Raw genomic sequence first — 72,089 nt, forward strand, 5'->3', positions numbered from 1 at the left:
GGCTGGGATGGCTTTTCTTGAAAAGAAGTGTCGACTGGGTAGCTCGTAGCGTGGTACAGCGTAGTCCATCAGCGCTTTGAAAGCTTCGCTTTCAGCTAACTGGTAGGGCATCATCTCTAATGAGATTAGTCTAGCAATGTGGGCGTTCAAACCCTGTGTACGCGGATGCGAGGATGAGTACTTCCTTTTCCTAACAAGAGTCTCATGTAGGGTGAGCTGTACTGGAGAGCTGGAGATCGTGGAACTAGCGGTGGTGCCGGTGGACATGGCAGACTGAGAGAGGGTTGGAGATGGTATTCTTGCCGGTGCCCTACATGCAGTGTTTCCTACTACTAACCTGGTGATTCCCTGACTGCTTTGGCCTGGCGACGAAAGCTGCACAGATACTGCAGGTGGTGTGGGAAATGGTGGGCTTACAGTGAGGGAAGGGATGTAGCGTTGCTGACTAGCTTCATTGGCCGAGGGTGCTGCAACCTTTAGGGACGTTTGGTAGTTAGTCCAGGCTTGCAAATGCATGGTGGTTAAATGTCTATGCATGCAACTTGTATTTAGACTTTTAAGATTCTGACCTCTGCTTAAGGTAGTTGAACATTTTTGACAGATGACTTTGCGCTGATCATTTGGATGTTGTTTAATAAAATGCCAGACTGCACTCTTTCTACTATCGGATATCTCTTCAGGCATTGCAGACTGAGCTTCTTTAACTGGATGGCCACGCTGTCCTCCAACTGGTTTTGGTTTTGCCACACGTTTTTGGCCAGATACGGGCCGGGCAGATGGAAGCTGTTGTGATGTTGATGCCTGCTGCGGCGCCTCCTCCTCTGCTTCAGAACTACTGCCGCCTGCACCCTGTTCCCCCAATGGCTGCCAATCGGGGTCAAGAACTGGGTCATCTATGACCTCCTCTTCTATCTCTTGTGCAACTTTGTCTGCGTCACCGTGTAAGCCGGTGGTATAGCGGTCGTGACAGGGCACCATAGTCTCAGCTGGGTTTGATTCTGGCTCAGTACACTGCGAGGGCAATGTTCTGGTCTGAGTCAAAGGAACAGCATAGTAATCTGGCTGTGGCTGTGCATCTGTGCACTCCATGTCCGATTCAACTTCTAATGGGCATGGCCTGTTAACTGTTTCACTGTCTAACCCAAGAGCAGTATGTGTAAAGAGCTCCATGGAGTAACCCGTTGTGTCGCCTGACGCATCCTTCTCTCTTGCTCTGGGTGAAGAAGACAAGGAAGCGGCTTGTCCCTGACCGTGAACATCCACTAACGACGCGCTGCTTTTACATTTAGCACTTTCAGAAGAGGAGGCAAAAGAGCTAGAGGCTGAGTCAGCAAGGAAAGCCAAAACTTGTTCTTGCTGCTCCGGCTTTAAAAGCGTTTTTTCTACTCCCAGAAAAGGGAGCGTTCGAGGCCTTGTGTAGACAGACAACGAACCTGGCTCAAAAACTCGAGACTTAGGTGCTGTATTGCTTTTACCACTACCACCTGATGCTCCACCACCACTAACATCATTTCCAGCTGACAATGACCGCCCACGGCCACGACCTCTTCCACCAGACTTCCTCATTGTTTGCAAAATGTAACCAAAGTAACGGTATTTGTTACTGTAAAACAACTTATAAGGTGAACTCAAACTTCTGTAGGATTTATATATACCTTTATAGGTGCCTGACACTGAAAGGAAAATCAGGCCCAATGTTACACACTAGGTTTTCTGTACCCCAATAATTTGAGACAGATGGCACACACAGGACCGGCACTCAAGCTGAAATGCCAATCTTAATCTCCCACTATTTTTTTTGTTTTCAGGGAGAATTTAAAAAAAAAAAAATTACCAGTATGACACACTAGGTTTTCTGTGCCCCAATAATTTGAGACAGATGGCACACACAGGACCGGCACTCAAGCAGAAATGCCAATCTTAATCTCCCACTTTTTTTTTTGTTTTCAGGGAGAATTTAGAAAAAAAAAAATTCCCAGTATGACACACTAGGTTTTCTGTGCCCCAATAATTTGATACAGATGGCACACACAGGACCGGCACTCAAGCAGAAATGCCAATCTTAATCTTCCACTTTTTTTTTGTTTTCAGGGAGAATTTAAAAAAAAAAAAAATTCCCAGTATGACACACTAGGTTTTCTGTGCCCCAATAATTTGATACAGATGGCACACACAGGACCGGCACTCAAGCAGAAATGCCAATCTTAATCTCCCACTTTTTTTTGTTTTCAGGGAGAATTTAAAAAAAAAAAAATTCCCAGTATGACACACTAGGCTTTCTGTGCCCCAATAATTTGAGACAGATGGCACACACAGGACCGGCACTCAAGCAGAAATGCCAATCTTAATCTTCCACTTTTTTTTGTTTTCAGGGAGAATTAAAAAAAAAAAAAATTCCCAGTATGACACACTAGGTTTTCTGTGCCCCAATAATTTGATACAGATGGCACACACAGGACCGGCACTCAAGCAGAAATGCCAATCTTAATCTCCCACTTTTTTTTGTTTTCAGGGAGAATTTAAAAAAAAAAAAATTCCCAGTATGACACACTAGGCTTTCTGTGCCCCAATAATTTGAGACAGATGGCACACACAGGACCGTCACTCAAGCAGAAATGCCAATCTTAATTTTCCACTTTTTTTTGTTTTCAGGGAGAATTTAAAAAAAAAAAAAAATTCCCAGTATGACACACTAGGTTTTCTGTGCCCCAATAATTTGAGACAGATGGCACACACAGGACCGGCACTCAAGCAGAAATGCCAATCTTAATCTCCCACTTTTTTTTTTGTTTTCAGGGAGAATTAAAAAAAAAAAAAAATTACCAGTATGACACACTAGGTTTTCTGTGCCCCAATAATTTGAGACAGATGGCACACACAGGACTGGCACTCAAGCCGAAATGCCAATCTTAATCTCCCACTTTTTTTTTGTTTTCAGGGAGATTTAAAAAAAAAAAGAAAAATTCCCAGTATGACACACTAGGTTTTCTGTGCCCCAATAATTTGAGACAGATGGCACACACAGGACCGGCACTCAAGCAGAAATGCCAATCTTAATCTCCCACTATTTTTTTTATTTCAGGGAGAATTTAAAAAAAACAAAAACAAATTCCCAGTATGACACACTAGGTTTTCTGTGCCCCAATAATTTGAGACAGATGGCACACACAGGAACGGCACTCAAGCAGAAATGCCAATCTTAATCTCCCACTTTTTTTTTTTTCAGGGAGAATTTAAAAAAAAAAAAAAATTCCCAGTATGACACACTAGGTTTTCTGTGCCCCAATAATTTGATACAGATGGCACACACAGGACCGGCACTCAAGCAGAAATGCCAATCTTAATCTCCCACTTTTTTTTGTTTTCAGGGAGAATTTAAAAAAAAAAAAATTCCCAGTATGACACACTAGGCTTTCTGTGCCCCAATAATTTGAGACAGATGGCACACACAGGACCGGCACTCAAGCAGAAATGCCAATCTTAATCTTCCACTTTTTTTTGTTTTCAGGGAGAATTAAAAAAAAAAAAAAATTCCCAGTATGACACACTAGGTTTTCTGTGCCCCAATAATTTGAGACAGATGGCACACACAGGACCGGCACTCAAGCAGAAATGCCAATCTTAATCTCCCACTTTTTTTTGTTTTCAGGGAGAATTTAAAAAAAAAAAATTCCCAGTATGACACACTAGGCTTTCTGTGCCCCAATAATTTGAGACAGATGGCACACACAGGACCGGCACTCAAGCAGAAATGCCAATCTTAATTTTCCACTTTTTTTTGTTTTCAGGGAGAATTTAAAAAAAAAAAAAAATTCACAGTATGACACACTAGGTTTTCTGTGCCCCAATAATTTGATACAGATGGCACACACAGGACCGGCACTCAAGCAGAAATGCCAATCTTAATCTCCCACTTTTTTTTTGTTTTCAGGGAGAATTAAAAAAAAAAAAAATTACCAGTATGACACACTAGGTTTTCTGTGCCCCAATAATTTGAGACAGATGGCACACACAGGACTGGCACTCAAGCCGAAATGCCAATCTTAATCTCCCACTTTTTTTTTGTTTTCAGGGAGATTTAAAAAAAAAAAGAAAAATTCCCAGTATGACACACTAGGCTTTCTGTGCCCCAATAATTTGAGACAGATGGCACACACAGGACCGGCACTCAAGCAGAAATGCCAATCTTAATCTCCCACTATTTTTTTTGTTTTCAGGGAGAATTTAAAAAAAAAATAACAAATTACCAGTATGACACACTAGGTTTTCTGTGCCCCAATAATTTGAGACAGATGGCACACACAGGACTGGCACTCAAGCAGAAATGCCAATCTTAATCTCCCACTTTTTTTTTGTTTTCAGGGAGAATTTAAAAAAAAATAATTCCCAGTATGACACACTAGGTTTTCTGTGCCCCAATAATTTGATACAGATGGCACACACAGGACCGGCACTCAAGCAGAAATGCCAATCTTAATCTCCCACTATTTTTTTTTGTTTTCAGGGAGAATTAAAAAAAAAAAAAAAAAATTCCCAGTATGACACACTAGGTTTTCTGTGCCCCAATAATTTGAGACAGATGGCACACACAGGACCGGCACTCAAGCTGAAATGCCAATCTTAATCTCCCACTATTTTTTTTGTTTTCAGGGAGAATTAAAAAAAAAAAAAAAAATCCCAGTATGACACACTAGGTTTTCTGTGCCCCAATAATTTGAGACAGATGGCACACACAGGACCGGCACTCAAGCAGAAATGCCAATCTTAATCTCCCACAATTTTTTTTTTCAGGGAGAATTAAAAAAAAAAAAAAAGGGACTGTCCTACAATTACTATCTCCCTGCAGTAATCTCAGCAAGGTATGGCAGGCAGCAATAACAAGCAGCGGACAGCTGCCCAAAAAAAAACAAAAGTGTGGACAAACAAACAAGATAGCTGTGCAGAAAGGAAGGAACAACAGGATTTGTGCTTTGAAAAAAGCAGTTGGTTTGCACAGCGGCGTACACACACAGCAACGCAGCTATCAGGGAGCCTTCTAGGGCAGCCCAATGAGCTACAGCGCTGAGGAAAAAAAATGTAGCTTCCACTGTCCCTGCAAACAAAAGGTGGTGTTGGACAGTGGAAATCGCTACAGCACAAGCGGTTTGGGGGTGAATGTACCCTGCCTAACACTATCCCTGCTTCTGACGAAGTGGCACCTCTCCCTACGCTCAGATCAGCAGCAGTAAGATGGCGGTCGGCGGGAACGCCCCTTTATAGCCCCTGTGACGCCGCAGAAAGCAAGCCAATCACTGCAATGCCCTTCTCTAAGATGGTGGGGACTGAGATCTATGTCATCACGCTGCCCACACTCTGCGTCCACCTTCATTGGCTGAGAAATGCCGCTTTTAGCGTCATTGAAACGCGACTTTGAAGCGAAAGTCGCATACCGTGTGGCCGACCCCACACAGGGATCGGGTCGGGTTTCATCAAACCCGACTTTTCAAAAAGTCGGCGACTTATGAAAATGAACGATCCGTTTCGCTCAACCCTACCTTCTACTACAAATCCTCTCTTCCTTTGGCATCAAAGACCTTGCCCTATCCTGGATCTTCTCATACCTTTCCAACTGCACATTCACGCACATTCAGCGTCTCCCACTGCTATACTACCTCCTCATCCTAACTAGGGTTGAGCGAAACGGGTCGGCAATTTTCAGAAGTCGCCGACTTTTGGCAAAGTCGGGTTTCATGAAACCCGACCCGACCCCTATGTGGGGTCGGCCATGAAGTCGGCGATCTTCTGAATCTGGAATCGGAATTCCGATACCGATTCCCGATATGTTTAAGATATCGGGAATTGGTATCGGAATTCAGATTTAAGTGTAAAATAAAGAATTAAAATAAAAAATATCGCCATACTTACACTCTGACGGGCCCTGGTACTAAGCGGGAACCTTCCTTCCTTAGAATCAGCCTTCCATGACCTTGCGGTGACGTCACGGTGACGTCGCGGCTTGTGATTGGTCCGCGGCCACCCATGTGACCGCTCGCGCGACCAATCACAAGCCGCAACGTCACCGTGATGTCACCGAAGGTCCTAGAAGGGCTGATTCTTAGGAAGGAAAGCTGCCGGAAAGAAGCAGGGCATGTCCGAGGGTGAGTATATACCTAATAGGAATATACTCACCCTCGGCTTCTTTCCGGCAGCCTTCCTTCCTAAGAATCAGCCCTTCCAGGACCTTCGGTGACGTCACGGTGACGTCGCGGCTTGTGATTGGTCCGCGGCCACCCATGTGACCGCTCGCGCGAGCGGTCACATGGGCGGCCTCGGACCAATCACAAGCCGCGACGTCACCGCAAGGTCATGGAAGGCTGATTCTAAGGAAGGAAGGTTCCCGGTTAGTACCAGGGCCCGTCAGAGGGTAAGTATGGCGATATTTTTTATTTTAATTCTTTATTTTACACTTAAATATGGATCCCAGGGCCTGAAGGAGAGTTTCCGCTCCTTCAGACCCTGGGAACCATTGGAAACCCAATGCACTGCATTGGGTTTCGAGTTTCGGCCGACCCAGCCTTTTTTATAGGATCGGCCGATTTCCCTCGACCCGACTTTTGAAAAAGTCGGGTTTCGTGAAACCCGACCCGATCCTATAAAAGTAAAGGTCGCTCAACCCTAATCCTAACCTTTCTTTGTTGGTGTCCCCCAAGGGTCTGGTCTAGGACCCCTGCTCTTCTCAATTTATACACGAGGCCTGGGACAACTCACAAAGTCCTATGGATTCCAGTTCCACCTTTATGCTGATGACAGAGATCTACCTTTCTGGCACCGACGTCACGTCTCTGCTTCTGTCCAGAATCCCGGAGTGTCTATCAGTCATATCCTTCTTCTTCTCCTCTCGCTTCCTCAAACTCAATGTGGACAAATCTGAACTTATCATCTTTCCTCCATCTCACAGATCTTTCTTACCTGATCTATCTACAGTATCTATCACAATAAATGATATCACGCCTTCCCTGTACCAGAAGTCCGCTGCCTCAAAGTAACCCTTGACTCTGCCCTGTCCTTCAAACCACACATCCAAGCTCTTTCCACCTCCTGTCACCTCCAGCTCAAAAATATTTCCAGAATCCGTCCTTTCCTCAAACCTCAATCTACTAAAATGCCTGTGCATGCCCTTATCATCTCCCAACTCAACTACTGCAACATCCTCCTTCGTGGCCTCCCTGCTAACACTCTCGCACCTCTCCAGTCCATTCTTAACTCTGCTGCCCAACTAATTCATCTCTTTCCTCGCTACTCCTCCGCTTCTCCCCTCTGGAAATCTCTTCACTGGCTCCCATTCCCGCAGCGTATCCAGTTCAAATGACTAATACTAACATAAAAAGCCATCCATAACCCATCTCCTCCATATATCTCTGAACTAATCTCCCGATATCTCCCCTCACATAATCTCTGGTCCTCCCAAGACCTCCTTCTCTCCTTCACACTTATTTGCTCCTCACCTAATCACCTCCAAGACTTCTCCTGAATATTCCCCATCCTCTGGAATTCTGTGCCCCAACACGTCCAACTATCAACCACATTTGGATCCTTCAGATGGAACCTGAAAACCCACCTCTTCAAGAAAGCTTACAGCCTGCAATGACCCCACTGCCTCCTCACCACTACCGGAGCTACCACGTCACCAACACTGGAGCTACTGCAACCCCCATCCTACTGTCTCCTTCCCCGCCATCCTGTAGAATGTAAGCCCGCAAGGGCAGGGTCCTCTTACCTCTGTATCAGTCTGTCATTGTTAGTTTGTTTACTGTAAATGACATCTGTAATTTCTATGCAACTACTTCTCATGTACAGCACCATTGAATCAATGGTGCTATATAAATAAATAACAATAATAGTAATAATAATAATAAATAAAAAGATACATGTTGACATGTGGTAAGAATTTTAGAACCTAATTGCTTAGGCAATAAGAGCTGGGAGATCAACTATCAATAAATACAAATATGTATATAAATATATATACCATATTTTTCGCTTTGTAAGACGCTCTGGATTGTAAGACACACCCCAAATTTTGAGGAGAAAAACAGGAAAAACCATTTTTTAATAAATTGGTGGGGCTTCTTATAATCCATGTGTCTTAGTGCTTACCAGGGGTTGTGGCTGCGGTGGATCAGGGTCCCAGGGTCGTTGCTGGAGGCAGGAGTGGAGCATTGCTGCAGGCTGGGATGAGGGGGTCTGCAGGGGGGCTCCTGTGCTGCAGGAGGGCTCCTGTGCTGCAGGCTGGGATGAGGGGTCTGCAGGGGGGCTCCTGTGCTGCAGGGGGGCTCCTGTGCTGCAGGGGGGCTCCAGTGCTGCAGGGCTGTCTCTGGGCTGCGGGGGGCTCTGCCGACATTTTGTGAAAGGCCAGAGCCCCCGGCAGTTCGTCCATGCTTTCCTGTGCGGTGGACTTCGGGAAAATGGCCGCCGGGAGGCGGCACATGCACAGATGGAGATCTTGGGATCAAGATCTCGAGAGATGAGATCTCAGCCCTGAAATCTCATCTCCCAAGATTCCGGCAGCCATTTTCCCGGAGTCAGTCATACAGGAAAGCATGGATGAACTGCCAGGGAGCTCTAATCTTTCACAAAATGTTGCCAGAGCCCCCCGCAGCATCGGAGCCTCCAGCATCAACCGGAGCAGCAGCAGTGGCGGGCGGCAGCAGTGGCAGACAACCGCTGCGGCAGACACCCCCTCATCCCAGCCTGTAATGGTAAGCGGTATATCCGCTTTGTAAGACGCACCCCCATTTCCCCCCCAAATTTGGGGGAAATAAAGCGAGTCTTACAAAGCGGAAAATATGGTATATATATATATATATATATATATATATATATATATATACATAACATTTCTACTCTGTTGTGGTTTGAGATAGGCATGGGGAGCAGTTTCAGTAAAAAAGTGAATGCCTCCTAATTAGTGTTGAGCATTCCGATACCACAAGTATCGGGTATCGGCCGATATTCGCGGTATCGAAATTCCTGCATGTTAGGCATGTAACTACTGGCATGGCTGTGATTGGCTGCTGAAATGATGTCATGATGCACTATAAAATTTGCCACCGCCATTTTGAGTTAATTCTGCTGTGAATTCAGTTAGGGACAGGATGCTGCTGTTCTGACTGAGGGATAGTTTGAGAAAGCGATTTGCTTCATTGTGCTTTACCCAGGCTAATATAGCAACCGCTGTGTGAGAACCTTGTTGTTGCCTTGCAGCGCTGTTCACGGCTGTCGGCAAGGTCTGTTTTGCCACCACAGCTGGTTGTAGTCAGCTCAGAGTGTGTCACTGCCTCATACTGTTCCATTGTCCTTTTTTCAATTAGTGCAGCCTGCTGCACATTTTTTCAAATGTATCCTGTTAGTGGCTTTCCATCCGTATCCTGCTAGATTGTGGAAAAACACTATATAGGAGTACATAGAGGAGCTTTTTTGCTGCTGAGGATGATGAAGAAGAAAGTGTGGGAGAAGTTAAAAAGAAGGTGAAGAGCATGGAAGTAGTGAAACATAAATATCTGACAAAATATAAAAAATCTTAACATAGTCAATATCTTTGTAACTCCGAACGTCTTAAAAAAAAAAATAATTCCTGCTATTCCATTTGATTGGCCTAAACCTCTATGCCTTTAATGTCTCCTCCACCTCCCCCAATACATTCTACATTATTCTTAGCTGTTTTCCTTCATGTAGAATTAACCTACAAGGAAAGAAAGGGTTTATTTTAATTCCGATATTTTTGTACCATTGACTTGCATTGGTATCGGGTATCGGTATCGGCGATATCTGATATTTTTTGAATATCGGCCGATCCAATCCGATACCGATACTTCTGGATATCGGAAGGTATCGCTTAACACTAGTGTTGAGCGATACCTTCCGATACTTGAAAGTATCGGTATTGGATAGTATCGGCCGATACCCGAAAAATATCAGATATCGCCGATACCGATATCCGATACCAATACAAGTCAATGGTACTCAAGTATCGGAAGGTACCCTGGATGGTTCCCAGGGTCTGAAGGAGTGTCCAAGTGTGGGATCAGTTTCTCCAGGCACTTGGCATGGTGGGAGGAAGGAGGATCAGGGTGAGAAATATGCAGTCCATACTCACGGCTACTAAGACTTGACCGTGTGGGAGATAGGGTTGTGGTGTCAAAGTGACTGGAAGCATTTTCCGCTACCCAACCAACAACCTTTTGACACTGCTCTGGGTTCAATAGTGGTATGCTGCTAGTAATTTGGAAAGGAAGGTCAGGAGAGAAGATGTGGGTGTTTGTTCTGGCACAATTTCAGCTTTCCAACGGCCTCGGCCTTGGCCTATGCATGCACCATCTCCATCTCGTCCGGTTCCCCGTCCCTTGTTGCGTGCCTTGCCCATTTTAAATGGAGGACAATATTTTCCACGTTCAGTACAAATGGCTGAATTTGGAGTGAACTTACACTCACCGGCCACTTTATTAGGTACACCATGCTAGTAACGGGTTGGACCCCCTTTTGCCTTCAGAACTGCCTCAATTCTTCGTGGCATAGATTCAACAAGGTGCTGGAAGCATTCCCCAGAGATTTTGGTCCATATTGACATGATGGCATCACACAGTTGCCGCAGATTTGTCGGCTGCACATCCCAAAGATGCTCCATACAAGGCAGGATGGATCCTTGCTTTCATGTTGTTTACGCCAAATTCTGACCCTACCATCCGAATGTCGCAGCAGAAATCGAGACTCATCAGACCAAGCAACGTTTTTCCAATCTTCTACTGTCCAATTTCGATGAGCTTGTACAAATTGTAGCCTCAGTTTCCTGTTCTTAGCTGAAAGGAGTGGTACCCGGTGTGGTCTTCTGCTGCTGTAGCCCATCTGCCTCAAAGTTCGACGCACTGTGCGTTCAGAGATGCTCTTAGGCCTACCTTGGTTGTAACGGGTGGCGATTTGAGTCACTGTTGCCTTTCTATCAGCTCGAACCAGTCTGCCCATTCTCCTCTGACCTCTGGCATCAACAAGGCATTTCCGCCCACAGAACTGCCGCTCACTGGATTTTTTTTCTTTTTCGGACCATTCTCTGTAAACCCTAGAGATGGTTGTGCGTGAAAATCCCAGTAGATCAGCAGTTTCTGAAATACTCAGACCAGCCCTTCTGGCACCAACAACCATGCCACGTTCAAAGGCACTCAAATCACCTTTCTTCCCCATACTGATGCTCGGTTTGAACTGCAGGAGATTGTCTTGACCATGTCTACATGCCTAAATGCCGCCATGTGATTGGCTGATTAGAAATTAAGTGTTAACAAGAAGTTGGACAGGTGTACCTAATAAAGTGGCCGGTGAGTGTATATTTGATCCGCATGACAGACAAACCCCTGTTTAAAATAGCTGGTCTGTAGGTAACTATTTTGTTTTCAGCAAACTGGTGTCAATAACTTGGCTAAGACAGTGCAAAAAAATGTAACAGTAGCCCAGAAAATGCAGAATTTTGTGATGTGATGCGTGTGATGGCCACACACACCCCTGTTTAAAATAGCTGGCCTGTAGGTAACTACTACTTTTTTTTCCAGCAAACTGGTGTCAATATCTTGGCTAAGACAAGGCAACAAAAATTAAATGAGGCCTGAAATAGCACAATTTTGAGCGCACTGAGATGTGATCCATGTGACTGACAAACCCATTTAAAATAGCTGGACCGTAGCTAACTATTTTTTCAGTAAACTGATGTCAATAATTTGGCTAAGGCACTGCAAAAATTTTTTACAGTAGCCCAGATATGGCAGAATTTTTACCACACTAAGGTGTGATCCGTGTGACGGACAAACACCTGTTTAAAATAGCTGGCCTGTAGGTAACTATTTTTTTTCAGCAAACTGGTGTCAATAATTTGGCTAAGACACTGCAAAAAAATGTAACAGTAGACCAGAAATGGCAGAATTTTCAGCGCACTGAGGTGTGATTCGTGTGACGGACAAACCGTTGTTTCAAATAGCTGGCCTGTAGGTAAGTATTTTTTTCTGCAAACTGGTATCAATAACTTGGCTAAGACACTGTAACAAAATGTAACAGTAGCCCAGAAATGGGAGATTTTTCAGCGCACTGAGATGTGATCCATCTGAGAGCCAAACCCCTGTTTAAAATAGCTGGATTTTTATGCTATAATAAGGAAAGGATCTGGTTGAATTCTGCAGTGCCAACAAGCAAATGAGGCAGAAAAACGGTGTTCTCTGGATTGATTTTTCAGCAAATAGTCAGAATTCAGATAAAAAAAATTCCTGGCCCCTGATACCTGGGGCTATGTCTTCAAATATCAGTTATAGCAGCAGCAGATAGAATTGCAATGGACCCGCTTGCTATATGCACTGCTGTCTGCCACATACACTGCTTGCCTGCCTAGCACTGATATCTATACTGCTTTATTAGTCCTCAAAAGGACTGTTTTTTGAGAAGGATATGTGTATTAGATTTGGTACACCAACACTAAGTATAAAGCAAGCAAATCTCTCCCTAGCTCAGCAGCAACTCTCTTTACACTGCGAGATTCAGGCGAGCACCGAGTAGTAGTGAGTATGCTCGCTTATCACTAGTTCTTGCCCATCAATCTGGGAAGATTTAAGATGCCATTTCTAAATAATCTGTAATCCATTATGCTATAGTGAGAAAGATTATTCACAACTGAAAAACTTTGCAGACAGTTAACAATCTTCTCAAAAGTGGACATCCCAATAAATATATGCCAAGGTCAGACCATGCAATGCTCAGAGATATTGCAAAAACACCGACAAAAAAACAAGAGCTACAGCTCATAACCTAAATACTCATGATAGTACAATCAGAAAAAAGTGAACAAGTTTAGTTTGTAAGGGTTGTCAGAAAAAAACTTTTCTTTGTAAAAAGAATGCAGCAAAAGTTGCATCTGAACAGTCCACAAGACTTCTGGAACAGAGTCTAAAGGTGAGCGTTAGACCACAATGTTCTGCGCTAGAGTTGAGCGACTTTTACTTTTTTAGGATCGAGTCGGGTTTTGCGAAACCAGACTTTGTCAAAAGTCGGGTCGGGTGAAATCGGCCGATTATTGCGAAAAGTCGGGGATCCGACTGAAACGCGTAACCCAATGCAAGTCAATGGGGAAACAAAGTCGGCAGTTAGTGGAGGACAGGAAAACACCTACAGTGCCAATTTTAATGCCAAAAACATCAATTCTTGTTACTTAAGATTGTCAATCTTAATTTGCCTTATAATAATAGTTAGGCATTGAAATTGGGGGTCATTTGGCTAAAGTTGTGGGGGGGTAGGGCTGGCTCAAGTTTTCCATGGGCCCAAGAAACGCGGACTACGTCACGGCGGTGGAGCAGGGAGAGGAAAGTATTTCAACTTTGCAAGTGCTGTGATCCTGAGCAAGCAGGGTGGCACACTCATTCGCATTGGCACTGGCACAGGGCCCCTCAAAGTACGGTGGTGTGTTTGACGGTGGGGGCGCCTCCCACTGGCAGAGACAGTTTTGTGTACTATGAGGGGCCCTGTGCAGTGACGTCGCTAATGAGTATGCCCCCCCACCTGATGAAGGAACCTGCACTTTCATCTGCACATTCCTCTTTGTCCCCATGTAAGGTGGTATAGTATGCGGGAAGGGGAACCAGACTTTCAGCAGGGTCAGATACTGAAAACAACAATGGTACACCGGCGCTGTCCTAATCTACTGTACTGTGTGAGCTGCTGGCACCCTGGCAGGTGGGATGTGCAGACCTGCCCAAACAAATGACCAACCAGAAATGAAACAAGAGACTGCCGCGCTCTAACACAGATGAATGAACAAATAACTGCGTGACAATGCCCACCTTGTTATGCTTGTGTTCACACGTGTCTGCACAAACCCGGAACTCAAGCAGCAACACCGAGTCGGTGTACCCAGAGTCACTGGTGTATCCGCTACCTTTGCTGGGTCTGCAGATGGGGAGCGTCCTCCCTAAACACCATAGGTGGCTCCTGGAAAGCTTGCGTGTGATGAACGGCGGTGTGCCTCGGCCGAAGGCGCCGCCGTGTGAGAGCGGGGTGTGCGGGGGGCGTGGTTTAGCGGTGACGTCACCTGTCCGTAGAAGACGGACATGTACAGGGGCCAATGACCGACGCGTTTCGAGGGAGACGTCCCTCTTCCTCAAGGTTGTTGTCCCTGTACTAACGCTGAACCTTTATACCCCCCGTAGTACTCCCTGCTACTGAGCCAATCTTCCTAATGGGCTCGCAAGCACCCTGCAATTAATAACATACAGTGTATGACACACAGAACCACCTGTAGTGGGTTGCACACGACCACTGCACCATATATTGCACAAATAAAACGACCCCCTTATATTTTTTCTATTTTTTCTAGATTAAAATTGAAATTTATTAGTCCCCCCAAAAAAATATATATATATATGTAAATTACGTATATAAATATGTATAAATAAGTAAAAAATTTTATTCAAATGGCTAAAATGACCCCACCCCCCTATTATAAAATGAATCCTAAAAAATCTAAACACAAACAGAGCTATATTTAATGTCTAGAGTTGAGTCCAATTGGATTTTTACACTCAATAGTCTGGCCCCGAAGGGACTTAATTATGAAATTGAACTGTATGCCCTTTAATATATTAGTAGTGGGTACCATCACTTCAATGTGTGATTTCTGAGTGGGATTTTATTTTAACATACATGGGGGCATGTTTTTATCAATGCAATTATATACTGCACACTGATAACCCCTTTTAAATATAGCTCTGTTTGTGTTTAGATTTTTTAGGATTAATTTTATAATAGGGGGGTGGGGCCATTTTAGCCATTTGAATAAAATTTTTTACTTATTTATACATATTTATATACGTAATTTTTATATATATTTTTTTTTGGGGGGGGGACTAATAAATTTCAATTTTAATCTAGAAAAAATAGAAAAAATATAAGGGGGTTGTTTTATTTGTGCAATATATGGTGCAGTGGTCGTGTGCAACCCACTACAGGTGGTTCTGTGTGTCATAAACTGTATGTTATTAATTGCAGGGTGCTTGCGAGCCCATTAGGAAGATTGGCTCAGTAGCAGGGAGTACTACGGGGGGTATAAAGGTTCAGCGTTAGTACAGGGACAACAACCTTGAGGAAGAGGGACGTCTCCCTCGAAACGTGTCGGTCATTGGCCCCTGTACATGTCCGTCTTCTACGGACAGGTGACGTCACCGCTAAACCACGCCCCCCGCACACCCCGCTCTCACACGGCGGCGCCTTCGGCCGAGGCACACCGCCGTTCATCACACGCAAGCTTTCCAGGAGCCACCTATGGTGTTTAGGGAGGACGCTCCCCATCTGCAGACCCAGCAAAGGTAGCGGATACACCAGTGACTCTGGGCACACCGACTCGGTGTTGCTGCTTGAGTTCCGGGTTTGTGCAGACATGTGTGAACACAAGCATAACAAGGTGGGCATTGTCACGCAGTTATTTGTTCATTCATCTGTGTTAGAGCGCGGCAGTCTCTTGTTTCATTTCTGGAGGGTCAGATACTGGCTGTGTAGAGTGCAAGGGGAATGTAGTGGTCTGGGTCAATGTACCAGCAGACTCATCTAGCAGTGGCTGGGCAATGGGCAGGATGAGGAGGAAACACAGATATAGGCCCAAAGAATAAAGTAGGCTAAATGCAGTTCAAAATTGGTAACAGGACTAAACAGGCAGCATTGCTTTGTTCAGTGGAGGAAAACTGTAATGAGTGGCAGACACAGTTAGTAGGCCCAAGTAATAAAGTGGGCCAAATGAAGTTCAAAATTGGTAACAGGAGTAAACAGGCGGCACTGCTTTGTTCAGTGGAGGAGAACAACAAGCAGCGGCAGACACCGTTAGTAGGCCCAACTGTTGTGAAATTGGATTCTGGGCTCCCCCGGTGGCCACTTGTGGAATTGAACTTGTGTGCATCATCCCCTCTGTTCACCTGCTCCTATCAGGATGTGGGAGTCGCTATATAACCTTGCTCCTCTGTCAGTTTCTTGCCGGTCAACAATGTAATCAGAAGCCTTCTGTGCTTGTTCCTGCTACTAGACAACTCCCAGCTAAGTTGGACTTTTGTCCTTGTGTGTTTTTGCATTTTGTTCCTGTTCACAGCTGCTGTTTCGTTACTGTGTCTGGAAAGCTCTTGTGATCGGAAATTGCCACTCTGGTGTTATGAGTTAATGCTAGAGTCTTAAAGGAATTTCTGGATGGTGTTTTGATAGGGTTTTCTGCTGACCATGAAAGTGTCCTTTCTGTCTTCCTACTATCTAGAAAGCGGACCTCGATTTTGCTAAACCTATTTTCATACTACGTTTGTCATTTCATCTTAAATCACCGCCAATATATGTGGGGGCCTCTGTCTGCCTTTTGGGAAAATTTCTCTAGAGGTGAGCCAGGACTGTCTTTTCCTCTGCTAGGATTAGGTAGTTCTCCGGCTGGCGCTGGGCATCTAGGGTTAAAAAACGTAGGCATGCTACCCGGCCACTTCTAGTTGTGCGGCAGGTTTAGTTCATGGTCAGTATAGTTTCCATCTTCCAAGAGCTAGTTCTCATATATGCTGGGCTATGTTCTCTCGCCATTGAGAATCACGATAGTTTGACCGGCCCAAAAAAGGGTTAAATTACTGGCTGAGAAAGGAGAGAAAAAAGAAGTCTGCTACAATTTTTTTTTTTTTTTTTTTTTCCCTCTAGTTCTGAGTGTGCTCTTAATTGAATCACTTGCTAGTCTGCCTATACTGCAGCCTTCCTCTCTTTCTCTCCTTCTAATCCTTGAATGGCTCTGTGTTCACCTGTTTCAAATGGATCTTCAGAGTGTAGCTACAGGTTTGAATAATCTCGCCACAAAGGTACAAAATTTGCAAGATTTTGTTGTTCATGCACCTATGTCTGAGCCTAGAATTCCTTTGCCTGAATTCTTCTCGGGGAATAGATCTCACTTTCAAAATTTTAAAAATAATTGCAAATTGTTTTTGTCCCTGAAGTCTCGCTCTGCCGGAGACCCTGCACAGCAGGTCAGGATTGTAATTTCCTTGCTCCGGGGCGACCCTCAAGACTGGGCTTTTGCATTGGCACCAGGGGATCCTGCGTTGCTCAATGTGGATGCGTTTTTTCTGGCCTTGGGCTTGCTTTATGAGGAACCTCATTTAGAGCTTCAGGCGGAAAAGGCCTTGATGTCCTTGTCTCAGAGGCAAGATGAAGCTGAAATATACTGCCAAAAATTCCGCAAATGGTCTGTGCTTACTCAGTGGAATGAGTGCGCCCTGGCGGCGATTTTCAGAGAAGGTCTCTCTGATGCCATTAAGGATGTTATGGTGGGGTTCCCTGTGCCTGCGAGTCTGAATGAGTCCATGACGATGGCTATTCAGATCGATAGGCGTCTGCGGGAGCGCAAACCTGTGCACCATTTGGCGGTGTCTACTGAGAAAACGCCAGAAAATATGCAATGTGATAGAATTCTGTCCAGAAGCGAGCGGCAGAATTTTAGACGAAAAAATGGGTTGTGCTTCTATTGTGGTGATTCAACTCATGTTATATCAGCATGCTTTAAGCGTACTAAGAAGCCTGACAAGTCTGTTTCAATTAGCACTTTACAGTCTAAGTTTATTCTATCTGTGACCCTGATTTGTTCTTTGTCATCTATTACCGCGGACGCCTATGTCGACTCTGGCGCTGCTTTGAGTCTTATGGATTGGTCCTTTGCCAAACGCTGTGGGTATGATTTGGAGCCACTGGAGGCTCCGATACCTCTGAAAGGGATTGACTCCACCCCATTGGCTAGTAATAAACCACAATACTGGACACAAGTGACTATGCGTGTTAATCCGGATCACCAGGAGGTTATTCGCTTTCTGGTGCTGTATAATCTACATGATGTTTTGGTGCTGGGATTGCCATGGCTGCAATCTCATAACTCAGTCCTCGACTGGAGAGCTATGTCTGTGTTAAGCTGGGGATGTAAAGGAACTCATGGGGACGTACCTTTGGTTTCCATTTCATCATCTATTCCCTCTGAGATTCCTGAATTCTTGTCTGACTTTCGTGACGTTTTTGAAGAACCCAAGGTTGGTTCACTACCTCCGCACCGGGAGTGCGATTGTGCCATAGACTTGATTCCGGGTAGTAAATACCCTAAGGGTCGTTTATTTAATCTGTCTGTGCCTGAACACGCTGCTATGCGAGAATATATAAAGGAGTCCTTGGAAAAGGGACATATTCGTCCTTCGTCATCTCCCTTAGGAGCCGTTTTTTTCTTTGTGTCTAAGAAAGACGGCTCTTTGAGGCCGTGTATTGATTATCGACTTTTGAATAAAATCACGGTTAAATATCAATATCCGTTACCACTGCTTACTGATTTGTTTGCTCGTATAAAGGGGGCCAAGTGGTTCTCTAAGATTGATCTCCGTGGGGCGTATAATTTGGTGCGGATCAAGCAGGGGGATGAGTGGAAAACCGCATTTAATACGCCCGAGGGCCATTTTGAGTATTTGGTGATGCCTTTTGGTCTTTCAAATGCCCCTTCAGTCTTCCAGTCCTTTATGCATGACATTTTCCGCGATTATTTGGATAAATTTATGATTGTGTATCTGGATGATATTCTGATTTTTTCGGATGACTGGGACTCTCATGTCCAGCAGGTCAGGAGGGTTTTTCAGGTTTTGCGGTCTAATTCCTTGTATGTGAAGGGTTCTAAGTGCGTTTTTGGGGTTCAAAAGATTTCTTTCTTGGGATACATTTTTTCCCCCTCTTCCATCGAGATGGATCCTGTCAAGGTTCAGGCTATTGGTGATTGGACGCAACCCTCTTCTCTTAAGAGTCTTCAGAAATTTTTGGGCTTTGCTAACTTTTATCGTCGATTTATTGCTGGTTTTTCTGATGTTGTAAAACCATTGACTGATTTGACTAAGAAGGGTGCTGATGTTGCTGATTGGTCCCCTGATGCTGTGGAGGCCTTTCGGGAGCTCAAGCGCCGCTTTTCTTCCGCCCCAGTGTTGCGTCAGCCTGATGTTGCTCTTCCTTTTCAGGTTGAGGTCGACGCTTCTGAAATCGGAGCTGGGGCGGTGTTGTCGCAGAGAAGTTCCGACTGCTCCGTGATGAGACCTTGTGCTTTTTTTTCCCGTAAATTTTCGCCCGCCGAGCGGAATTATGATATTGGGAATCGGGAGCTTTTGGCCATGAAGTGGGCTTTTGAGGAGCGGCGTCACTGGCTTGAGGGGGCCAGACATCAGGTGGTGGTATTGACTGACCACAAAAATTTAATTTACCTTGAGTCTGCCAGGCGCCTGAATCCTAGACAGGCGCGCTGGTCATTGTTTTTCTCTCGGTTTAATTTTGTGGTGTCGTACCTACCGGGTTCTAAGAATGTTAAGGCGGATGCCCTTTCTAGGAGTTTTGAGCCTGACTCCCCTGGTAATTCTGAGCCCACAGGTATCCTTAAAGATGGAGTGATATTGTCTGCCGTTTCTCCAGACCTGCGGCGGGCCTTGCAGGAGTTTCAGGCGGATAGACCTGATCGTTGCCCACCTGGTAGACTGTTTGTTCCTGATGATTGGACCAGTAGAGTCATCTCTGAGGTTCATTCTTCTGCGTTGGCAGGTCATCCTGGAATCTTTGGTACCAGGGATTTGGTGGCAAGGTCCTTCTGGTGGCCTTCCCTGTCACGAGATGTGCGAGGCTTTGTGCAGTCTTGTGACGTTTGTGCTCGGGCCAAGCCTTGTTGTTCTCGGGCTAGTGGATTGTTGTTGCCCTTGCCTATCCCGAAGAGGCCTTGGACGCACATCTCGATGGATTTTATTTCGGATCTGCCTGTTTCTCAGAAGATGTCTGTCATCTGGGTGGTGTGTGACCGTTTCTCTAAGATGGTCCATCTGGTTCCCTTGCCTAAGTTGCCTTCTTCTTCCTAGTTGGTTCCTCTGTTTTTTCAAAATGTTGTTCGTTTGCATGGTATTCCTGAGAATATCGTTTCTGACAGAGGGACCCAATTCGTGTCTAGATTTTGGCGGGCATTCTGTGCTAGGATGGGCATAGATTTGTCTTTTTCGTCTGCTTTCCATCCTCAGACTAATGGCCAGACCGAGCGGACTAATCAGACCTTGGAGACATATTTGAGGTGTTTTGTGTCTGCGGATCAGGATGATTGGGTTGCTTTTTTGCCTTTGGCGGAGTTCGCCCTCAATAATCGGGCCAGCTCTGCCACCTTGGTGTCCCCGTTTTTCTGTAATTTGGGGTTTCATCCTCGATTTTCCTCCGGTCAAGTGGAATCTTCGGATTGTCCTGGAGTGGATGCTGTGGTGGAGAGGTTGCATCAGATTTGGGGGCAGGTGGTGGACAATTTGAAGTTGTCCCAGGAGAAGACTCAGCTTTTTGCCAACCGCCGTCATCGTGTTGGTCCTCGGCTTTGTGTTGGGGACTTGGTGTGGTTGTCTTCTCGTTTTGTCCCTATGAGGGTTTCTTCTCCTAAGTTTAAGCCTCGGTTCATCGGCCCGTACAAGATATTGGAGATTCTTAACCCTGTGTCCTTCCGTTTGGACCTCCCTGCATCCTTTTCGATTCATAATGTTTTTCATCGGTCATTGTTGCGCAGGTATGAGGTACCGGTTGTGCCTTCCGTTGAGCCTCCTGCTCCGGTGTTGGTTGAGGGTGAGTTGGAGTACGTTGTGGAAAAGATCTTAGACTCTCGTGTTTCCAGACGGAGACTCCAGTATCTGGTCAAATGGAAGGGATACGGTCAGGAGGATAATTCTTGGGTCACTGCCTCTGATGTTCATGCCTCCGATCTTGTCCGTGCCTTTCATAGGGCTCATCCTGATCGCCCTGGTGGTTCTGGTGAGGGTTCGGTGCCCCCTCCTTGAGGGGGGGGTACTGTTGTGAAATTGGATTCTGGGCTCCCCTGGTGGCCACTTGTGGAATTGAACTTGTGTGCATCATCCCCTCTGTTCACCTGCTCCTATCAGGATGTGGGAGTCGCTATATAACCTTGCTCCTCTGTCAGTTTCTTGCCGGTCAACAATGTAATCAGAAGCCTTCTGTGCTTGTTCCTGCTACTAGACAACTCCCAGCTAAGTTGGACTTTTGTCCTTGTGTGTTTTTGCATTTTGTTCCTGTTCACAGCTGCTGTTTCGTTACTGTGTCTGGAAAGCTCTTGTGATCGGAAATTGCCACTCTGGTGTTATGAGTTAATGCTAGAGTCTTAAAGGAATTTCTGGATGGTGTTTTGATAGGGTTTTCTGCTGACCATGAAAGTGTCCTTTCTGTCTTCCTGCTATCTAGAAAGCGGACCTCGATTTTGCTAAACCTATTTTCATACTACGTTTGTCATTTCATCTTAAATCACCGCCAATATATGTGGGGGCCTCTGTCTGCCTTTTGGGAAAATTTCTCTAGAGGTGAGCCAGGACTGTCTTTTCCTCTGCTAGGATTAGGTAGTTCTCCGGCTGGCGCTGGGCATCTAGGGTTAAAAAACGTAGGCATGCTACCCGGCCACTTCTAGTTGTGCGGCAGGTTTAGTTCATGGTCAGTATAGTTTCCATCTTCCAAGAGCTAGTTCTCATATATGCTGGGCTATGTTCTCTCGCCATTGAGAATCACGACACCCAACCAAATAAGTAGGCCAAATGCAGTTTCATATTTCATATAGGCTGAAAGCCTGAAAATTGAAGCTCAGCTTTGTTCAGTGGAGGAGAAAAGCAAGCAGCGGCAGACACCATTAGTAGGCCCAACCAAACAAGTTGGCCAAATGCAGTTTCATAGTTCATATAGGCCAAAAGCCTGAAAATTTAAGCTCAGCTTTGTTCAGTGGAGGAGAAAAGCAAGCAGCGGCAGACACCGTTAGTAGGCCCAACCAAACAAGTAGGCCAAATGCAGTTTAAAATTGGTTACAGGGGTACACAGGCGGCATAGGTTTGTTCAGTGGAGGTCAACTGTAAGGAGTGGTGCAGACAGACTAAGTAGGCCTAAAATAAAAAAGTAGGCTCAATGCATAGGGAGGAAAAATTGTTTGTAACCATACTGGACAAATGTTGTCACCTGTCACTTTGAATTGATTCAGCAGTACCTGTCATGTCTGCGGTCATTGCAAAATCACTCCACAACCTGGTCATAAAACCCCTCTGTCCAACGCCACTTCTGATTTGTGCACCTCTAACACCTCTGCCACGTTGCCCCCTGCAGCTCGTGTGAGAACCATCACCGCCGCTGTGTGCTGGGAATGCCTGAACCAAACGGTCTACAAGAGTTGCTTGTTTGGTAGCCAATATTTGCTCAAGGTTCTCATGTGGCATGATATTTTGTAATTTTCCTTTATATCGTGGATCCAGGAGGCAGGCCAACCAGTAATCGTCATCGGTCATCATTTTTATAATGCGGGGGTCCATTTTTAGGATACGCAAGGCATAATCAGCCATGTGGGCCAATGTTCCAGGTGCCAATTCACTGCTTGTGCTGGGTTGAGGAGCACTTTCTTGCAAATCAATATCACTTGTCTCCTGCAAAAACCCTGTACCTGACCTTGCAACATCACCAGTTTCTATTGCCCCCTGACAAGCATCTTCCTCCCATAAATATTCATCCCCATCATCCTCCTCCTCCTCCTCTTCGTCCGCCACCTCGTCCAGGAGAGTTCCCTGAGCAGGCAATGGCTGGCTGTCATCAAGGCTTTCCTCATCCTTGGCTGCAGACGCCTGCTCCTTAATGTGCATCAAACTTTGCATCAGCAGACATGTTAGTGGGATGCTCATGCTTATGATGGCGTCATCTGCACTTACCAGCCGTGTGCATTCCTCAAAACACTGAAGGACTTGACAGAGGTCTTGTTGCTTCGACCACTGCACACCTGACAACTCCATGTCTGCCATCCAACTGCCTGCCCGTGTATGTGTATCCTCCCACAAATACATTACAGCACGCCTCTATTCGCACAGCCTCTGAAGCAAGTGCAGTGTGGAGTTCCACCTTGTTGCAACGTCGATTATTAGGCGGTGCTGGGGAAGCTTTAACGATCGCTGATGGTCCTGCATACGGCTGGAGTGTACAGGTGACCGGCGGATGTGCGAGGAAAGTTTTCGCATCTTCAGGAGCAGGGCTGGTAACCCCGGATAACTTTTCAGGAAGCACTGCACCACCAGGTTCAAGGTGTGAGCCAGGCAAGGTATGTGTTTCAGTTCTGAAAGGGCTATGGCAGCCATAAAATTCCTTCCGTTATCACTGAGTACCTTGCCTGCCTCAAGATGTACACTGCCCAGCCATGACTGAGTTTCTTGCTGCAAGTGCTCTGCCAGTACTTCCGCGGTGTGTCTGTTGTTGCCCAAACACTTCATTTCCAACACAGCCTGCTGATGCTTACCACTAGCTGTTCCATAATGTGACACCTCGTGTGCAACACTGGCAGCTGCGGATGGAGTGGTAGGGCGACTGCGGTCTGTGGACGAGCTTTCGCTTCTGGAGGAGGAGGAGGGGTGTCGATCACCTACTGCCAACTGTTTCCTAGACCATGAGCTAGGCAGAACTGTCCCACTATGGCTGTCCCCTGTGGACCCTGCATCCACCACATTAACCCAGTGCGCCGTGATGGACACGTAACGTCCCTGGCCATGCCTACTGGTCCATGCATCTGTTGTGAGGTGCACATTTCTACTGAATGATTGCCTCAGTGCATGGACAATGCGGTCTTTGACATGCTGATGGAGGGCTGGGATGGCTTTTCTCGCATAGAAGTGTCGACTGGGTAGGTCACAGCGTGGTACTGCGTAGGCCATCAGGCCTTTGAAAGCTTTGCTTTCAACCAACCGGTAGGGCATCATCTCTAATGAGATTAGTCTAGCAATGTGGGCGTTCAAACCCTGTGTACACGGATGAGAGGATGAATACTTCCTTTTCCTAACGAGAGTCTCTTGTAGGGTGAGCTGGACTGGAGAGCTGTATATGGTGGAACTAGCAGGGGTGGTGGTGGACATGGCAGATTGAGAGAGGGTTGGTAATGTTATTCTTGATGTTGGCCTACATGCAGTGTTTCCTCCCAAGAACCTGGTGATTCCCTGACTGCCTTGGCCTTGCGACAATACCTCCACATTTGCTGCAGGTGGTGTCCTAAACGATGGGCTTACAGTGAGGGAAACAATGTAGCGTTGCTGACTACCTTCATTCTGAGCAGGTGCACCAACGTTATGGGACGTTTGGTAGTTAGTCCAGGCTTGCAAGTGCATGCTGGTTAAATGTCTACGCATGCACGTTGTATTTAAGTTTAGGGGATTCTTCCCTCTGCTAAAGGTCTTTGAGCATTTCTTACAGATAACTTTGCACTGATCATTCGGATCTTGGTTAAAAAATTGCCACACTCCACTAATCCCACTATGCAATACCTTTTCAGGCATTGCACGCTGTGCTACTTTCACCGGATGGCCACGCTATCCTAAAACTGTTTTTGTTTTAGACACACGTTTTGGGCCTGATACGGGCCTGCCAGATGAAAGCTGTTGCGATGTTGATGCCTGCTGCGGAGCATCCTCCTCCGCTTCAGAGCTATTGCCAGCGGCACCCTGTTCCCCTAGTGGCTGCCAATCTGGGTCAACAACTGGGTCATCTATCACCTCCTCTTCAATGTCCTGTGCACCATCCTCTGTGTCACCGTGTAGGTGCTATAGCATTCGGGCACCATAGTCTCATCAGGGTCAGATTCTGGCTCAGTACACTGCGAGGGCAATGTAGTGATCTGAGTCAATGGAACAGCATAATAATCTAGCTGTGGCTGTGCATCTGTGCACTCCATGTCCGATTCATCTTGTAATGGGCTGTTAACTATTTCCCTTTCTATCCCTGGCACGGTATGTGTAAAGAGCTCCATGGAGTAAACTGTAGTGTCGCCTGCCGCATCCTTCACTTTTGCTTTCGGTGAAGGACACAAGGAAGTGACTTGTTCCTGACCGGGAGCATTCACTGAGGACTCGCTGCTTTTATATTTCGAACTTTCGGAAGAGGTGGCGAAAGAGCTAGAGGCTGAGTCAGCAATGAAAGACATAACTTGCTCCTGCTGCTCCAACTTTAAAAGCGGTTTTTCTCCTCCCAGATAAGGGAGCCTTCGAGGCCTTGTGTAGCCAGACGATGATGCTGTCTGAACAACTCGAGCCTTAGGTGCTATTTTGCTTTTCCCACTACCACCAAATGCTCCACCACCACCACCACCATCATTACCAGCTGGCAATGACCGCCTACGGCTTCTTCCACCAGAATTCCTCATTTTTGGGAAAATGTAACCAAACTAACAACCGTTATATGGTACTATAAAACAAGGTGGAAGGTGTATATAAACTTGTTGAGAATTTAAATCTCCCTTTTTTGTGTGGGAGACTGCTGCAAAAACCAGGCCCACTGTATTACACTACACAATGTAAGTGGCAGAAAGTGGCTGGCAGATATACGACAAACAGAACTGACGCAGATCCACTTATTGGCAATTTAAATCTCCCTTTATTATGTGGGAGACTGCTGCAAAAACCAGGCCCACTGTATTACACTACACAATGTAAGTGGCAGAAAGTGGCAGGCAGATATATGACAAACAGAACTGATGCAGATCCACTTAGAGGCAATTTAAATCTCCCTTTTTTGTGTGGGAGACTGCTGCAAAAATCAGGCCCACTGTATTACACTACACAATGTAAGGGGCAGAAAGTGGCTGGCAGATATACGACAAAAAAAACTGATGCAGATCCACTTAGTGGCAATTTAAATCTCCCTTTTTTGTGTGGAAGACTGCTGCAAATATCAGGCCCGCTGTATTACACTACACAATGTAAGTGGCAGAATGTGGCTGGCAGATATACGACAAACAGAACTGACGCAGATCCACTTAAGGGCAATTTAAATCTCCCTTTATTATGTGGGAGACTGCTGCAAAAACCAGGCCCACTGTATTACACTACACAATGTAAGTGGCAGAATGTGGCAGGCAGATATACGACAAACAGAACTGATGCAGATCCACTTAGTGGCAATTTAAATCTCCCTTTTTTGGGTGGGAGACTGCTGCAAATATGAGGCCCGCTGTATTACACTACACAATGTAAGTGGCAGAACGTGGCTGGCAGATATACGACAAACAGAACTGACGCAGATCCACTTAAGGGCAATTTAAATCTCCCTTTATTATGTGGGAGACTGCTGCAAAAACCAGGCCCACTGTATTACACTACACAATGTAAGTGGCAGAAAGTGGCAGGCAGATATACGACAAACAGAACTGATGCAGATCCACTTAGTGGCAATTTAAATCTCCCTTTATTATGTGGGAGACTGCTGCAAGAAACCAGTCCCACAGTATTACACTACACAATGTAAGTGGCAGAAAGTGGCAGGCAGATATACGACAAACAGAACTGATGCATATCCACTTAGTGGCAATTTAAATCTCCCTTTTTTGGGTGGGACACTGCTGCAAAAATCAGGCCCGCTGTATTACACTACACAATTTAAGTGGCAGAACGTGGCTGGAATATATATATATATAAAAAAGGGACCGTACTACAATAACAATCTCCCTACAATGATCTCAGGTCAAGTATGGCAGCAATAAAAAGGACTGCTGCACACAATAGTGTGGACAAACAAACAATAGAACTGTGCAGAAAGGAGCAACAGGATTTTTGCTTTTAAAAAAGCAGTTGGTTTGCACAGCGGCGTACAAACAGCAATGCAGCTATCAGGGAGCCTTATAAGCTACAGAGCTGATACACAAAAATCTAGCCTCCACTGTCCCTGCAAAGAAAAGGTTGTGTTGGACAGTGGAAATCGCTAGAGCACAAGCGGTTTGGGGGTTAATCTTTCCTCCCTAACAATATCCCTGCTTCTGATGAAGCTGCAGCACCCTCTCCCTATGCTCAGATCGGCAGAAATAAGATGGCAGTCGGCGTGCACGCCCATTTATTGCCCCTGTGATGCCGCAGAAAGCAAGCCAATCACTGTCATGCCCTTCTCTAAGATGGTGGGGACCGAGACCTATGTCATCGCGCTGCCCACACTCTGCGTCCTCCTTGATTGGCTGAGAAATGCGACTTTGGCGCGATGATCGAAGACCGCATGGTCGATCCCACAGTGGGATCGGGTCGGGTTTCACGAAACCCGACTTTGCTGAAAGTCGGCAATTTTTCAATTTGTCCGATGCGTTTCGCTCAACCCTATTCTGCACCAGGTTTAATAAAAATCCAACACAACATAGCACAAACACGTAATATAAATGGTCCAGCATGGAGATGGAGGGGTGATGGTTTCGGCTATTTTCGCAGACACCAGACATGGACACCTTGAAGTCATCGAGGTGATTATTAACTCCTTTATAAACAAAAGTATTCTAGAGTTAAATATGATGCCATCTATCGAAAAGCTAAAGCTTGTCCAAAACTGGGTAATGCTACAGGACAATGTTCCCAAGCACACCAGCAAATCTGCATCAAAATGACTATACCCAAAAAAATCAGCCCAACTGAAATGCTATGCTGTGACATAAAGAAGGTTCTGCATAAATCAATGCCCACAAACCTCAATTAACTCAAGCAACATTGTAAAGATGAGTCAGCCAAAATTCTTCTGGAGCAATTTGAGAGACTGATATAGTCTTACAGAAAATGACTATTTCAAGTCATTGCTGCTAAGAGTCGTTGTACAAGCTATTGAAACATGGGGTGTACTTAATTTTTCCATATTGTTCCATATTTTTGGCTTAGTTTCTCTTAAATTAAATAATGCTATATTATGTTGTTCATCATAGGTTAAATTTTTCTAATTTTTAGACCTCTGAAGGCCTATAAGTACCACAATGCTTTTGTAGTCCTTGGAAAAATGGGCCTAGATGAAAATAAAAGTTATTTGAAGCTGCCTTCACCTTTCAGTGTAAAAAAAAAATTGATGTGCTAAAATAAGTATCAGATTAGAGTAGTTTATGAAGAGCTAATGATCTATGTGATGAAGTGAAGAGTGATATTCTTATGCTCTCACTGAGGTACGAAAAAAGTGAGGAATATTTTCTGTTGAATAGGCTTAATTAAGTTGTGCCCTGTTGACATACACATTTTAAGAAAAGAAATATTGGCAGAAAAATGATGTAGAAGTGAACAGCACATCTGCTCAGCATCACACAACAAATAGTGAGTAATGCATGCATACTTGTAGAGAATGCGTGAAATGAACTCATTGACATGGAGAAGCAATCAATTACTTAAGTCTTATATCTACATCTGTGATTACGTTTTAGTGCTCTAAAGAAAACATACAAAAGTAAAATGTAGAAAATGGGCAATGAATGCAAAAAGCGTGTATGTAATATTTATATTATATAATGAAATGACACAGAAAAAAATATCGTGACAATTCTCTAGATGTTCAATTTGTAGATTAGATTTGAATTTACAGATGTAATATTTCAAGCAGTGAACATAATTGCATCATTGAGATTCAATTTGGCCCACACCTCCTAGATTAGTTTTCAATAAACAATTATAAAAAATTATGACATTGACAGTAGACAAACTGAGCTACGTGAGACGAGATTTGTGTACAGAATAAGGCAGGGTTCAGATTCTTACTGTTTAATTGCAATTGCGAAGAAAAAAATACTCTTCTATTTCAAACACAAACATTTTGGAACTTACTTTGAGTTGGGGACCAATATTTACAAGCATTTTCTCAGAGTGAAGGGTAAGACACAGATGCAGTGTTTGAAACTGTAAAGGAAAAGTGAAGAATGTGACTGACTGTCTGCATGTTTGTCCAACAATTGTCAGAAGGCCATCAGAGAATCTCCTCTCTATATCAGAGAGTTACCACAATATATACTTGTATGCTTGAAGTTGGCTCAACTTTGAAATGCCTTGAGATAAACTGCATGGTACAATCTACCATTATATCCTCTGGATTTTTTTGAATCTAGCATAGCATCCTCCAATCAATTGTTCTACATGACAGGATCACCCAACCTGAGAGTACTGCAGAAGCGGTCATATTTACATTAGTTGTGGGTTATAACAACATTGAAAGGTGAGCAAATTTCTTTTTCTCTCACCTAGAGCTAGTTCTGCACCGGATAAGACTATTGAGCTTGGTGTCTCCCCTCCTTTCAAGGGTTTCTAAGAAGCAGCCCAGTTTTTTCCATCTATGTGTTATTGCTATGTAAAAAATATAAGGCCTTAGTTATTACTAGAAGATATTGCAAAAATAAATCTTAAGCTGGGAGCATGACTTTAGTGTAAATGATTAAAAAAGTAAATTCTGGGAGATCGAAGTGCCGGAGAAATATATATACCACATTATACGATTTTACCTAGAGAGCATCATTTGCAATAATGTACCTTGAACATAAAAAATTCTTTGCATGTGTCAGAAGACCATTCGAATCCCCGATAGCCTGTGGGCACCCTTCCACACAATGTTACAATAGCAGCTTTCTGCTGGGATAGGAAAAAGGAATTCAGAATATTTCATTTGTGCTAAAACTTTCCTTACAGTGTAGAAACAGAGTATTGGTCGCTGTCATTGTTGTCAGGAGAATAAAGGTTTTTTTTGTAGCTTCATGTGCTGTATAGCTGACTCAACACACTGACTTAACTTAAACAAAGCTGACTTTTACTAGGAAAGGTTCTCCAGATGCAGGATAATAATTCTTTGTTCTTTACCTTCCAATTGTTTTGAAAAATATTTACCATAGTTTCTAGAAGTATATGAGGATGTGACCAGTATAGTGAACTGCATGTAAAAATAATTTTGCAAACATTTGGCTCGCAAGGCTATCACCATGAAATGGATGAATAGAAAATGCCTGCAAATTTTACACTGGGTCAATATAGAAAGTACTGCAGCTTCCCATGGAAGGGTTGTATCTAAAAATAGCCATTGTACTTAAAAGTTTAACAAGGTCTGCAAACCTTGGTTTTATTCTCCTTCGACTCACCTTGGTCCCCAGGCGATGATGAGTATTCAAACTGTGATATTTGGTGTCCTATTTTAGGTCCCTATGTTAGAAAAACAGGACAGAAACTGAAGTCAAGGATGAGGTCTCCTCTCCACTCGATTACAGAGAAAAAAAAATGTACCTGTTGCAAAACATGTCTGTGGTCCAGGACTCAGCATAAACAATATGAAAAGTCAACTTCAGATCACAAAAACATAATAGGGTCGGGGAATGCAAACTTACAGCATTAGAGTCATTGATTCCCTCCACACAGAACAAAATCTATCAGGAGGATTTGTGACTCACTGCAAAATCTGAACTGAGGTCTAAGGGGTAACTTTTCTCCTTGTGGAGAGTGACATACTGGCTCTGGCATGCCAGTGTCAGAAGGCTAATTCGCCGTGCAATGCTCCTCTGGGAAATTTAATATGCAAATTGCCTCTTCAGAGAGGAAGAGGATTTGTCTATTTTGCCACCTGTTGCACGTAATTCTACTATCGATCCTTTAATGAGTTTTGCAGTATTGCCGGGGTCAGACTTGCGAGTGTGATGTGTGAAACTTGCGCGAATCTCTCGCATTAACACCCGGCGGCATAGAAATACAAGCAGCCACACACTCCGATCCCGAGTGCTGGCGGCAGTGCCGGGTTTCTCGCATCACACTCGCAAGTGTGACCCCAGCCTATGACTAAAGGTACCATCACACTAAACGATATCGCTAGCGATCCGTGACGTTGCAGGGTCCTGGCTAGCGATATCGTTGTGTTTGACACGCAGCAGCGATCAGGATCCTGCTGTGATATCGCTGGTCGTTGATTAAAGTTCAGAACTTTATTTGGTCGTCAGATCGCCGTGTATCGTTGTGTTTGACAGCAAAAGCAACGATACCAGCGATGTTTTACAATGGTAACCAGGGTAAATATCGGGTTACTAAGCGCAGGGCCGCGCTTAGTAACCCGATGTTTACCCTGGTTACCAGTGTAAAATGTAAAAAAACAAACAGTACATACTCACCTTCGCGTCCCCCGCCGTCCGTTTCCTGCACTGACTGAGTGCCAGCCGTAAAGTGAAAGCACAGCACAGCGGTGACGTCACCGCTCTGCTGTTAGGGCCGGCACTCAGTCAGTGCAGGAAGCGGTTGCCGGGGGACGCGAAGGTGAGTATGTACTGTTTGTTTTTTTACATTTTACACTGGTAACCAGGGTAAACATCGGGTTACTAAGCGCGGCCCTGCGCTTAGCAACCCGATGTTTACCCTGGTTACCCAGGGACCTCGGCATCGTTGGTCGCTGGAGAGCGGTCTGTGTAACAGCTCTCCAGCGACCAAACAGCGACGCTGCAGCGATCGGCATCGTTGTCTGTATCGCTGCAGCGTCGCTTAGCGTGACGGTACCTTTAGGATAAAAGCCAAATCAGAACCTTAATTTGCAGACATGGTGTTTTGGGGTATTTCCTCTCATCAGTGAAAAGTCATATTGCACGACTCGTCAAAGGGTCGATAATGACTTGTAGGACTGCTAATTCCAACAGGTGGCGCTATAGAGTTCAATTCCTCTTCCTCTCTGAAGAGACAATTTGCATGCAAAATATTAGAAATATGTTCCAGAGACAGTGAAGGCATCAGATCTCTGATCTTACATGGATATTGGGACTATAAAACTTTCATACCACCAATCTAATCTGATTAAGGATTCACTCTCTAAACTCTGTTTGTTTGTTTACTTAAATGTCCATTTACTGTGTCATGTGTCTCCACTTTTCGTCTATATATTTGTGTTTCTTCAGATACCTGGTTACACCATGCCTGATGAAGAGACCTAAGCTTTCAGCTTCCTTTGTAACATCATTTATTATATTCTTGTTAGCCATGAAAAGGTATCATAACTACAAGATTATTATTTTATTTTTCCACTGAGAGCAATCTTTTTTCACATAGCTAGCACGGTACCGAACCTTTTTGTCTTTCAACTATTTGGTGCCTGACATGGCTGATTTATGCTTTTGGTTAGAATATTAGACTCACGGTATGTTAAAGGGAACCTGTCACCAGAAAAATCACATAATAACCTTCAGAAATGGGTCACTCTGCCAGTTAATAGCAATATCAACATGCTCGGTGCCTGCACTTAGCTGAACGCTCCAGGGAGAAAACAAAATGTATTCTCCCACTCAGTGTTATGGTTTCAGTCACAGAGACTGTGCTGGTTCCAGCGTGAGTTCGGTCATTGTTCTGAGTATAACCGCTCTGAGTATTCAGAGCCATGGCTGTAACCATGCCCTCGGCCTTGACTGACAGTCATCCCCAATGCAGAATTTGATTTGTCCCACAAGCCTTGGAGATTCAAAGACTTGTGGAGTAGCCCCTTGACTGCCTGCCCCCACAATCACCCAGTGCCCAGTCAGCAAGATGTAACGCCCCTGCCCAAGTTTGCTCATCCAGATGTCAGCTTTCTTAAAGAAGTAATGGTGACTGGGCAACTGGTACTGGGGGACTATGACAGCCATCAAGTTTCGGAAACCATCTGTATCCACCAGGCTGAAATGCAGCCTTTCCGTTGCCAACAGATTGGAGATGGTGGAGTTTGAACTCTTTGCTTTGCCATCTGTAGGAGGAAACATTCTTTTACAGGACCACAACTGCAGCATTGAGGGATGGCTGGTGTGCTGAGAGAGGGTGAAGTAGAGTGAACAGGAAAAACTGCTGCACTGTGAGTGAGCTGTAGACAAAAAGGTTGTAGTGGATTGAGAAAGATGTGCTATGCTCAGTGAAAAAAAAACAGCAAGCATGTTCACTTCTGTAACATCTGACGAGCTCTCACTCACCTTGGATGTAGAGGGTAAACAAGTGAAAGTTCTGCGGACAGAGACCTGTGTGAGAACACTTCTCATGATGACGGGGAAGGAAGATACTGTAGATATGGTTGATAGGATGGCCAGTGGTTGGCGAGGCCCACTCGCCAGCATTTTAGTGCAGTGTGATTCCCAGACTAAAGCATGTTGATTGCGCATGTGCAGGCTCATGTACGTAGTAGTCAAAGTCATTTTTGGCAAAGTTAGCAAATAATGTGAGTTGGGTCATTCTTTGCAGTCTCAAAAAAGGTCCAGATTAGGCAACCCTTGCCGACCCTGCGAACTGCACGCTGGCGACTGTTGATGGACATAGCCACATTTGTGGCTTGTTGTGGTTGCATCACTCCTTGTCTGTATGGCAAGCCACAACCAATGTAACTTCCTTGTCTTCCTCCTCCTCCTCCTCTGCTGAGCTATTCCACTGCTTCTGGTTTCACACCAAGTGCAATCTACAACCTCATCGTCATTCTCTCTGTTCTCAACTCCTCACCCTGAGAGTCACCCTTCTCCTCATCCTGCCCTGACAGCACAGTACAGTGCGCCTCAGATATCTGAGTCTCATCAGTATCACCTCCACCCCCAGGTGGTAATGTCTGGTGATGTGTGTCTGTATTTTTTTTGGACAATACTTGGTCCGGCGATTAAATCAACAGGAAGAAATTTGGAGCATTGGTGCAGAAGATTTCCTCCTATGGATTCTGTGAATCTTTGGAGCAGACCTCTGATGCCCATAGAATAAAATGTGTGAATAGCTCTGCAGAGTGGCCTATCTGTGGTTCCCTGCAGTCAGTTGAGCAGTTGGAAAATTGTGATGCAGGTGGAAACAAGGGCGATTGGGGTCCTGCCTCTGAGGATTGTACTGTCTGTGATGTCAAGGTGGAGAAAGAGGAGGAGAGGCCATTTGATGAAGCGCTTGCCATCCAATGCAGCACATACTCTTTTTGACCTTCATCTACAAGGAATACCACTGTGCGGAAGCCAAATAACGGGAGTCGAGTAGCCTGTCCAGTTACAGATGTTGTCAGTTGTCTTTGGATAAGACAAAACTAGGTTTGTTCAGTTCAGCTTTCATTAACATTAACACCTAACCCACGTACATACATGTTGAACACCAAGCCTATTCACCCTTCTGCCATGACTTTGCTTTTTCCCACTTATTTTGTATGTACCCTTCCCCTCTTTGAACCATCTGTTTCACAACCTTATACACATGCCTGTCAGCCACCAGTCACTATATGGATAATCACTATTTATTTTTTTAGATTGTGTGCCTGAGCAACACTGTTAGTCCTAACAATTTTGATTAGCAAATGGGGCCTCCTGATTGCAAGACAGTTTTAGCCCAGACAATTTGGATTAGCAAATAGGACCTCCTGACTGTAACACAGTGTTAGCTAAAATGATTTGGATTAGGAAACAGGGACTCCTGGCTGAACCTCAATATTAGGCCAAACAATTTTGATTAGCAAATGAGACCTCCTGATTCCTGACTGCAGCACAATTTTAGCCCAAATAATTTGGATTAGCAAATGAGGCCTCCTGATTGAAACACAGTTTGAGCCCAAACAATTTGAATTAACAAAATGCTCAGGGAACCGAACAGGAATCCAAATGTGCTACATTTGTGCCAGATTTGAGATTGGCAAACATTTTCCGAACAAGGTCACTCATCTGTAGGACAGATTACTTGGTGGCCACCCTGCTGTATCCTTGCTACAAAGGCAACGTATCATCATTACTTCCATTACTGGTTAGGGAGTGCCAAATTGCATGAATACAAACAAACGTTGGTAGATAAACTACTGATGGCTTTCCTGTCTAACAGCAGGGGCTTAGTGGAAGAACAGAAGAGGAAGTCAGCAATGTATTTGGGGTACCTCCAGAACCTCAAAAGGCAGGGTAAGCACGAAATGTGGCAAAACTTTATGAGCCTGCCACAACATACAGCACCACCATGTAATATGGCCTGTATTAGCAGGAGCCAGCATTATAACAACATGATGGAAGAGTACATGTCCACACATCTCCACGTACTAATAAGTGAGTCTGCCCCATTTAACTTCTGGCTCTCCAAATAGGACACATGGCCTGAGCTTGTTCTTCATGCCATGGAGTTGCTGGCCTGCCCTGCGATAATTGTACTGTCAGTGCCTGTGTTTTGCATGGCAGGGGGTCTGATCACAGACAGACGCATCCGCCTGTCCACATCACAAAGTGTGGAACCTAACATTCCTTAAAATGAACCAGGTGTGAATCCCACACAACTTGTTCATATCTTTGAATGACAAGACAACTATACTAGCCGCACCAAGCCAGTATTCAAGTTTATTTGCTTAATTTGCTTAATTGGGTGCCTCCTCCCCAAATAAAAAGAAAAACTGTGTTGGCTACCTCCTTTTATGAATTTTCCACCTATACTGCCACATCCACCTCTTGCTCCAATTGGACCTACACTTCCTGGTTCTAGATTGCTAGTTTTAGTTTGATTAATTATAGGTTGTTTTAAACCACTAAATACTGAGTAGACCAAGACTAGCAGATAAAAAAATATAATGTATGCCTGCCAAGCGAGGACTTTGACACCACAGATACACCTGGTGTCTCACGGAGATAACAGACTGTTGAATATGTGGCTTGTTTTTTTACAAAAATTTTTAAACCACTAAATACTGAGTAGACCAAGGATAGCAGACAAAAAAATACAATATATGCCTGCAAAGCGAGGATTTTGACACCACAGATACACCAGGCATCTGAAGAAGATAACAGACTTTTTAAATATGTGGCCTTTAAAAAAAAATAAAAATTAAACCACAAAATAATGAGCAGATCAAGGATAGTAGACAATACAATGCAATGTATGCCTGCAAAGCAAGGATTTTGACACCACAGATACACCTGGCGTCTGACAGAGATAGCAGACTGTTTGAATATGTGGCTTTTTTTTACAAAAATTTTTAAACCACTAAATACTGAGTAGACCAAGGCTAGCAGACAAAAAAATACAATGTATGCCTGCAAAGCGACGATTTTTACACTACAGAAACACCGTTCGTCTGACGAAGATAACTGACTGTTTTAATATGTAGCCTTTAAAAAAATTTTTTTAAAAATGAAACCACAAAATACTGAGTAGACCAAGGCTAGCAGACAAAACAATGCAATGTATGCCTGCAAAGCGAGGATTTTAACACCACAGATATACCGGGCGTCTGATGGAGATAACAGACTGTTTTAATATGTGGCCTGTCATGATTCCCCAATGGCATGGGAACATCAATCATCTCGGAGGTACTGTCATGATTCCTCAATGGCATGGGAACATAAGCAACACAAAAATAACAGACTAGCTCTCGGGTGATGGAAACTCAAGCTGACCGTGACCTAAATCTACCACACAACTAACAGTAGCCAGGAAGCATTCCTACGGCTGCCTAGATGCCATGCGCCAGCCGGAGAACTAACTACGCCTGGAAGAGGAAGGAACAGACCTGGCTTACCTCTAGAGAAATTCCCCAAAGATGATAGTAGCCCCCACGTATATTGACGTTGAGTTCAGAGGAAAAGACATACACAGTATGAAGGTAGATTTAGCAAAGCGAGGTCCACTTACTAGATAGAGGAAGGATACAAAAGAGGACTTCACGGTCAGCTGAAAAACCCTTTCAAAAACCCATCCTGAAATTACTTTAAGACTCCTGTGTCAACTCATGACACAGGAGTGGCAATTTCAGTCCACAAGAGCTTCCAGTAACAGGAAATGACAAAACTGTAAACTGGACAAGAAAAACAAAACAATAAAGACAAGAGTCCACTTAGCTGATCAGCAGACTAGTAGCAGGAACGTGCAACTGAAAGACTCAGGTTACAATGATGACCGGCAAGGAAGTGACTGGAGAGCAAGGCTAAATAGGGAACTCCCAAAACTGATGGAAGCAGGTGAGCCGAGGCAGAAAAGCACACACAAGTCTCCAGTACCACCAGCCACCACCAGGGGAGCCAAAAAGCGGATCACAACAGTACCCCCCCCTTAAGGAGGGGGCACCGAACCCTCACAAGAACCGCCAGGGCGACCTGGATGAGCCCTATGAAAGGCACGAACCAAATCCGAGGCATGAACATCAGAGGCAGTTACCCAAGAATTATCTTCCTGACCATAGCCCTTCCATTTAACCAGGTACTGGAGTCTCCGCCTGGAAATACGGGAGTCCAAGATCTTCTCTATAACGTACTCCAATTCACCCTCAACCAGCACAGGAGCAGGAGGCCCAGCAGAAGGAACCACCGGCACCTCGTATCTCCGCAACAACGACCGATGGAACACATTATGGATAGCCAAAGATGCCGGAAGGTCCAAACGAAAGGAAACAGGGTTAATAATCTCCAAAATCCTATAGGGACCGATGAACCGAGGTTTAAATTTAGGAGAAGAAACCCTCATTGGGACAAAACGGGAAGACAACCACACCAAGTCCCCAACACGAAGGCGAGGACCAACCCGATGCTGGCGGTTAGCAAACCGCTGAGTCCTCTCCTGGGACAAATTCAAATTGTCCACCACTTGTTCCCAAATCCGATACAACCGATCCACCACAGCATCTACTCCAGGACAATCCGAAGACTCCACCTGACCAGAAGAAAAACGGGGATGAAACCCCGAATTGCAAAAGAAAGGGGAAACCAAAGTGGCAGAACTGGCCCGATTATTAAGAGCAAACTCCGCCAACGGCAAAAAGGCAACCCAATCATCCTGATCCGCAGACACAAAACACCTCAAATACGTCTCCAAAGTTTGATTAGTTCGCTCCGTCTGGCCATTAGTCTGAGGATGGAAGGCAGACGAAAAAGACAAATCAATGCCCAACCTGGCACAGAATGCCCGCCAAAATCTAGAAACGAACTGGGTACCCCTATCAGAAACGATATTTTCAGGAATACCATGCAAGCGAACCACATTTTGAAAAAACAAAGGAACCAACTCAGACGAGGAAGGCAACTTCGGCAATGGCAACAAATGAACCATCTTAGAAAAACGGTCACACACCACCCAGATAACAGACATCCTCTGAGAGACAGGAAGATCAGAAATAAAGTCCATCGAGATGTACGTCCAAGGCCTCTTCGGAATAGGCATAGGCAAGGGCAACAACAACCCGCTAGCCCTAGAACAACAAGGCTTGGCCCGAGCACACACATCACAAGACTGCACAAAAACACGCACATCACGAGACAGAGATGGCCACCAGAAGGATCTAGCCACCAAATCCCTGGTACCAAAAATTCCAGGATGACCCGCCAGCGTAGAAGAATGAACCTCCGAGATGACTCTACTGGTCCAATCATCAGGAACAAACAGTCTACCAGGTGGACAGCGATCAGGTCTATCCGCCTGAAACTCTTGCAAAGCACGTCGCAGATCTGGGGAAATAGCGGATAATATCACCCCATCCTTAAGGATACCTGTAGGTTCCGAATCACCAGGGGAATCAGGCTCAAAACTCCTAGAAAGGGCATCCGCCTTCACATTCTTAGAACCTGGTAGATATGAGACCACAAAATTAAACCGAGAGAAAAACAACGACCAGCGCGCCTGTCTAGGATTCAGGCGCCTGGCAGACTCAAGATAAATCAGATTATTGTGATCAGTCAAAACCACCACCTGATGTCTAGCACCCTCAAGCCAATGACGCCACTCCTCAAATGCCCACTTCATGGCCAAAAGCTCCCGATTACCGACATCATAATTTCTTTCGGCGGCAGAAAATTTTCGAGAAAAGAACGCACAAGGTCTCATCACTGAGCAATCGGAACTTTTCTGCGACAAAACCGCCCCCGCTCCGATCTCGGAAGCATCGACCTCAACCTGAAAGGGGAGAGAGACATCGGGCTGGCGCAACACAGGGGCAGACGAAAAGCGGCGCTTAAGTTCCCGAAAGGCCTCCACAGCGGCAGAGGACCAATTGGCAACATCAGCACCCTTCTTAGTCAAATCCGTAAGAGGCTTAGCAACACCAGAAAAACCTGTTATAAATCGACGATAAAAATTAGCAAAGCCCAAGAACTTCTGAAGACCCTTTAGAGAAGTAGGCTGCGTCCAGTCACAAATAGCCCGAACCTTGACAGGGTCCATCTCAACAGAAGAAGGGGAAAAAATGTACCCCAAAAAGGAAATCTTTTGAACCCCAAAAACACACTTAGAACCCTTTACACACAGAGAATTCTCCTGCAAGACCTGAAAAACCCTCCTGACCTGCTGAACATGAGACTCCCAGTCCTCAGAAAAAATCAAAATATCGTCCAAATACACAATCATAAATTTATCCAGATATTCATGGAAAATATCATGCATAAAGGACTGAAAAACTGAAGGCGCATTAGAAAGGCCGAAAGGCATTACTAAATACTCAAAGTGGCCCTCAGGCGTATTAAATGCGGTTTTCCACTCATCCCCTTGCTTAATTCGCACCAAATTATACGCCCCACGGAGATCAATCTTGGAGAACCACTTAGCCCCCCTTATGCGAGCAAACAAATCAGTAAGCAGCGGCAACGGATACTGATATTTGACAGTAATTTTATTCAGGAGTCGATAATCAATACAAGGCATCAGCGAGCCATCCTTTTTAGAGACAAAGAAAAACCCAGCTCCTAAAGGCGATGAAGAAGGACGAATATGTCCCTTTTCCAGGGACTCCTTAACATATTCTCGCATGGCAGCATGCTCAGGTACAGATAGGTTAAACAAACGACCCTTTGGAAATTTACTGCCTGGAATCAGATCTATGGCGCAATCACACTCTCTGTGGGGAGGGAGAGAACCAATTTTAGGCTCTTCAAAAATATCCCCAAAATCTGACAAAAATGCAGGAATCTCAGAGGAAATAGATGACGAGATAGGAACCAAAGGTATGTCCCCATGAGCCCCCCGACATCCCCAGCTTAACACAGACATAGTTTTCCAGTCCAGTACTGGGTTATGAGATTGTAACCATGGTAATCCAAGCACTAAAACATCATGTAAATTATACAACACGAGGAAGCGAATCATCTCCTGATGGTCTGGAGTCATACGCATAGTCACTTGCGTCCAGAACTGTGGTCTATTACAAGCCAGAGGTGTAGAATCAATACCCTTCAGAGGTATAGGGACTTCCAGAGGCTCCAAATCAAACCCACAGCGCCTGGCGAAGGACCAATCCATGAGACTCAGAGCGGCGCCAGAGTCCACATAGGCATCCACGGTAATAACTGATAATGAACAAATCAGAGTTACAGACAGAAGAAATTTAGACTGTAAAGTGCCAATAGAAACAGACTTGTCAACCTTCCTAGTACGTTTAGAGCATGCTGATATAACATGCGCAGAATCACCACAGTAGAAGCACAAGCCATTTTTGCGCCTATAATTCTGCCGCTCGCTTCTTGACAGAATTCTGTCACATTGCATTTCCTCTGGCGTCCCTTCAGAAGATACCGCCAAATGGTGCATGGGTTTGCGCTCCCGCAAACGCCGATCAATCTGAATCGCCATTGTCATGGACTCATTCAGACCTGTGGGCGTAGGAAACCCGACCATAACATCCTTAACAGCATCAGAAAGGCCCTCTCTGAAATTTGCCGCTAGGGCACACTCATTCCACTGAGTAAGCACAGACCATTTACGAAATTTTTGGCAGTATATCTCAGCTTCATCTTGCCCTTGAGACAGGGCTATTAAAGCTTTTTCAGCTTGAATCTCCAAATTAGGTTCCTCATACAGCAGCCCTAAAGCCAGAAAAAACGCATCCACATTGAGCAACGCAGGATCCCCTGGTGTCAATGAAAATGCCCAATTTTGAGGGTCACCTCGCAGCAAAGAAATCACAATCTTAACCTGCTGAACAGGATCTCCAGAGGAGTGAGGTCTGAGAGAAAGGAATAATTTACAATTACATTTGAAATTCAGAAACCGAGAACTATCTCCGGAAAATACCTCTGGTGTAGGAATCTTAGGTTCAGAAATAGGAGTACGTATAACATAATCATATAAATTCTGAACCTTCGTAGCAAGATTATTTAAACCTGCAGCCAAACTCTGGACATCCATGTTAAACAGCTAAGGTCAGAGCCATTCAAGGGTTAAGAGGAGGTAAGAAGCAGCTAGACAGCAATTAAGGGCTAGGCAGCAAAACTCTGAGGGAAAAAAAAAAAATAAAAAATTTCCCTTCAACACTTCTTTTTCTCCAGCTTCAGCCCAAACAATTAACACTTTGTTGGCCGGTCATACTGTCATGATTCCCCAATGGCATGGGAACATCAATCATCTCGGAGGTACTGTCATGATTCCCCAATGGCATGGGAACATAAGCAACACAAAAATAACAGACTAGCTCTCGGGTGATGGAAACTCAAGCTGACCATGACCTAAATCTACCACACAACTAACAGTAGCCAGGAAGCATTCCTACGGCTGCCTAGATGCCATGCGCCAGCCGGAGAACTAACTACGCCTGGAAGAGGAAGGAACAGACCTGGCTTACCTCTAGAGAAATTCCCCAAAGATGATAGTAGCCCCCACGTATATTGACGGTGAGTTCAGAGGAAAAGACATACACAGTATGAAGGTAGATTTAGCAAAGCGAGGTCCACTTACTAGATAGAGGAAGGATACAAAAGAGGACTTCACGGTCAGCTGAAAAACCCTTTCAAAAACCCATCCTGAAATTACTTTAAGACTCCTGTGTCAACTCATGACACAGGAGTGGCAATTTCAGTCCACAAGAGCTTCCAGTAACAGGAAATGACAAAACTGTAAACTGGACAAGAAAAACAAAACAATAAAGACAAGAGTCCACTTAGCTGATCAGCAGACTAGTAGCAGGAACGTGCAACTGAAAGACTCAGGTTACAATGATGACCGGCAAGGAAGTGACTGGAGAGCAAGGCTAAATAGGGAACTCCCAAAACTGATGGAAGCAGGTGAGCCGAGGCAGAAAAGCACACACAAGTCTCCAGTACCACCAGCCACCACCAGGGGAGCCAAAAAGCGGATCACAACAGTGGCCTTTTTTAAAAAAAAAATAAAAATTTAAACCACTAAATACTGAGTAGATGAAGACTAGCAGACAAAACAATTCAACGTATGCCTGCAAAGCAAAGATTTTGACACCACAGATACACCTGGCATCTGACGGAGATAACAGACTTTTCAAATATGTGGCCTTTTTAAAAAAAATAAATCCACAAAATACTGAGTAGACCAAGGCTAGCAGGCCAAGAAAATGCAATGTATGCCTGAAAAGCAAGAATTTGGAGACCACAGATAGACCAGGCGTCAGACAGAGATAACAGACTGGTCAAAATGTGGCCTTGATTTTTTTGGGCCCACCAAAATTAGTAGGCTATGACACAAAAAAAAAATTGGAGTTTTAAAATTGTAAAATATTTGGCACAATGATAAGCAATGCTTGTGGCATACAAATCACAGTGATAAATATAAGAACTGTAGCTAAATATTTTTGGGCCAGCTACAGATTTTTTGGGCAGCAAAATGGTGTCCAAAAATGTTGTAAGACACTCCAAAAAATAATATAGTACCAAAAAAAGGGCAGATTTTTCTGTGCACTCACATCTGATGCCTGAGACAAAAAAAAATTAAATTGTTAGATTTTCACGCTCTGGTATTGCAATGATAGCTGTAGTCTGTAGCGTGACCAAGCAAATAAATGTAGAAAAAAGGGGGCTATGGAATGCTTTCTAATAAAATGAGCAGGCATGAGCTGCAAAAAAATAAATAAATTGCCATGGATATCTACAGCTAACTATATGTGAAATGCGCAGCAGCAGACAGGAATGGAGCTTTTTGAGGTATGCAGTGAGATCTATATACTCACACACAGTGCCTGCATGCCTTGCACTGATGTGGATATGTGCACATAGACTCCCCTGCATACCTAGCGCTGCAATCTATGTACATCTGAATTAGCCCTAAAAGGGACTGTTGGTTTATCAGGATTTGTGGATTGAACACTAGTAGACCCACACTAACTAATAAATGTCAGAATCTGACCCTATCTCAGCAGCAGCTCTCCCTACACTAGCTGAGTCCGGAGCAGAATGCGACGAGCAGGGCGGTGCCAGGTCTCTTACAGAACTGATGACGCTGTGCTGCCAGCCAATCACTTTAATACCACAACAACGATGGCTGCGGTATTACAGTGCATGGCAGACAATCCCTGCATGCTGATTGGGGCTCTAAAAAGCGCCAAAATTAAAAGGAGGAGACACGAGCTCCCGCCAAATAATCCCGGAAATACTCGGTGCTCACCGAGTACACCGAGCATAGTGATATTCGGGCGAGTACCGAGTAGTGGTGAGCACGTTCACTCATCACTAATTACTACATTATGTGACAGATGTCAGATTTAAAAAAAATGACCTGGTCACTAATGGGTTAAAACGTCTCTTGCAAAGAGCATGTCGACAAAAAGTAGTCAAAAATATTGCCTTACACCACAGTTTTTGCTGCCAAAGACCAGTCTTATTCAAGACAATCAAGAGTTGGTGTAGGGTAGAGAATAGCATCTATCATGTCTATCAAGATGCTCCAAATCTATCACATAGTATGCCACTGCAATCAATTGAGAACATTGTTATGCTTGCTTAGATAGCACCAATATATTTATTTTTCTCACTAGGTCTAGGGTCACACCACCTATTTTCTCTCATCTGAGAAAATCGGACCGATTGTGTTAATCACACTTTGATCAACCTCTAATCATACTTTGATCAAAGTGTGATCCGATTTTCTCAGATGTGGAGAATAAAAAAAATCTCCATCTTCTCCATTCTGTCAGTTTGTGAAAATGGATGGCACTTGGATACAGTCTGATTTTTTTCTATGGACCCATAAACATGAACTGCCAAGTTGAATTCGATACATACACTATGTTCCAAATTATTATGCAAATGACATTTTTCTCTGATTTTCCTAAATGGTTGGTGCAAATAACAGTCAGTCTAATAAAAGTAATCACCCGTTAGAATATGCATCTAATTTTATTGAATAAACCTCCAAATGATAACAGTATAATCTCCAAAATGAATAAAAACTTAAAATGCACTGTTCCAAATTATTAGGCACAGTAAAATTTCTAAACATTTGATATGTTTTAAAGAACTGAAAATGCTCATTTGTGGAATTTGCAGCATTAGGAGGTCACATTCACTGAACAAAAAGCTATTTAACTCCAAAACATCCTAACAGGCCAAGTTACATGCTACCATAGGACCCCTTTTTTGATATCACCTTCACAATTCCTGCATCCATTGAGTTTCTGCTTGTATTTCTTTGCATAAAGTCACAATAGCCTCCCAGAGCTGCTGTTTTGATGTGGACTGCTTCCCACCCTCAAAGATCTTTTGCTTGATGATACTCCAAAGGTTCTCTATAGGGTTGAGGTCAGGGGAAGATGGTGGCCACACCATGAGTTTATCTCCTTTTATGCCCATAGCAGCCAATGACTCAGAGGTTTTCTTTGCAGCATGAGATGGGTGCATTGTCATGCATGAAGATGATTTTTCTCCTGAAGGCACATTTCTGCTTTTTATACCATGGAGGAAAGTTGTCAGTCAGAAACTCTATATACTTTGCAGGGGTCAATTTCACACTTTCAGGAACCTTAAAGGGCCCTACCAGCTGTTTCTCCATGATTCCGGCCGAAAACATGACTCCTCCACCTCCTTGCTGACGTCGCAGCCTTGTTGGGACATGGTGGCCATACACCAACCATCCACTACTCCATCCATATCTATTTGGACCATCCAGGTTTGCTCAACACTTATCAGTAAGCAAGAATGTTTGGAAATTAGTCTTCATGTATGTGTGGGCCCAATGCAACCATTTCTGCTTGTGAACATTGTTTAAGGGTGGCCGAATAGTAGGTTTATGCACCACAGCAAGCCTTTGAAGGAGCCTACACCTTGAGGTTCAAGGGACTCCAGAGGCACTAGCAGCTTCAAATATCTTTTTGCTGCTTTGTAATCGCTTTTTAGCAGCGACTCTCTTAATCCGATGAACTTGCCTGGCAGAAATCTTCCTCATTATGCCTTTATCAGCACAAACACATCTGTGCTCAGATACAGCCACAAATCTCTTAACAGTATGACGATCACGCTTAAGTTTTCGGGAAATTTCTAATGTTTTCATCCCTTCACCAAGGCATTGCACTATTTGATGCTTTTCAGCAGCAGAGAGATCCTTTTTCTTTCCCATGTTACTTGAAAACTGTGACCTGCTTAATAATGTGGAACATCATTTTTAAGTAGTTTTCCTTTAATTAGAGTCACCTGGAAAACTAATTATCCCATGTGTTTAAGATTGATTTCAGTGATCCATTGAGCCCTGAGACACAATACCATCCACGAGTTTATTTGAAAAACAAAACAATTAAATCTTTATCACACTTAAATCCAATTTGCATAATAATTTGTAACACAGTGTAAATGCAACTCGTGCATTATGCAATTTTTTTCCTGAGATCGGTCCCATGAATTGAATAACAAACACTTATTAGAATGGGCAAACACTTGGCAAACGAGGCTTCATATTGATAAATGTAGAGTAATTCACCTGAAACAATGACCATTGCTGCACATATATTAAATGGAATCTTACTTGGAACTACAGAAGAGGAGAAGGAATTGGATATTCTGGTTACAAGAAGGCTAAGTTGTGCTCAATATCAAGCAGCAGGAGCAAAAGCAAGCAAGATTTTAGGGTGTATCAAAAAGAGCTAAAATCCTGTGATCCCAATGCATTGTTACCCCTTTATAAATCACATATGAGGCCACATGAAGAATATGTGATCCAGTTTTAGGCTCCACATTTTAAAAAGGATATTCGGAAGTTAGAGTCAGTTGAAAGGCGGGGAGCAAGTTTATTACAAGGGATGGAAGGCCTCTCATATGGGAAGAGGTTGGAAAAGTTGGGCTTGTTCAACTTAGAAATAGGATGTCCCAGAGGAGATGCCATTTATATGTATAAATACATGTGTGGTCAGTATAAAGGACTGGCATAAGACTTAATCCTTCCAAAGATCTTTCAAAGGACCAGGGATCACTCACATCAGATGGAAGAAAGGCGATTCCAGAAGTTAAATCGGAAAAGTTCTTTACAGTTAGAGCAGTCAGACTGTGGAATTCCCTACCACAAGAGGTAGTAAATGCAGACACACTATAACAGCTTTTAAAAAAGAGTTGGATACGTTCCTCAGCAAAAATTGCATTCTAGATTATATATAATTTAGTGACAAAGAATTTATGTTTGGTGGAGAAAGGTTAAACTTGATGAACCTGAGTCTTTGTTTAACTTATGTAGCTATGTAACATGGGGACGAGTTCTACCTATTATAGCACTTGACCGATTTTTACGGTAATTTGCAAGAGCCTTTAAGTAGCGCCATCATACTTTGCAGCGCTTTACAGACATTATACTCATTGTACTCACAGGAGTTCACAATCTATATTCCATATCAGTTTGTCTTTTGAGTGTGGGAGGAAACCCAAGCAAACAAGAGAAGAGCAAATAACTCTTTGCCGATGTTGTCCTTGATGTGATTTTAACCAAGGACCCCAGCGCTGTAAGCAAACATTGGATCTCACAAACTTATGTACCTATCTCACAATCAAAATTCCCAATAAAGTAAATCTTTGGAGTGTGGGAGGAAACCTGGAGGAAAACCACACAAAGACTGGGAAAACATACAAACTCCTTGTAGAAGTTGACCATAGTGGAATTTGAACCAAGGACCCCAGCACTAGCAAAGAGTACAAATTACTGATCCATCATGCTGTCCATTCTGCAGGTTTTCTCCTCTATGTTTATGTTTTTATTTTAGACAATATTCATTTAAGCTGCCCCAAAATTGCAATTTTGCATAAGTTAAATAGCACATACTAAGCAATGTAAGTGAATATAAGCAAAGCGAAATACAAAGTAAAAAGTTTAAGTGTATGTTCACACAGGATGTTTTTGCTGTTTTTTTTTTTCTGCAGCAAAACCTGATCTTCTTGGCAGGAAAGAAGCTGCGTCAAAAATGCAGGTTTAGGTGCGGTTTTGTTGCGGTTTTTTTTGGTGCGTTTTTTTTTCTCTTTGTTCATGCTAATGTCCTTGGATTTTCAGCAGCAAAAACGCAGCAAATAATGATACCTGCATTTTTGCCGCTTTTTTTTCAACACCCATTCAAGTCAATGGGTGAAAAACCGCAGCTAAAACGCTAAAAGAAGTGACATGCTCTATGTCCAAAAAACGCAGCAAAGCACAAAATACTGATCAAACAAAAAACCAATGTGTGTGCATGAGATTTCTGAAATCTCATAGGCTTTGCTGGTACTGTAAAAAGCAGCTGAAAATTAGCATAAAAAAGCAGCAAAGAAATGCAGCAAAAACGCCCTGTGTGAACTTACCCTAAAACTTATAATGTTTCTTAATATTTCTACTCATTTCTCTGCTAAATTCCAGGATAAACTAAACTTGAGCATAAAATTAATAGTTTGTAATTGACATTTTGAAGCTGTCTGTGTTGAAGAAAAAAGTCTCCTATTAAAATTATGCCGTAACCCTCATTGTGGAGCCAATTAAAGAAATAAAATTGAATTTTGCTATGTAAATCAAAATAATTTATTTTAGTGCCTATCAGGACTTGTGGAGCCACCAGGAACATTAACTAGAAGTATTACAGTGCAGACATTCATTAATATTAAATATTATATCAAGTGAATTGAACATTTTGCTTGTCTGTGTTTGAAGTGATGACACCGGATTTATGATACACGCATTGTCTATTACTTGCAATGACAAATCGGAAAGATCAGACAAAACCAGGTCAAGCATTGGGTCTCTGTGGGAGCACTGACTTATCCCTGTCACCATGATAAGTCAGTAAGTAAAATTTCCTTTGTGTGTCAGCTTGTAAGGATTAGAGATGAGAGAACATGTTCGGAAAACGTTCACCAATCTCAAATTCAGCACGAATGTAGCACATTAGGATTTGTGCTCACTCTCACGAGCATTTTTACTCAAAGTCGGCAAAAGTTGGTCACAGTTCGGAAAATCATTGCGTTTCCACTAATGCTTTTGTATTGCTTTAGTGGCATTGTATTATGTGCGGGAGGGTTGGAGGAACGCATTTTATGAAGGTAAAGGGTGTGAAGGGGTTGAAGGAGATTACAGGAGAGGCGCACACTTTTATGGGGGGTTTGGGGGCTACTAAGGAGTCAGCATACTGTGTGAGTGGTACTATACAGTGAGGGGGCATTATACTGTGTATAAGAGAGCATCATACTGTGTATAGGGGAGCTGTACAGGGGGGCAGACTCGGGACATTATTAAATGTAAAGTGAGCTTATTGTTATAGGGGAACTCAGGTTACGGTGGCTATCAAAGGGGCACACAGGGCAATATTACTTTCTCGGGGGCAAAATATGGGCACTGTTTTCTAGGGCATTTGCACCCGGCATTACTATATTATAGAGGGGTGCTTTAGAATTTAGAGGGCACAGAGAACCACACAGCAAGTGCAGTAATAGGGACACATACGGCAGCAGCGGCTCAGTATTGGGGTATCAGGGGCAGTAATAGGGTCATATATGGCAGCAGCGGCTCAGTATTGGGGTATCAGGTGCAGTAATAGGGACACATACTGTAGCAGTTGCTCAGTATTGAGGTATCAGGTGCAGTAATAGGGACACATACGGCAGCAGCAGGTCAGTATTGGGGTATCAGGGGCAGTAATAGGGACACATACGGCAGCAGCAGCTCAGTATTGGGGTATCAGGGGCAGTAATAGGGACACATACGGCAGCAGCAGCTCAGTATTGGGGTATCAGGGGCAGTAATAGGGACACATACGGCAGAAGCGGCTTAGTATTGGGTATCGGGGCAGTAATAGGGACACATACGGCAGCAGCGACTCAGTATTGGTGTATCAGCAGGATGAGGAGTTTGTGCAGGTTGGGAATAGATGGTGATTGGGCTGGAATATGAGTAGTTAAATGTGTCTGTTTTCTCTGCAGTTGAGTTGTAGCTGGAAGAAGTTATCATGTCGGTCTGGGCCAGATGGAAAAGACGGGAAAAATGAACGATTCCATCAGAAAGAACGTCAGCGGTAAGACATTATCTGTAACTGTGCTGTGATCTCTTATATGACATCATGTTAAAAGTCTGTGTTTGGGGTTCAGTACTGGACACACTCTTTCAGAGATCATTTCTTCTTCAACTTGCTTAACTGTTCACAGTAACAGTAATTTTAACCAAGGGTACGAAAACGTTTACATGCCACTGTATATAACCTTTATAAACTGAATAGTTTTTTTTATAATGAATGATTAGTTAATGGCTTTCTATGTAAATATTGAGTCAAGTATATTAAGAATCAATATTAGTTCTTTTTCATAGGGGCCCACCGGGGGATTCACCTGCTCTCCTTTAGTCCAGTCCGAGCTTTTATACAAGCCTTTGTTTCCTTTAGAATGCCAGACAGCCCATGGATGGCAGAAAATCTGATCTAAAACATTGACAAAATTAATTTCTTCTTTTACGTTCACCAATAGTGGGCTGCATGACCAATTACTAACCAATTAAATGCCAGAAAAATATTTAGAATTGAGAGTCCTCAGTGGTTGATACCTTTTAATGGCTAACTGAAAAGATGGTAACAAATTGTAAGCTTTCGAGACTATGCAGGTCTCTTCATCAAGCATGAATACAAATGCTGAAAAAACACATATTTATGCGCAATACAGCCCAGAAATAATGCCATAGATAAGACAGGAGATGTGAAGCAGAACTACCATAATGTGAGAGTGCTAAACTGTTTGTGTCTATAAATATTGGAACAGTTCATAGATAAGGAGTGTGAATGTTTTATTGTCCTCTAATTGGGGTCTGGTTCGTGTTATGATGCCTCCACACGGTCTGAGGAGCAAATTCCTTAATTGATGTAAAAAGACATAAATCCATGCGACACATTCATTCCTGCACTGAACGTGTCAAAGGTCATCATCAGCTTATATTCCCAGACTCTTCTGTGTCTCTGAGATTTGAAGTTACCTTTTAATAGAAGTACGGTAATTTCATGTCCATAATGCTGTGTTTTGGAAGACAAAAATGTATTGCCACAGGTTGATCCATTCTTTTTTCTCTTATTGTGTGGCGATGAAAATTCATTCTTGTTCTAAGCTTTTGCCCTTTCTCCCCTACATACAGATTCCCATTTGGACATTTGGTGCAAATAATTAGGTACACCACATTAGATGTGATGCAATTGAAAGTATCTGGGATCTTGTAGTCCTGATGTGAGTTGGTGATCTTCATCTTGTCCGTGGTCATTATAAATGGACAGGTTTTACACTTTTTCTGGTTGCAAGGAAAGGTTCCTTCAGCTGTTGGAGAGGACACGGAGCTTCTGACAATAATGCTCCTTAGATTTGGGGGCTGCCTAAAACACAGTAGTGGGGGGTCTGGAAAAATGGATAGTAAGTGGGCATCTTTTTGTAGTAAAAGTTGTAATTTCTGTGCAGCTCCCCTTAGCACCTCCAGATTTGGATTGTAGGTGACTACTAGAGGCACCCGGTTGTTTTCTTGTTTAGCTTTGTAATGTAGCAGGTGATTCCTTGATATTCTAGTTGGTCTTGTAATTTGGTTTTGGATTGATCTTGGATGGTAGCCCTGATTCAAAAAGGTCTTTCTGAGGCAACCAAGGTGTTCATCCCTATCTATGGACTTGGAACATATATGATTGTATCTGATGGCTTGGCTGTAGACAATAGAGTTGTTTATGTGTTTTGGATGGAATCTGTCCCACTTAAGGTATGTTGGGTGGTCAATTGGCTTCTGATACAGGGATGTCTCTATTTCATTGTTCTGTAGCTTAATGATGGTGACCAAAAAGTTAATTTCAGTGCTGAAGTAGTTGAGTGTTAAGTTGATGGTGGGATGAAATTGATTAAACTGTTCATTGAACATCTTTAGCTGTGGCTCAGACTCCATCCAGATGATTAAAATATCATCAATGTAGTGGTAGTAGGCCAGAGGCCTGATGAGACATGAGGACAAAAAGTGGCCTTCAAGTTTGGCCATGAAAAGATTAGCATACTGTGGGGCCATGTTACTTCCCATTGCTGTGCCAGTCTCCTGTAGATATATCTTGTTGACGAATTCAAAGTAATTGTGAATGAGGATGAATGTTATAAGTTTCACCACATAATCAGCATCATTCCCTGTTTTCCATGAAGAAATTGCAGGCATTTAATCCATCCTGGTGTGGGATATTAAAGTACAAATATTCCACATCCATGGTGGCCAGGATGGTTTCTTCTGGTAGAGGACCTATTGCTGCTAGTTTATTCAATAGGTCAGTTGTGTCCTGAATGTAGCTGGGTGTATCCTTTACCAGTGGTTTAAGAATATCCTCTACCCGTCGAGATACCTGCTCAGTAAGGGTGCCCACACATGAAATAATTGGTCTTCCTGGATTTCCAGATTTGTGGATTTTGGGAAGCATGTAGAATGTCCCTATTCTTGGACTTTCTGGTATCAGGTCATTGGCTCTTGTGGATTCGTGAGGCAGACAAGATACCAACTTGTTTAGTTCCTTGTAATAGTCTTGTGTAGGATCCAACTCCAATATTTTGTAGTAGCGTGTGTCCATAAGTTGTCTGTTTGCTTCTTTCATATAGTCTGATGTGTTCACCATGACTTTGCACCTCCCTTGTCAGCAGGTTTAATGACGATTTATTTGTTGGTTTTCAGAGACTGTATGGCCTTTCTCTCCTGGGCACTGATGTTGGATGCTTATCTTCTGTTAGTATGTATGATGGTGGATTTTATCAAAAGTCTGAAGGAGTCTATATATTTATCCAAATGAGGGTTGCGTCCAGGTGGAGGTGTCCAGTCTGACCTCTTCTTGGTTGTTAGGATCCCTTTTCCTTCAGTCCGAGTGTTTTCTGAATATTAGCTACATGTGAATGAGCTCTTATGATTAGTGTTGAGCATTCCGATACCGCAAGTATTGGGTATCGGCCGATATTTGCTGTATCGGAATTCCGATACCGAGATCCGATACTTTTGTGGTATCGGGAATCGGTATCGGGATCACAGGCCGTGACATCATCTAAGGTCTTTCAAGCGCTTGAAAGACCTTAGATGACGTCACGGCTTGTGATTGGTCACGTTGCGGTCACGTGACCGCTCCACAACCAATCACAGGCCGCGACGTCATCTAAGGACTTTCAAGTGCTCACTCTTATGAACGGAGGCTGGCGGTTACAACCAGGGTGCGTCAGAGGGTGAGTATATCAATATTTTTTATTTTTATTCTTTATTTTACACATTAATATGGATCCCAGGGCCTGAAGGGGAGTTTCCTCTCCTTCAGACCCTGGGAACCATCAGGATACCTTCCGATACTTGGTGTCCCATTGACTTGTATTGGTATCGGGTATCGGTATCGGCGATATCCGATACTTTTCGGGTATCGGCCGATACTGTCCGATACCGATACTTTCAAGTATCGGACGGTATCGCTCAACACTACTTATGATAGTAAATACTATTATGACTTGAAACAGCTTTACAGATGACTTAGGCAACGTGGCTGAATTGTTATTAACCTTAATACCTTATCGTGTTGTCAATACAGTTAAATATAAGCTAGAAAGTATGAACAGGGATGGATGATAGAGCATTTCTTTCCAATGGAATTGCAAAATAAGAATGTAAACATTAAAAATGAATTCTCTGTAGTACGGCTTTTGTGTTAGTCTTAATGAGCCGTAATCACAAACCTACAGTATATTTTTATAACATTGCAGGTTATGCTAGCTGCCGCCTCACTTTGGTTACTGTTGACTTCACTCATAATCTGTCATTTATTCACCACTTGTCATAAAGGATTTTAACATATTGTGAATAAGTAAAACATAACAGGGCTGAAGGAAAATGTTAAATTCCTTAAAGGTGAAGCAAGTCCTGGATTTCAAAATAAGGGGAAATTAACATGCTCATACTTAATGGTTCTTTAAGTGAAGATTACAACAGTGACTACAACAGGAACTTGATCTACTAATACCTAAGATGTGATGGTAGGGCGTTGGGGGGGTTAAGGAATATGATTCCCTTTTGTCTTATTTCTCAGACACAAACTAATGCTTGTTATATTATTGTCCTTCTACTAAGCAGAATTATGCTAAAAATTTGGAGCTAAAAAGTGACATTTAACGCATTAAATATATGAATAGCACATATACCGTGACATTTAAAAACATATACAGTTGTGCTCAAAAGTTTACAGAATTTTTGCTTTCTTGGCATTTTTTTCAGAGAATATAACATAGTAACATAGTAACATAGTTTTTAAGGTTGAAGGAAGACTTTAAGTCTATCTAGTTCAACCCATAGCCTAACCTAACATGCCCTAACATGTTGATCCAGAGGAAGGCAAAAAAAAACCCATGTGGCAAAGAGTAAGCTCCACATTGGGGAAAAAAATCCTTCCCAACTCCACATACGGCAATCAGACTAGTTCCCTGGATCAACACCCTAACAAGGAATCTAGTATATATACCCTGTGTAGTATAGTGACCTATGTTGTAGGTAGGGCGCACTGTGTGAGCTTCCCAGAGTGCGCATGGAGGCGTATGGAGGCCATAGGATCCGTGTTGTTCTGACTGGGGTCAGAGTGAGAATGTCTGAAGGATGCCTCTGAGGAAGAGAGGTATCCGAGAACCTGTGTGGCAATGGCAAGTAACGAATGGAGATTCGTATTGTACTGACCGGGGTCAGAGAAAAGGAAAGACAGAGTGTGAATGTCTGAAGGATGCCTCTGGTGAAGAGAGGTATCCGAGAACCTGTGCGGCACCCACAGGTAACGGGAAGGAACCGTGTTGTACTGACCGGAGTCAGAGTGAAAGAAAAAGAGAGACATTGTGTCTGGGGCACCTCTGAGGCCAAGAGGTGTCCAGGAACCCGTGAAGGTTGCCAGCGGGTAACAGTCTGAAAGCCGTGTGTGATGCTGATCGGGATCAGTGAGGTACTGTGATAAAGCTGAATATGTGCAGACGGTGTTCATGCTGTTGTCAAGTTCCTGAAGATGTTGTTCATGTGGATGTGAAATAAAGCTAAGAGACTGTGTTTTGATAGAAAAACGTGCCTATATGCATTATTCCCGTGCCAAGCGAGTGTCCCCCAAGACCCGAAGTAAGGGAAATACTACAATTGGTGGAGAATGCGGGCAACGGTCCAGGAGGCACATGTGGAGTTAATTGCTGTGGCTCGGCGGGGCCACGAAGACTGTAATGCCTGTAAGCACTTGGTAAGATCATGGATCTGAATGGTCTGTGTGCCAGGACCTGGAGGGCCTGTGTGTTGGGAGGTCCTGGGAATAGGACTAGATCCCTGAAGAGTACATGGGGGAGGCCTTGGACCTGGGGGCCTGTGTGTTGGACGGTCCCAGATTGGGATGGACGTCCTGAATAGCACACAGAGAGGACGCGTGTGCAGAGTCCGTGATAGCTCTGCATTTGGGGAAGCTACAGCCCGTCTGAGGATCTGGACTGTCAGGTGGCCTGGTGAGCAAGGCATTGCCTGGGATGGTGATCCCAGTTCGGCAGCTTCCCTGAGAGAGAGAGAGTACTGACAGGAGTCAGCATATGGAGCAGGAGCTCCTGGAAGGTAACCCAGCATATGGGGAACCATGCAGTCACCCATGGTAACTGGACAGAGTAAAGTCCAGCATGATTAGAGACTGCAACCGTAATGTTGTATGTTGGTGCCTGTTGTGCTCCATGGACATTAATGAACTGTATGGCGTGCGGTCACCCACGATAACCAGACACAGAGGTTTGGCATGTTTAGTGACTGCATTTCAAAGCCGTATACTATGATGTGAAGATTGATGTAAAGACTATTTGCTTGTTGTTCATATTTCTGTGGCTTATGACTCCATAATAAACCACATGGACTGTTAAAGTGAAAACCCGTGCCTGACTACGTTAATCCGCTGCCAAATGAGTGTCCCCCAATACACTCAGTAAATGCAATCCTACAATTGGTGCTCGAATGCGGGCAAGCGGTTCCCAAGAAGCACATGTGCAGTGCTGGCTGAGCCAGAAGAGTCGACGGTCTGACAACCGTGTGTTATGCTGATTGGGATCAGTGAGAAAAATGTGTTTGTGCTGTAATGCCTGTAACTCGGTGGGGTTATGAAGGTGACAAGCGTCTTGCTGTGGATCGGCGGGTCTATGAAGGTGACAAGCGTCTTGCTGTAACTCGGCGGGGTTACGAAGGTGACAAGCGTCTTGCTGTGGATCGGCGGGTCCACGAAGTCTGTGGTGGAGCCGTACAGAGCATTGTGGAGTGCGGCTGCAGTTGCAGAGAGAGGTTCAGCAGCAGCGGCTTGTGATTGCCAGCAGGAGCTGGTGAAGTTTTGGAAAAAAAACAAAACATTTTTTCTTTCCGTGCAGACTCTTAAAGGGCTGGTGCGACCCAAAGAGACGTGTTTTTTTCTGTGCTGTGTGAACTGGTACTATTGTGTGTACCCCAGGGAAGGGGTGGTGTTCCTAAAGGGTAGCGTCCCAAAAAATTGGGCGGAAAACCCAAACAGGGATGGTTGCCAAAAAAGGGACGGAGTCCAAAAGGGGGCAGAGCATACCAAAAGGGTGATACAGTCGGACTGTTGTCCGGGGCAAATGAATTATTGTGTATGAAAATTGATGCAGAGAATGCACCCCCTATAGTTGACAGTCCTAAGTTGGGCGTGACCAAGGAAAGTGGTGGATGGTTTCAACTTACGGACATGACGTCATCTGATGTGTGCCACAATATGACTGTTAGTGATGTGGTAGATAAAATGTGTGGAGCTGACACCCAGAAAGAGTGTGACTTGAGGGTTCACCATGCTGTGGGGTATGATACAGACTATGCGGGTGACTGTGATTCTAAGGAAAAGGGAATACAGTAAAGAAGAGGCCACCAAAGGAGTGGGGCCTGAAGTAGAAACCCGGTTGGGGCAGGAGGAGCTTCGGAGACAGGCTGCTGAGTGCCGTGTGAGTGCCTTAGAGAAAGAGGTGGCAGAACTCAGAGGTTGCCTGGAAGAAAGTCAGTGGAAGGAGTGGTCAAGCCATGCAGGAGATGGTGGATGGGTCTGGAGTCCTGAGGTTGAGAGTGACATAGGTGGGAGACCTTGTTACAAAAAATGTGGTGACTAAAAGGTCTGTTGACATAGACAGATGGTGACTTGTCGGCTAAAGCTCAGGATTTACATGTTGACCGCTGGGGGCGGGAAAAAACCTAACAAAGGTGTGCTGATGAGGATGGTGTGTGATAAATGTTCAACCCTACGGGTTTGAACAGAGGGGGGAATATGTAGTATAGTGACCTATGTTGTAGGTAGGGGGCGCTGTGTGAGCTTTCCAGAGTGCGCATGGAGGCGTATGGAGGCCATAGGAATGCATGGCAATCGCAGATATAAGTGTGGTGATGAGTCAAAGTCTGGCATTATGGTGAATGGCCTGTGAGTGTGTGATCAAACTAGCCAAACACACTCTCATCTAGGGGAGGGGTTACAACTATATAATGTGACTGAGGTCTGGTCACATGGGCTCTGAGTGTAGACCTGAATGGTCTGTGCTGGAAGGTCCTGGAGAGAGCCCCATGTGTTGGGAGTGTCGGCTCCCCGAAGAGCACATGGCGGGGGCTCTGGACCTCGCACAGACCAGGCTGTGGAATGGATGGAGATCCGTGTTGTACTGACTGGGGTCAGAGTGAGAATGTCTGAAGGATGCCTCTGAGGAAGAGAGGTATCCGAGAACCTGTGCGGTAATGGCAAGTAACGAATGGAGATTCGTGTTGTACTGACCGGGGTCAGAGAAAATGAAAGACAGAGTGTGAATTCTGAAGGATGCCTCTGGTGAAGAGAGGTAACCGAGAACCTGTGCGGCACCCACAGGTAATGGGAAGGAATCGTGTTGTACTGACCGGAGTCAGAGTGAAAGAAAAAGAGAGACATTGTGTCTGGGACACCTCTGAGGCCAAGAGGTGTCCAGGAACCCATGAAGATTGCCAGCGGGTAACGGTCTGAAAACCGTGTGTGATGCTGATCGGGATCAGTGAGGTACTGTGATAAAGCTGAATATGTGCAGACGGTGTTCATGCTGTTGTCAAGTTCCTGAAGATGTTGTTCATGTGGATGTGAAATAAAGCTAAGAGACTGTGTGTTAGGGTTGGCGGAACGCACCGAATATATTTATTAGATGGGATTGGTGCGTTTGCAACCCGGGATCCACCGTGCAGGAAAGAACCTGCTACTAAGTAATTGGTGGCACTATATGGCGGTATGAACCAGCTCTGATAGCTTCACAGAGCGGCCGAGAAAGCAAAGCTCTGTGCCCTGTTAGACTTTTACAGAGGCACAGGCTAAATGCCCAAATGAGAGCAGTCAGTGGTCATGCATGCACACAAAACTCCTCGCCGGAGGTGCCAGCATTCTAGGGGCTTATTTCAGCCAGGTCCCTGAATACACACAAACACAATCTCCTCACCGGAGGTGCCAGCATTCTAGGGGCTTATTTCAGCCGGGTCCCTGAAAACATACAAACACATGACCACACTGGCGCAAAGCACATAACTTAGAAAGATACTAGCGCATGGTCGTGCGGCCATGCAAGCCTTAAATAGCTGCAGCACATACAGGACCTTCCTAGGAGGACCAATGAGAGGCTGCTACAGAGCCTGCGCACCTACAGGACCTTCCTAGAAGGACCAATAGATTTGGCTGCAGTACCTGAGCATGTGACCCTTGATCTCCACTGACAGATCTTACCCTGGGCATGCTCAGTGTGTGCAAGGCAGGACTTAGTCTCAGAAAAGCATGCTCACTGCAGATCAGTGCAGGCTACAATAGCAGAGCCTGGAGAGGCAGCAGTAACCCTTTGCACAGTATCAGTCTTAGTGAGACGCTGGGACCGACGTCTCCGCTGAGCAGGCTCCACTGCGGCCGATGCAGAATGGGAGACTGCAGCAGACACGGATCGAGATTCCCCCTGTGCAGCAGAGGAAACTCGACCCCTAACATTACCCCTCGTCCTAGGGCCCCCCTCCTTGAGCCTCGCTACGCTCAAAAGCTGCAATGAGCAGCGGAGCCCGAATGTGCTCCACAGGCTCCCAGGTTCTATCCTCTGGACCGTGACCCTTCCAGTCCACCACATAAAATTTCTTACCACGTACCACCTTGCACCCCACGATAGCATTCACCTCAAATTCATCCGTGGATGAACCCGATGTCCCGGCAGATGACTCAGAAAACCGGGACAAATGAACGGGCTTTAAGAGGGGAATTTGAAAAGTATCGGTGATACCAAGGCATGGAGGAATAGCCAAACGGTAGACCACAGGGTTGACCTGTTCCAGAACCTTGAACAGGCCAATGTAGCGAGGCGCAAACTTAGTGGACTCAACTCGCAGCCTGATGTTACGGGCGGAGAGCCACACTAAGTTGCCAGGAGCAAAGGTCGGAGCGGGGCGCCGGTGTGTATCAGCCGAAACCCTCATTCTCTCCTTGGAGCCCCGGATGACATCCTGTGTGCAGTCCCAAATGTCACGTTCCTCCACCGCCCAGTCTGCCACCCTAGAATCGGTGGATGACACGGGCATGAGCACAGGGACACGCAGATGCTGGCTGTAATTAAGGAGAAAAGGAGTCTGACCAGTGGAATTGGCTACAGCGTTGTTCAAGGCAAATTGCGCCCAAGGTAGCAAAGATGCCCAGTCATCCTGCCTAGCAGAGACAAAATGTCGCAACTCGCAAGTATGTCACCAGAGTCTGGTTGGTTCTCTCTACCAACCCATTCGTCTCGGGATGATATGCAGAGGAGAGATTCAGCTCTATGCTGAGTAAACGGCAGAGCTCTCTCCAAAACCGAGGCGCAAACTGGGGACCCCGGTCGCTGACAATTTTATCAGGCATTCCATATAAGCGGAAAATATGTTTTATGAACAACGCCGCCAAGGCCCGTGCAGAAGGTAACCGTGGAAGCGGCAACAAATGCACCATCTTAGAAAAATGATCTGTGACTACCCAGATAACGGTGCAGCTACGAGACTTGGGTAAGCCCACCACGAAGTCCATCCCGACCATCTCCCAGGGCCTGTCTGCCACCAGCATGGGGTAAAGTAACCCAGCAGGCCGTTGCCGAGGAGACCGATTCTGGGCACAGGAGACACATGCCCGAATATAGTCCCCGACGTCACGGGCCATATGCGGCCACCAGTAAGTCCTCACCAAAAGCTCAGATGTCCTCTTGGTCCCAAAATGTCGACCCACTCTAAACGAGTGAGCCCAAGAGAGAACCTCCAGTTGCAAATTCGCTGGTACGAAAGTCTTGCCCGGGGGCACGGACTCTAGCGAAACTGGAGCCACAGTTCTCAGGCTCTCAGAAGGGACAATAAGCCGAGGCTCCTCCTCCTCCTCAGATGACACTACGGAGCAGGAGAGAGCGTCGGCACGAATGTTCTTCTCCCCAGAGAGAAAATGGAGAGTAAAATGGACCAGGGAGAAGAACAGGGACCATCTAGCCTGGCGAGAATTCAGCCGCTGGGCCGTCTGTATATATACCAAGTTCTTGTGGTCAGTGAACACTTGAAAGGGAAAGCAAGCTCCCTCCAAGAGGTGTCTCCACTCTGAAAAAGCCAACTTCATGGCTAGCAACTCCCTGTCCCCAATGGAATAATTCCTCTCCACTGGTGTGAAGGTCTTGGAGAAGAAGAAGCAAGGATGCTTCCGACCTTGAGCATCCTTTTGGAAAAGGACTGCTCCAGCACCAACGGATGAGGCATCCACCTCCATGATAAATGGCTTATCTACATCGGGGCGATGTAGGATGGGAGCGCTAGCGAAGTGTGACTTAATCGAGAGAAAGGTCTTGGAGACCTCCTCTGCCCACAACTTGGGATTTGCTCCCTTCTTGGTGAGGGCAACCAAGGGAGCTACCAAAGTTGAGAAGTGTGGAATGAACTGGCGATAGTAATTAATGAACCCCATAAAGCGCTGCACCGCTTTAAGAGAATGGGGTTCCTGCCAGTCCATCACAGCCTGTAGCTTGGCAGGATCCATAGCCAAACCCTGGGCAGAGATGATGTAACCAATGAAAGGCAAGGACTCCGGCTCAAACACACACTTCTCCAACTTGGCGTAGAGGGAGTTTGCCCGTAAGAGGTCGAAGACTTTGCGAACATCTCTCGATGGGAGTCAATATCTGGAGAGTAGATGAGAATATCATCCAGATAGACTACGACCGAGGTGGTGAGCATATCCCGGAAAATGTCGTTCACAAAGTCTTGGAAAACGGCTGGAGCATTACAGAGCCCGAAGGGCATCACCAGGTATTCATAGTGCCCATCCCTGGTGTTAAAAGCCGTCTTCCATTTGTCCCCCTCACGGATGCGAATCAGGTTATAGGCACCCCGCAGATCTAATTTTGTAAATACCCTTGCTCCCCGCAGCCTATCAAAAAGCTCAGATATCAGGGGTAGTGGGTACTTGTTCTTAATGGTGATGGCGTTAAGACCCCTGTAGTCTATGCATGGACGTAAGTCTCCAGTCTTCTTCTGTACGAAGAAGAACCCAGCCCCTGCAGGTGACACTGACTTCCTAATGAATCCTCTTGCCAGATTCTCTTGGATGTACTGAGACATTGCCTCCATCTCCGGGAAAGATAACGGATAGACTCGACCCTGGGGACGCTCAGCACCAGGCAAGAGGTCAATAGGACAGTCATAGGGGCAGTGAGGCGGAAGGGTCTCTGCAGCCCTTTTGGAGAACACGTCTGCATAGGGCCAATAGTGCTTGGGAAGAGAGGAAAGATCTGCAGGTACCTGTGTTGTAGCAACCTGAACGCACTCCCTCTGACATCTACCCTCGCAGGATTTACTCCATCCCAAAATTCTCCCTGAGGACCACTCTATATGAGGAGAATGATAGCGTAGCCATGGTATCCCCAACAGGACCTCATAAATTCCCTCAGGAATGACTAATAGGGAGATAATCTCCTGATGTGATGGAGACACAGAAAGCGTGATAGGAATGGTTTGGTGGGTAATCTGTGAGGGTAGTGTCGACCCATTTACCACTCGAACAGTTACTGGTTTGGAGAGCAAAACCAGGGGTATTGCGTGACGCTGGGTGAAAGCGGATGACATAAAATTACCCTCCTCCCCAGAGTCCACGCCTAGCTCTACCATAAGAGTGGATGGGCCTAAGGTAATTGTCCCCTTGAAGGACAACTTTGAGGCAAACGTCGCCATGTCTAGTGTACCTCCTCCAACTGCCACTAAACGCTGACGTTTCCCCGACCACTGAGGACACTTGGAGGCAAGATGTCCTGACTGGCGGCAAATATGACAGACCTTATGTGCTTGAGCGGATTGGGACTTGGATCCTGCTCGTGTCACCTCTATGGCCTCATGTGACTCAGACGCCTGGACTGGAGATTCCAGAGGTCTGGCGAAGGTGGGAGCCAGCCAAAACCTCTGCCTACTCTGGGCTCGCTCCAACCTTCGCTCGTGATAATGAAGGACTATGCGAGTTGATACAGCTATGAGCTCCTCCAGTGTGGCGGGAATCTCCCTAGTAGCCAAAGAGTCCTTCACATGGTCAGCCAGCCCCCTCCAAAATACGGGAATGAGGGTTTTATCTGGCCATTCCAACTCAGACGCTAATGTCCGGAAGACACACAAACACAATCTCCTCGCCGGAGGTGCCAGCATTCTAGGGGCTTATTTCAGCCGGGTCCTTGAACACATACAAACACATGACCACACTGGCGTAAAGCACATAACTTAGGAAGATACTAGCACATGGCCATGCGGCCATGCGAGCCTTAAATAGCTGCAGCACATACAGGACCTTCCTAGGAGGACCAATGAGAGGCTGCTACAGAGCCTGCGCACCTACAGGACCTTCCTAGAAGGACCAATAGATTTGGCTGCAGTACCTGAGCATGTGACCCTTGATCTCCACTGACAGATCTTACCCTGGGCATGCTCAGTGTGTGCAAAGCAGGACTTAGTCCCAGAAAAGCCTGCTCACCGCAGATCAGTGCAGGCTACAATAGCAGAGCCTGGAGAGGCAGCAGTAACCCTTTGCACAGTATCAGTCTTAGTGAGACACTGGGACCGACATCTCCGCTGAGCAGGCTCCACTGCGGCTGATGCAGAATGGGAGACTGCAGCAGACACGGATCGAGATTCCACCTGTGCAGCAGAGGAAACTTGACTCCTAACACTGTGTTTTGATAGAAAAACATACCTGTATGCGTTATTCCCGTGCCAAGCGAGTGTCCCCCAAGACCCGAAGTAAGGGAAATGCTACACCTGTAACATTATACTTTTCAAGAAAGGCATCCAGTCCCCTCTTAAATTTAAGTAATGAATCACTCATTACAACATCATACGGCTGAGAGTTCCATAGTCTCACTGCTCTTACAGTAAAGAATCCACGTCTGTTATTATGCTTAAACCTTCTTTCCTCCAGACGTAGAGGATGCCCCCTTGTCCCTGTCTCAGGTCTATGATTAAAAAGATCATCAGAAAGGTCTTTGTACTGTCCCCTCATATATTTATACATTAACATAAGATCACCCCTTAGCCTTCGTTTTTCCAAACTAAATAGCCCCAAGTGTAATAACCTATCTTGGTATTGCAGACCCCCCAGTCCTCTAATAACCTTGGTCGCTCTTCTCTGCACCCGCTCCAGTTCAGCTATGTCTTTCTTATACACTGGAGACCAGAACTGTACACAGTATTCTAAGTGTGGTCGAACTAGTGACTTGTATAGAGGTAAAATTATGTTCTCCTCATGAGCATCTATGCCTCTTTTAATGCATCCCATTATTTTATTTGCCTTTGTAGCAGCTGCCTGACACTGGCCACTAAATGTGAATTTGTCATCCACCCATACTCCCAGGTCTTTTTCATTGACGGTTTTGCCCAGAGTTTTAGAATTAAGCACATAGTTATACATCTTATTACTTCTACCCAAGTGCATGACCTTACATTTATCCCCATTAAAGCTCATTTGCCATTTATCAGCCCAAGCTTCTAGTTTACATAAATCATCCTGTAATATAAAATTGTCCTCCTCTGTATTGATTACCCTGCAGAGTTTAGTGTCATCTGCAAATATTGAAATTCCACTCTGTATGCCCCCTACAAGATCATTAATAAATATGTTAAAAAGAAGAGGGCCCAATACTGACCCCTGTGGTACCCCACTGCTAACCGCGACCCAGTCCGAGTGTGCTCCATTAATAACCACCCTTTGTTTCCTATCCCTGAGCCAGCTCTTAACCCACTTACACATATTTTCCCCTATCCCCATTAGTCTAATATTATGTATCAACCTTTTGTGTGGCACCGTATCAAAAGCTTTTGAAAAGTCCATATACACTGCGTCCACTGGGTTCCCTTGGTCCAGTCCGTAACTTACCTCCTCATAGAAATTGATGAGATTAGTCTGACAGGAACGGTCCTTAGTAAACCCATGCTGATATTGGGTCATGAGGTTATTCCTCTTCAGATACTCCAGCATAGCATCCCTTAGAATGCCCTCCAGGATTTTACCCAGAGTAGAGGTTAAGCTTATGGGCCTATAATTTCTGAGTTCAGTTTTTGTCCCCTTTTTGAATATTGGCACCACATTTGCTATACGCCAGTCCTGTGGTACAGACCCTCTTATTATGGACTCTTTAAAGATTAAAAATAATGGTCTATCAATGACTGTACTTAATTCCTGCAGTACTCGGGGGTGTATCCCATTAGGGGCCCGGAGATTTGTCAATTTTAGTGATTTTTAGACGCCGACATACTTCCTGCTGGATTAAGCAGGTGACACTTAATGGGGAATTTTTGTTATCACTGATCTTATTGTCTGCCATGAAATTTTCTTGTGTAAATACTGATGAATAAAAGTCATTTAGCAGATTGGCTTTTTCCTCATCCTCATCCACCATTTCACCCAGACTATTTTTAACGGGGCCAACACTATCATTTTTTAGTTTCTTACTATTTACGTAGTTAAAGAATATTTTGGGATTATTTTTACTCTCTCTGGCAATGAGTCTCTCTGTCTCAATCTTAGCTGCCTTGATTTGCTTTTTACAGAATTTATTTAATTTTCTGCATTTATTTAATGCCTCATCACTACCTACTTCTTTTATTTCTCTAAATGCTTTCCTTTTGTCACTTATTGCGCCCCTTGCAGCTCTATTTAGCAATATTGGTTTCCTCCTATTTCTAGTATGTTTATTGCCATACGGTATATACTGTGCACAGGTCCTATCCAGGATGCTAAAAAACGTCTCCCATTTTCTTTGTGTATTTTTATGTCTCAGGATATCGTCCCAGTTAATTGATCTAAGATCATCTCTCATCCGTTGGAAATTTGCTCTCCTGAAGTTTAGTAACACCAAAACTTTTTCTCCACTCATGGTTAGTGGTTGGGTGAAGCCATTTATTATCAAACTACTGTGGTTTCTCGCTTTAATTCACAATGACAACCAAAAACATCCCAATGACCCTGATCAAAAGTTCACATACCCTGGTGATTTTGGCAAGATAACATGCACAGAGGTTGACACAAAGTAACATCATCACTTGTGACCTGTTTGCTTGTAAACAGTGTATGTGCATAAAAGCTGAGTGAGTTTCTGGGACCCAGACAGACTCATGTATTTTTCATCAAGCCACTGACATTTCTGGATTGTGAGTCATGGGGAAAGCAAAAGAATTGTCAACAGATTTATGGGAAAAGGTAGTTTAACTGTAGAAAACAGGAAAGGGATACAAAAAGATATCCAAAGAATTGATAATGCCAATGTTAGGTGTCGAGTTCCCGCCTCTGCACAGGGGGAACCTCGAACCACCTCCGCTGTGGTCTCCCATTCTTCTCCAGCTGCAGTGGATCCTGCTCAGTGGTGACATCGGTCCCAGCGTCTGGCTCAAGCTCTCAAGCTGATACTGTGTGACTGGTTACTGCTGCCCTTCCAGGCTCTGCCTTTGTAGCCCACACTGATCAGCAGCAGGCAGGTCTTTCTGGGACTACATCCTGCTTTTCCCATACTGAGCATGCCCACGGGATGACATCTCATTGGAGGTCGGGGGTCACATGCTCAGGTCCTGTTGTGGCTCCTATTGGACCATCTGGAAGGTCCTGTAGCACTGCCACTATAAAATGTTTGCATGGCCGCTCGGCCATGTTTTAGTGTATACTGTTAAACTGTACAGCGCTGCGGAATATGTTGGCGCTATATAAATAAAGATTATTATTATTATTACTTGAAAACGTGTGTGTGTAGATGTGTGACTGTCACTCATTAATCATTCCCCTTCCTAGTGTTTTTGACTGCTCGCGAATGGTGGATGCATGCTATCACTTTGCAGTGCCCGTCTTTACGGCACCGTGTGCCATCTGTGCGCTCTCCTGACAACCATCAGTATATGATGGGAATTCCCACTTGAACTGAGCATCTGACTCGGGGCGTCCTCAGGCGTGGGCTCAAAAGCCACCGAGGGTCAGAGCCAGTTCAATCACCAGATTAGTGGGGGTAATTCTTAGGGATCCCACTAGTGTTTTGAAGCTGCACCTTGTGACTGCTAACAGGGTGCAGTGTATTGTGCGACTCTGTGAAGCAACAGAGCTTGCTACCATTTCACACGGGGTGAAGTCTAACCCACGTGTGAGCTAAGTGTCCATCCGCCATTACATAGCAGCAAATACCATCTCTGCACGCTGGACCCCGGGCTGCGAACGCACCTCATATCAATTTTGATTTATTTATTATTTTGGTGCGTTCCGCTAGCCCTAACAGCCAGTTTGCAGCATTCAAACTGTGATTAACAAGTGGGAAATCAGGGGCAATGTAAAAATAAAGCCACGGTCAGGTAGACCAACAAAAATGTCATCCACAACTGCTAGGAATATTGTTCAGGATTCAAATAAAAACCCACAAATAACATCAGCTGAAATACAGGACTCTCTAAAAACTAGTGATGTGGCTGTTTCAAGATGCAGAAAAAGGAGGCACTTGAAGAAAAATGGGCTACATGGTTGAGTCGCCAGAAGAAAGCCATTACTGTGAAAATGCCACAAAGTATCTCACCTACATTATGCAAAACAGCTCAGAGCCAAGCCTCATTACTTCTGGAACAAGGTAATTTGGAGTGATGAGACCAAAATTGTAATTTTTGGCCACAACCATATACGTTACATTTGGAGAGAGGTCAACAAGGCCTTTGATAAAAGGAATACCATTCCTTCTATAAAGTATGGAGGTGGATTGCTGATGTTTTGGGGATGTGTGAGCTACAAAGGCACAGGAAACTTGGTCAAAGTTGAAGGAAAGATTAATGCAGCATGTTATCAGCAAATACTGGAGGCAAATTTGCACTCATCAGCCCAGAAGCTGCTCACTGGACGTACTTGGACGTTCCAACATGACAACGATCCAAAACACAAGACCAAGTCGACCTGTCATTGGCTACGGTAGAACAATGTGAAGGTTCTGGAGTGGCCATCTCAGTCTCCTGACCTCAACATCATTGAGCCACTCTGGGGGATCTCAAGCACGCAATTCATGCTAGAGAGCCCAGGATTTACAGGAACTGGAGTGTTTTTGCCAAGAGTGAGCAGCATTACCATCTGAGAAAATAAAGAACCTCATCCACAACTACCACAAGAGACTTCAAGCTGTCATTGATGTTAGATGAGGCAATACACGGAATTACGAAATGGGGTATGTGAACTTTTAATCAGGGTCATTTTGATGTTTTGGGTTGTCTTCATGATTTAAAAAACACAGTTGTTTGACAATAAATGGCTTCACCCAACCAGTAACCATGAGTGGAGAAAAAGTTTTGGTGTTATCATTATATTCTCTGAAAAAAGGCCAAGAAAGGAAAAATTCTGCCAGGGTATATAAACTTTTGAGCACAACTGTATGTATGTTTGTTTGCATATACCGTACTGAAATCATTACAATTTAGGAGGAAAAAGGAAAAAAAGTGGATATGTTCCTGACACTGCGATTGAGGAGACCAGCCTATTTGCAAGATGAGATGTTTATTGGCACTATGTGTCTCAGTGATGGTCTGTCCCCTTCATCATCAGATGCACCTCCTTCTAAATCTCTAGCCCGGTGAGGATGGGGAGCTGACAGTGTGGCAGTTGATCAGAAAAACTCCCCATTTTGTGCCCTATTGCAGTGTTGTGCCTGTCCAGCACAACAAATAAAGGTCATCAATACTTATTTGGACTATATCCTATTCACACAGGGAGCACATTTCTCTCTTTTTTATTCCATATTGATATCAGTGGCACAATTTGTAAAATGACATACATTAGTGCTTGTGATCTAGCCAACATTAAGGTTCATCACCAAAGAATCTCCTCCTTGTAAGCTAACATGATTGTTCTGATGAAAATATCCATCAGGTCCTCAACAATGATTTTTTTTACTCACTGGTCTTTAATCCCTTAACCCCGGAGGTATTTTCAGTTTTGTGTTTTTGTTTTTTTATCCACTAATTCTCAGAGCCATAACTTTTTTATTTTTCCATCAATATGGCCATGTGAGGGCTTGTTTTCTGCAGAATGAGTTGTACTTCTGAACGACGCAATTGGTTTTACCATGTCATGCACTGGAAAGTGGTAAAAAGTTCAAAGTTTGGTGAAAGTGCAAAAAGTGCAATTTCACACTGGTCTTTTGTTTGGCTTTTTTACTAGGTTCACTAAAAGCTAAAAATGACCTGCCATTATGATTCTCCAGGTCATTATGAGTTCATGCACACCAAACATGTCTAGGTTCTTTTTTATCTAAGTGGTGATGTTAAAAAAATTACACCATTTTCCGATACCCATAGCTTCTCCATTTTCTGTGATCTTGGGTTGGGTGAGGGCTTATTTTTTGCATGCCAAGCTGATGTTTAATGATACCATTTTGGTGCAGATACAATCTTTTTATTGCCCATTAATCCATTTTATTGCAATGTCATGGCGACCAAAAAAACCTAATTCTAGTGTTTTTACTTTTTTTCTCGCTATGCCGTTTAACGATCAGGTTAATCTTTTTCTTTGTATATCGGGTGATTCTGAATGCGGCGATACCAAATATGTGTATGTTTGATTTTTTTATTGTTTTATTTTGGATGGGACAAAAGGGGGGGGTGATTTAAACTCTAATTTTTTAAATATTTTTTAAAACTTTTTTTTACTTTTGGCATGCTTTAATAGTCTCCATTGGAGGCTAGAAGCTGCCACAGCCAGATCAGCTCTGCTACATAGAGGTGATGATCAGATCGCCTCTATGCAGTGGAATTACTCACTTGCTATGAGGGCTGACCACTGGGTGGTGCTCACTACAATCTAGCAGTGACAACCATAGAGGTCTCCATGAGACCTCTGGTTGTCATGCCAATGAACCGGTTACGGGGGTCACCATTGGGCGGGTTTCCGGCATGATGACCGGAAGTGCGAGTTAAATGTCGCTGTCAGCGGCATTTAATGGTTTAATAGCTGTGGGTGGATCGCGATTCCACCCTTTGCTATTCCGGGCACATGTCAGCTTTTCAAAACAGCTGACATGTCCCATGAAAGATGTGGGCTCATCGCCGGAGCCCACATCAAAGGGAGTGGGTCCGATGTCGGCATACTATTAAGCCTGAAGTTGGAAAAGGGTAAAATGACCACGGTTAGTTAAATATTTTATAATTAGCAAGAGCCTATTTTAACAGCCAATCCACACTTCAGATGCACAATTAAAATTAATTAATTAATACATTTTTCTTGTGTGCATAGTTTGCTATTGTTGTTGGCAGAACAGGTCCTATTTTCCCAGGATGATGTGCTGCGAAAAAATTGATGATCTTTTGGGAAAACAAAAAGAGCATTTGACCTGACACTTGTTCATCATCAGGTGACAAGCATCCTGTTTTAACTGCACAATTAGGAATGCTCATTCACAATTATCGTGCAGTATAGTGGATCTTTTAGAGGACTGAAGGCTTGAAGGCACATTGTGCCACCTGAAATTGCTGTAGTTTTCCAATAGAAGACGTAGCAAGTGAAGGGATAAGCCTAAATATTTTAGCAGCAAATTGTCTGTCAATAAGTAGTGTTGAGCGATACCTTCCGATATTCGAAAGTATCGGTATCGGATTGGATCGGCCGATACCGACAAAATTTCGGATCTCGCCGATACCGATACCCGATACCAATACAAGTAAATGGGACACAAATATCGGAAGGTATCCTGGATGGTTCCCAGGGTCTGAAGGAGAGGAAACTCTCCTTCAGGCCCTGGGATCCATATTCATGTAAAAAATAAAGAATAAAAATAAAAAATATGGATATACTCACCCCTCCGGAGGACCCTGGACATTAGCGATGTAACCGGCAGCCTCCGTTCCTAAGAATGCAGAGTGAAGGACCTTCGATGACGTCGCGGCTTGTGTTTGGTCGCGTGACCGCTCATGTGACCGCTCACGCAACCAATCACAAGCCGCGACGTCATCGCAGGTCCTACACTCACTGCATTCTTAGGAACGGAGGCTGCCGGTTACATCGCTAAGGTCCAGGGTCCGCCGGACGGGTGAGTATATCCATATTTTTTATTTTTATTCTTTATTTTTTACATGAATATGGATCCCAGGGCCTGAAGGAGAGTCTCCTCTCCTCCAGACCCTGGGAACCATACACTGGGAACTTCCGATTCCGATTTCTGATATCACAAAAATATCGGAACTCGGTATCGGAATTCCGATACAGCAAATATTGTCTGATACCCGATACTTGCGGTATTGGAATGCTCAACACTATCAATAAGTCTACTGTTAACCCCTTCCCAACCCATGACGCCATGTAGGCATCATGAAAGTCGGTGCCAATCCGACCCATGACGCCTATGTGGCGTCATGGAATGATCGCGTCCCTGCAGATCGGGTGAAAGGGTTAACTCCAATTTCACCCGCTCTGCAGGGACAGGGGGAGTGGTACTTCAGCCCAGGGGGGGTGGCTTCACCCCCCCCCCCCCGGGGCTACAATCGCTCTGATTGGCTGTTGAAAGTGAAACAGCCAATCAGAGCGATTTGTAACATTTCACTATGAAAACTGGTGAAATATTACAATCCAGCCATGGCCAATGCTGTAATATCATCGGCCATGGCTGGAAACACTGGTCTGCACCCCCCCAGCCACCAATCTCCTCCCCAGTCCTCCATCCTGTGCTCCGCTCCCCTCTGTCGTCCTGTCCGCTCCCCCGTCCTCCTGTCCGCTCCCCCCGTGCTCCGATCCCACCCCCCTTGCTCCGATCACCCCCCTCATACTTACCAAGCCTCTCGGTGTCTGTCCGTCTCCTCCACGGGCGCCGCCATCTTCCAAAATGGTGGGCGCATGCGCAGTGCGCCCGCCGAATCTGCCGGCCGGCAGATTCGTTCCAGCTAAATTTTGATCACTGTGATAAAACCTATCACAGGGATCAAAATAAAAAAAATAGTAAATGAAACCCCCCCTTAATCACCCCCATAGGTAGGGACAATAATAAAATAAAGAAAATAAATTTTTTTCCACTAGGGTTAGAACTAGGGTTAGGGGTAGGGTTAGGGTTAGGGGTAGGGTTAGGGTTAGAACTAGGGTTAGCGTTAGAATTAGGCTATGTGCACACGGTGCGGATTTGGTTGCGGATCCGCAGAGGATTGGCAACTGCGGATTCGTAGCAGTGTTCCATCAGGTTTACAGTACCATGTAAACCTATGGAAAACATAATCCGCTGTGCCCATGGTGCAGAAAATACCGCGCGGAAGTGCTGCGTTGTATTTTCCACAGCATGTCAATTCTTTGTGCGGATTTCTCAGCGTTTTACACCTGTTCCTCAATAGGAATCCGCAGGCGAAATCCGCATAAAAAACACTGGAAATCCACAGTAAATCCGCAGGTAAAACGCAGTGCCTTTTACCTGCGGATTTTTCAAAAATGGTGCGGAAAAATCTCACACGAATCCGCAACGTGGGCACATAGCCTTAGGGTTGGAATTAGAGTTAGGGTTGGAATTAGGGCTACGGTTGGAAATAGGGTTAAGAATAGGCTTGTGGTTAGTAGGGTTGAGCAACTTTTATTTTTATAGGATCGGGTCGGGTTTCACGAAACCTGACTTTCTCGAAAGTCGGGTCGAGTGAAATCGGCCGATCCTATAAAAAAGTCGGGGTCGGGGTCGGCCGAAACGCGAAACCCAATGCAGTGCAATGGGATACTATGGTTCCCAGGGTCTGAAGGAGAGGAAACTCTCCTTCAGGCCCTGGGATCCATATTTACGTGTAAAATAAAGAATTAAAATAAAAAAAATTGATATACTCACACTCTGACGCGCCCTGGTAGTAACCGGCATCTTCCGTTCCTAAAAATGGCGCTTGAAAGACCTTTCGAATGCTTCACTGCTTTTGATTGGTCGCGGGGGCCCACGTGACCGCTGAGCGACCAATCACAAGCCGGTGACATTATTCTCAGGTCCTGTTCTGGTTCTCAGGTACATGAGAATTACGTCACGGCTTGTGATTGGTCGCTGAGCGGTCACGTGGGCCGCCGCGACCAATCACAAAGCCGTGACGTCATCGGAAGGTCCTTCACGCGTTCATTCTTAAGAAGGAAGCCTGCCGGAAAGAAGCAGGGCACGTACGAGGGTGAGTATATACCTAATAGGAATATACTCACCCTCGGCTTCTTTCCGGCAGCCTTCCTTCTTAAGAATGAACGCGTGAAGGACCTTCCGATGACGTCACGGCTTTGTGATTGGTCGCGGCGGCCCACGTGACCGCTCAGCGACCAATCACAAGCCGTGACGTAATTCTCATGTACCTGAGAACCAGAACAGGACCTGAGAATAACGTCACCGGCTTGTGATTGGTCGCTCAGCGGTCACGTGGGCCGCCGCGACCAATCACAAGCCGTGAAGCATTCGAAAGGTCTTTCAAGCACCATTTTTAGGAACGGAATATGCCGGTTACCAGTGGCGATGTCCAGGCTGCGTCGGAGAGGTGAGCATATCAATATTTTTTATTTTAATTCTTTATTTTACACTTAAATGTGGATTCTGATACCGATTTCCGATATCGCAAACATATCGGAACTCGGTATCGGAATCCCGATACCAGATTCAGAAGATCGCCGACCTCATGGCCGACCCCACACAGGGGTCGGGTTTCATGAAACCC

The sequence above is a fragment of the Ranitomeya variabilis genome, chromosome 1, assembly GCF_051348905.1.
Source record: "Ranitomeya variabilis isolate aRanVar5 chromosome 1, aRanVar5.hap1, whole genome shotgun sequence".
Classification (NCBI taxonomy): Eukaryota; Metazoa; Chordata; class Amphibia; order Anura; family Dendrobatidae; genus Ranitomeya; species Ranitomeya variabilis.